The sequence below is a fragment of the Lepisma saccharinum genome, chromosome 18 (assembly GCF_977018435.1).
Source record: "Lepisma saccharinum chromosome 18, izLepSacc3.1, whole genome shotgun sequence".
Lineage (NCBI taxonomy): Eukaryota > Metazoa > Arthropoda > Insecta > Zygentoma > Lepismatidae > Lepisma > Lepisma saccharinum.
This window is the reverse complement of record NC_139246.1, coordinates 46,936,054-46,990,856: the sequence shown is the minus strand read 5'-3', so window position 1 is coordinate 46,990,856 and position 54,803 is coordinate 46,936,054. Positions and strand designations below refer to the sequence as shown.

Sequence of the window (54,803 nt, the reverse complement as noted above, 5' to 3'; positions counted from 1 at the left end):
TACGGGGATTCGACGGGTAGTAAGGTGCTTTGGAGTGTTGCGCCTAGAGCTCGAAGTGGGGGAACACGGGGGATGCTATTCCTCCAGTTAAGAAAATCTGATGGAAGCATCCACGCGGGAGCATTCCCCACTTGCTTCATTGTATCCACGTTGATCCATACGACCATCCCTACACTCGGAAAAGCATCCCCCAACTATACTCTGTCTGTTGACCAAGGCCACACATAACGTTAGAGAATGGGAGATAGCGAGTCACTACTTCGCGTGCTCCAGAGATTCCCGGGACAGAGCATAGGAATTCCCACTTCGAGCGAGGATTGCACCTGCGGATTCGGACACGGGCCACAGTTCAAAACGGGCTTCATGGAATCCAGGCCTAGACGGGGGAGAACCAGCACTGCGGAGGGGTGAATGGCCAGTGGGATACGTAACCCAAGTCGGTGGGGACGTAGGCACCAGCGGCTGCTGAAAAGCACTCGTTGGTGAAAACTCCACACTTCCACCCTCATGTGCCACAGGCGGTGGGTCCCTTGGGTAACTGGACGCCGCGTTGGGCGGTGTAGCGGTGGTGTCGCTCGGGGGAGTGCTCGTCGCAGTTGGTGCCGTGTGGGGCGGGGAGGCAGCGGCGGTTGGTGGTCCGAATTATAAGGGCCTGTCATTGGAAAACAGGCCACCTCGTATTTCGACATGTAGATGCCACGGTACCACGAAACTATTGCTGCCACTGAGAGGGGAAACCGTTGTCGCCCGGTAGATGGCAGTCGAGTCGCACGCTTGCGTGAAGCAGTGCGAGTGTGAGCCGTGTGAAGTGCAGATGTGCAGAGACTTGCCGTCCGGCATATCGTGGAGGCCAGTAAGGAAGAGCCTCGAGCAGTAGTGAGTTTTCTGGTGTCGGAATTCACTAGTACGCAAGATATTCACCGTCGATGACGGCGGTGTATGGGGAGCATTGCTTATCTAGGTCGCGGGTGAAGGGGTGGAGTCGGACGTTCCTTCGCAAAGGAAGAGCGTCACTGCAGTACGATCCACTAGCTGGACATAAGGCCAATGTTGTCCGTTACCGGTTGCTCGGATTTCGGTGGGAAACATTCCAGCACCTACCTTATAACCCGGACATGTCCCCGTGCGATCATGCCATCTTTGGTGATCTGAATCGGCACTGCATGTTTGCCGGTTCAACTTGGACATTGAGGTGAAGGATGCAGTGAGTGACTTATTGCTGTAGAAACCGCCCACCTTCTACAAGACTTCCACTGACCTACTGCCAGGACCGCAGGACGAATGCCTGATCGTCTCCAGAGATTGCTTTTCAGGTGAGCACATAGTTTCATAGTTGTACAGAGTGGTCTTTTCCCCCACTGAATAACCCTTATGCGTTATAAATAAACACTTAAATGCACATGTTCCTTAAATTGAGAATTTAAGAGGCTTAGGGATCAATTATCATAATGTACATTTACTACGGTAAGGTTATCTGTTAATGCTACAAAAGTTAAACAACATAAAACTGGGTGCTTGAATGGGCAGATTTAGAGTGAAAAGATGCGACTCCAGCAACTTTCATTGTACACATGCTGATGCACTGTAGGAGAGAGCAAACATCATTAGTCACCAGTCCATATTATTAACTACGACCTTTTTTCTTATTTGAACGTACGTAAGCTGTAAAGACTAGTCTTGTGAGTCGCGCGTGCTGGAGAAACCACATCACAACCCGCACTACACATTTGGCGGGATTCTTTATCACCTCACCCATTTCCTGCACGCCTGACTCGTACAAGACTCAGCTCAGCACTGTCTAATGAACATTTCTGGAAAGAATAAAGATCAAGTTTATTGTCAGTGTTGTCAACTTATGTCCTACATATTTTCTCTCATATATATATCCCTTTTGACTTTACTTTCCAAACACGCCTCGTACTTCTATACCTATATAGTTATAAATAGATCCTTGGACTATAACTCCCAGCAACTGATAATTTTTTTTAAGTTCACTTATCTTTTGCCCACAGCATTTAGATTAGAACTCTGCTTGACCATTTTCACCCTTAAGAGTTTTGTGTGAATCGGGTCACATGTGAGGGTTACACGGGTCAGTTATCTAACATTGAAATAGGTAATATTAATAACAAATTTCCAATTGAAACCTTATGTTCAGAGTGTAGGATCTTTTCTTTGTTCGCACATCTCCCACAAATAATCTTTCTTCTTCCTTGAACACACGTGTGGTTCTTCAGACAGACTTTGTTCCATCAGAGGGTAAACACATATGGGACGCAAACCATTTTCTGCGATTGCTGGAGTTGCTACCGTACGACATGCTGCCTTCAAAATGCTTCCAATGTTCATGTATTTCTTTTTCTCACACCCTCGTGTAGCTTACACTCTGAGAAATATGTGAATTCGAGGCTTGAAAAACGAAAAATGCAAAGGCTGTAGTCGATGAGTCATATGGCTTGGTAGACACATCATGTGTATGTCGATCTTCTCATACAACTTCAATGTATTTGGGTTCTTGTGTGTTGCATGTCCATCCAAAAGAATCAAACAGGATTCAGAAAACGTGGTGGGTCAGAAAGTTGTCAAAGAAGCATTGGGGAAACAGTCAGAAAATTATGGTTGGTGTTCTTTCCTTTAACAATTGATTTAATGATTGAGTTGGTATTTTAAGTCCACGTTATGGACAGAAAGGCTAATCGGGATTGGACCTACAGTTTAAAGTGGGATGTGAACCACTATGTGCCTCCACCGGGTATCAAACCTGGGTCCCCTTAATTACAAGGCGACGGCGCTACCACTGTGACATCGTTTCCTTTAACCATTACTATTTGTGGAATACAGCCACGTATGGTGTTGAACCTAATCTCCGGAAAAATTATCTGTTCATAAGTTGGAATCACTGTAATAGCGACAAATATTAAGGGAAATATAATTTCTTCTTCTAAGACAACTAAACAACATCTTACGCACAAATGATCTTTAGAATATCGCATATAGTACAGTACAACACTAATAAATACACATAGGCATTTTTAAAACAGTTTTTCTTCTCTACTTTCCTTTAACATGAGTATTTTCTGTACTTCTTGACAGTTTCAAATACACTACTCCCTGGTAGTTTCTACGTTCATTAGATGTCACAAGTTCCAAACTTCACTGCCAGATCGAAACTTTTCCATGAGTTCGTTTGTTTTTGTGTAAGGAGAGAGAATATCAATAATATCAAAAGTGCCCCTATTCACCCTGTAACCCGAATGACCCTAAGTTACCCTACGTATCTTCTCATTCTAAATCTGTTTTTTCTAGCAATGAGTTTCGTGTTGTTTAACTTTTAACCTACCGTAATCTGGAGTAAATTAGGACGGTTTGGTGACTTTTTAATAAGTATATCATACAAGCTTTTGAGCACGGACAATTCTTACGCTATTGCATTGTGGGGTATATTTATGAGTAACACAACTAAGATAAAACATTCCGTGAATGAACATACTTCAAATTTTATTAAAACATATGTGATGTCCGAAGTCACCCCACGTTTTGGGATAATTTCGGACAAACAATTGTACAAACAGTTCGTTCGAATTTTTACCATTCTACGGGATATTTCTGTCACAAAAAAATAGTTTTTAAAAACACAACGGGCTACATAGAGACAAAATACATGCATAGATACAAATATCCATTACATAATCTGCATATTAAACGAGACAATCCCAATCATATCATTTTCTTCTTAATTGTTCTATCTTAAAGCATGCTTCCAGTACAAAGTCACAGAAAATCATATCCAAATGTGAATTTTCCTCTCTTCTTTTCCGGCTTTTGAAGAATCTCCATGATTTGATCTTTCCCAATGGAATACTAATCATCTACGGTAGGAAACACAAAGACTGTTATTATAAGGACACAGAAATTTCACATAAACATTTCTTGCTTCTCCACCACTTACAACCTCAACATATTCTTGGATTTGCTCTTTTTTGTTATCTGTGTATGTATAACGCACTGTTACAAACACATCATATCCTCTTCTAGAACACGATTCCAGGTTTCTGACATGTTCCTTCTCCCTCTCCCTCTCTTTTGTTGATCTTGCATTTTTGATTCATCACTGCTGTCTACGTACTCTGTTGTGTCTTGATTTTCCAGTCTTCACATCTCTTTTGGCATTCTCCAAATCTTTCTTATCATAGTTTCCATAATTCTGTCCTCCAACTTCTTTTCTGTACACATGCAGCATTGTCCGAATTGACGCCGATGAAGCACGGTCTGCCACTTCGACTGCTGCTACACGTCCACTTCCAAATGGACACAGCTTCTTACACTGTCACAGAACTGTCCTCACATCTTAATTGTTGACACGTTCTTGGGACAAATATTCCTGATTCCCATTATTTGTCAGGTAAGGTCAAAAGTTTCCGTTATTAAGGACAACAATGTAAATTCTCTTTTAACTTCAGACAAGTTTCACACGTACACAGGTTCAACAACTGAAGATTATCAGATACACATAACTCAGCAATGCCACAAGCGACAATGCAGGTACTCACAACACACTAGTGCAATGTTGCAGGCTCCACAAGGACGCAGATACACTCTTGTCTGAATTCACCCCAGCGTCCGAATGCACCCCAGATTAGTGATTCGCAGATAACTTTACCGTAGTAAATGTACATCATGATTGATGTTTAAGCCTCTCAAATTCACAATTACGGAACATGTGCATATGAAGTATTTATTAATAACGTACAGTCAGTGGAAGATCCTATATAACTATGAAACTATGTGCTCACGTTCAATGTAATCCCCGTAGACGTTGAGGCATTTGTCCTAACGTCCTGACAGTAGGTCAGTGGTAGGCCTGTAGAAGGTGGGCGGTTGCTGCAACAACCAATCACTTACTGCATCCTTCACCTCCGTGTCCAAGTTGAACCAGCGACTTTGCAGCAGTGCCGTTTCAACTTACCAAAGTTGACATAAACGTACGGGGATATGTCGAGATTGTAAGGTGGAATCTAGAGTACTTCACACCAAAATCTGAGTAACAGGTCTGGAACAATATTGGCCGTATAGTCCAGGTGGTGGATCGTCTTGCAGTGACGATCTTCGTCCGCGAAGGAACCTCCTTCACCCACTCCTTCATCCACGACAAGGATGAGCAATGTTGCCCATACACTGCCGTCATTCGACAGTGGTGGATGAGGAGCATTGTTTATCCCTGTCGCGGGTAGCGGAGTGGAGTCGGAGGTTCCTTCGAGAAGGAAGAGCGTCACTACAGGACGATCCACAATCTGGACCATACGGCCGATGTTGTCCGGGACCTGTTGCTCAGATTTGTGTGAGAAACGCTATAGCACTCACCTTATAATCCGGACATGTCTCCGTGCGATTATGCCATCTTTGGTGAGCTGCATCGGGCACTACGTTGTTGCCGGTTCAACGTGGACGCTGAATTGGAGGATACAGTGGGTGATTGGTTGTTGCAGCAACGGCCCACTTTCTACAGGGCTTCCACTGACCTACTGCCAGGTCGGTGGGACAAAATCTTCAACTTTTAGAGAGATTACTTTTAAGGTGAGCAATTAGTTTCATATGTATACCGGGTTTTCCAATAATTGACGCTTATACGTTATAGATAAGCACTCCATATGCGCATGTTCCTTAATTGAGAATTTAAGAAGTTTAGAGACAAATATCATATTGTACATTTACTACGGTAAAGTTACCTGTCAATACCATAGAAGTTAAACAACATAATACTCAGTGCTTGAAGGGATAGGTTTAGAATAAGAAATACGACTCCAGCAACTTTCATCGTACTCATGCTGATGCACTGTAAGAGAGAACAAACAACATCAGCACCAGTATTCCAATATTCCATATTTTTAACTAAGACTTCCTTCTTTTTTCATATTTTAACGTACTTAAATTGTAAAGACTTGTCTTGTGGGTCACGCGTGCTGGAGAAACCACATCACAATCCGCACCACGCATTTGGCTGGATTCTTTTTCGACGCAGCCATTTCCTGCACGCGTGACTCGTAGAAGACTCAGCGCAGCACTGTCTCATTAACGTTTCCGGAAAGACTAAGGATCAAGTTTACTGTCAGTGTAGTCAACTTATGTCTTACATATCGTACAAATGTACCTCCCGCAGTCATTTTTTATAACACCAGGCTCTCACATAGCCTGAGCGTTGATCCCCTCTAAATCAACTTTATATATCCCTTTTGCTTTACTTTCCAAACACGCCTCGTAACTCATATGGGACCTAAAACACTTTCTGCGATCGCTAGAGTTAATGTATTTGTTTATCTCACCCTTTTGTATTGCGTATGAAGTTATTGCACTCGGAGAAGGAAAGTTCAAAGGCTGTAGTCGATGTGTCATATTGGTAGACATATCATGTGGAGGTATTTCTTCTCATACAACTTCAATATATTTAGGTTCTTGTGTGTCGCACGTCCATCCAAAAGAATCAAACAGAATTCAGGAAACGTGGTGGTTTCGAAAGTTGTCAACGATTCATTGGGGAAACAGAAAATTATGGGTGGTTTTCTTTTCTTCAAGCTTTACTATTAGTGGAATACAGCCTAATTCCCTAAAGCGCAACGCTCGACCCTGTGGCCGAGTGGTTAGCACATCGCGCTGCGACGCCAAGGGTCCCGGGTTCGAATCCCGGTCGGGTATGGTTGTTTGTGAATGTCCATTTTCATCCATTTCATCAATTCATCACTCATCCCCATCTTCGCAAATTAGCCAAGAGGCACAAAACGCGAAGTAAAATAAACTAAATCAATCAATCAATCAAAAACCTAAAGCGCAACAATTTTCTGTTCATCAGTTGGATGTAAAGGCGACAAAAGTTAAGGGAAATATCATCACTACTTCTACGACAACTAAAATGTTACGCATAAATGGTCTTTAAAATATCGGATATAGTACAGTCAAACACTAATAATAAATATGCATTTTTAAAACACAGTTTTACTTCTCAACTTTCCTTTAACACGAGTATTTTCTGTACTTGTACTTCTTAGCAGTTTCAAATACACTACTCGCTGACAGGCCCTCCCCAATGGCGCAGTGGTAGCGTCGTCGCCTTGTAATCAAGGGGTCCCAGGTTCGATACCCGGTGGAGGCACATAGTGGTTCGGATTCCACTTTAAACTGTAGGTCCAGTCCCGATTAGCCTTACTGTGCATAAAGTGGACTTAAAACACTAAATCAACCAACTACTCGCTGGTGGTTTCTACGTTCACTAGTTGCTAGAAGTTCCAAACTTGACTGCCAGATCGAAACATATCCTTCAGTTCGTTTCGTTTTGTGTAGGGAGAGAGAATTTCAAAAGTGACCCTATTCATCCTGTAATCCGAATCACTCTAAGTTACCCTATATATCTTTTCACTCAAAATCTGGCCCTTCTGGCACTGAGTTTCATGTTTTTTAACTCTTAAAGTATTATCAGATAACTTTAACGAAGTAAATGCACATTATGATTGATCTCTAATGCTCTCACTCACTTACTTAGTCCTTCGTCCTGCAATCCATGTAGGGCCTTGGCCTCCTTCACACCCAGCCTCCAGTCGTCTCTATCCGTTGCCTTCGTCCTTCATCTCCGGACTCCCAGTTTTCACAGGTCTTCCTGCACGTCGTCGAGCCATCGCTTCCAAGGTCCCCTGTCCTTCTGTTCCCCGCTTAATACCTTCTTGGACAATCTACAATTTTCAATTCGCTACACATGCCCTAACCATCTATTTATCCACACTAAATCTCTGTTACAATGTCCTGATAATTATACAGTTCTTGTATTTTTATGTTTGTTCATATCCTCCAGGTTTCATTCTCTCTCCCTGCTCCAAAATTTTTTCTCAAGATCTTCCTTTCTCATCTTCTTAACACCTCTTTATCACTTTTCCGTAAGGTCAAGGTTTTTGAGCTATATGTTATAACTGGGCGTACATTTGTTTTGTGTATATTATTTTTTCTCTTATCTCTTTGGAAGAGAAAAACTTCTTCAATGCCACTGAACATCGTAGCCATTGCCACATCCTATTATCGATTTTTGCTCTTGGGTTAATACTCACATGTCTGATAACCTTTCCTAGTGCTAAATTAAATAACAGGGTTGATATGACATCTCCATGCCTTACTCCTCTCTCTATTTGGAATTTTCTTGATAATTCTCCTTTAATCTTTACATTCTTGTTGTTTCTTTTAATGCCATTCTTGTTAATCTTACTAGTTTCATTGATATTTTCACTTCTTTCATGATAATTAGGAGTTTGTTCCTCTTGGTTCTATCATATGCCTGTTTGAAGTCAATGTAGAGGTGACGCAGGTCAATATGGTATTCATAATATTATTCCATTATCATTCTAATTTAAGAAATTTGATCTGTGGTCGATCAGTTTTAACAAAAACCGGACTGGTAATCTCTGATCATCTTCTCTACTACTGAGGAAAGTCTCCTGACTAGTATCTTTGCAAATACTTTATATGCCATACTGAGAAGTGTAATTCCTCTGTAGTTTTCACATAGCGTTTTAACTTCACTTTTATGTGTTGGTCATATGATCCCTCTTCCCCACTGTTGTGACATTTTCTCTTCTTCCCATATTTGTTTGTACAGTTCTTCTAATTTGTACCACTAGGATGTTCTCTCCTGCCATCAGCAGCTCAGCGTCTATATCTCCGTCTCCTGGACTTTATTGTACCTTAGTTCTCTAATTGCATCTTTAACCTCTCTTATTGAAAGGGGTTTGATCAGTTATCATTAATTTGTGTTCTTCATTTCCATGTCATTTTCTTCTCTCTCTTCTACCGTAAGGCTTCTTTCTTCTTCAAAATTTCCCATATCCTCATTCTCTTGTTCATTATTATCTTTATTCAACAGTTCATAAAGTACTCTTCCCATTCATTTAGTATGCCTTCCTTGTTTCCTATCAGATTTCCCTCTTTATCTTTGCAGAAGGAAACCCTGAGTTTAAGTCCATTCTTTCTTCTTTTCAGCATTCAGAAGTACTCTCTGCTTTTCCTTGTTTTCCATGTGTCGTCTATCTCTGGTATTTTTTGCTTTTCATATTCTCTTCTGTTTTTTCTGCATATTTTATCTGCCACTCTTCTCTTCTCCTGGAACATTCATCTATTTCCCCTTGTGTTTCTGTTTATTATTTTCATCCTTGCTTCATTTCTTACTCTTAAGGTTATATCACATCCCTCATCCCACCATTCTTCTCTTCTTTTAGATTTCTTCTTAGCAGCACTTTTTCTGCCGTATGTTGAATGATGTCTCTTATTGTTTTCCATTTTTGATCTACATCAGAATTATGCCATTCCTCGTATTTCTGTTCCAATATCTTCTTTAATGCCTCTTTACATCTTGCTCTATACATTTCATATTTTATTACCTTTCTTGTATCAAATATTTCCTGTTTGAGTCCTTTGCTGTTTCTATAACAAGCAATTTTTTGTTTGTAATTAATTCCTTCTAAAAAGTTGTCAGATTCGCAATCTGCACCTCTGCAGCTACTGACATCTATTACATCTGAAGAATGTCTATCATCTATTACCACGTGGTCTATTTGGTGTCTTTTGGTTCCATCTGGTGAGATCCATGTTACCTTCTTAATGTTTTTTTTCCCTTTGCAACTGAGTACATTCACCTACCATTCTTTTGCTTACAGCAAAGCATTTTAAGGTTACTATCACTGCGTAAGCTTTCTTTGCAAATTATTTTTTCTCAAAATTTATTATTTTCTTATTTTTGCATTTACATCTCCTGTTAATAGTTTTTCATTATGTTGTGGTGCTGTATCATAAACATACGCCAATTTACCACAAAAGTCATATTTCCTTACTTGGTGCATATGCACAGATTACTGTGATGTTAAACATTCTTCCTTTATCCCTCTTGGTTCACATTCTCTCGTTGATCGGTGTGAAATTGAGTACAGCTTTCTTCATATTAATATCTACAATGAAACCTGTCCCGTATTCCTTTCCGTTTCCGCCACTATTAAACACTTACAGGTATTCTGCTCTTTCCAACTTGTTTCTTGAACTCCCATAATGTTGATCCCATATTTCTCAGCCTGTTGTTTAACAACTCTAAGTGTCTCTTCGAGTGCGTACATTTTAGGTTGCAATGTTGATTGTTCTTTGATTGTTGATCTTTCTCATATTCCTGATCTTTCCTGGTCCTCTTCTTAAAAATATATCTTTCGGAGGCTCTTTTATTGGCTTCTGAACGCGTTGCTCTTTTACAAACAAGGGTGTAAGCCTTACGCTCAACCACCAACCTGGAGGGCCATGTGATTTGTTTTCTGTTTTTTCTTCCCATTGCCTTTGTAGATCCCTCTACTAACTAGAAGGCAGTAGTCCTGTTCTTAGTCCGTTCTGGGTATTTTGATTGCCCTGTACCAAGTATATTTAGTGAGCCTTCCTCTATCCGCCACCTGAGGAGCCACCGGTAGGAGACCAGGAACTCCACACGTGTTTATACCTCTGAAATTCTCAAGTTGAAGAGCATATGCATATCAAGTGTTTATTTACATGTATAACAGTCATTCATTGGAAAATAGTCCACCCTGTATATCTATGAAACTATGTTCTTACGTTAAAGTAATCCCCATAGACGTTGAGGCATTTGTCTCAACGTCCTGGCAGTAGGGCAGTGGCAGCCATGTACAAGGTAGGCGGTTGCTGTAACAACCAAATCACTCACTGCATCCTTCACCTCAGTGACCAAGTTGATCCGGCGACTTTGCTTTGCCCGTTTAAGCTCACCAAAGATAGCATAATCACACGGGGACATATCCGGATTGTAAGGTGGGTGGTGGAGTATTTCCCACCGAAATCTGAATAACATGTCTCGGACAACATTGACCGTATGGTCCAGGTTGTTGGCCATCCTGCAGTGACGTTCTTCCTTCTCGAATGAACCTCCGAACCCACTCCTCCACCCGCGACAGAGATGAACAATGTTCCTCATACACCGCCGTCATTCGACGGTGAATGTCACGCGTACTAGTGCCTTCCGCCACCAGAAACGCACAACTGCTCGCTGCTCTTCCTTACTGGCCTCCACGATGTGCCGGACAGCATGTCTCTGTATATCTGCACTTCACACGGCTCGCATTCGCACTGCTCCACACAAGCGTTCGAGTCGACTGTCATCTTCCGGACGACAACGGAACCCCCTTCCAGTGGCAGCACGAGTTCCGTGATGCCGTGGCATCTACACGTCGAGAAAAACGAGATGGCCTGTTTTCCACTGACTGACCCTTATAGGTGACGAGCTAGTAGTATTTTGCTACTAGCTCTGATCCTAATTCGGACCCACCAGCCGCCGTTTTAATCGTTCTCCATCCTCTTTTCTTCTTAGTTATGGTAGGAAACATTCCGCTTCTGCGCCGTAGTTGAAGAGTTGCTTGTATACTGTATCCTATCGCATCCAGACAGTTCGTCAATTAAAAGTACGTTACTTTCTTAGGCAACTTTTCTCGGTTATAACGCGTTCAGTAACATGACAGATGATAAGGTTAACAGAAGGTATTCATGTCCTTACCAGGATTCGAACATAGGATCTTTGGTTTCGTGAATCGTAACGCTAACCACTCCGCCACCGCATTTATTTACACGTAGTATAAAATGCTATTATATAGTTTTTCACAACCTTTATATTAAAAAATATGATAGTAAGAGTTCAATATTTCCTCTACTTCAGATGAGAATGTTTGCCTTGATTGGTCAAGCTTATGTCAATTCGACGTTCACATAGGTATTCTCCTCCTGTAGGCGTTTCTACCCTGATTCTTTCCAGTATCTATTCGTGGTTAGGGACGGTCACTCGTAACAAGAGGCAAGGAACAATGACAAAGAGTTAGGTCCAAATTTGCTGTAAGAGTACGCGAGGGAGTTTAGGTGTTACCACTGCTTCTGTGAAGCGGAATATTTTGTCATTAGGGTGCTCTTCGACTACCAGCAGGAGGTTGGAGTCACCATAGTTCCCTCAATTCCTCCCTTAGTTCTCTGCTCGCTTAGGACTTTCCGTCCTTTTTTCTATTTGACTTTCCGTCCTCTATTCTATTAGTACTTTCCAGCTTTATTCTATTAGAACATTCCGCATTTTATTCTATTAGTACTTTCTGCTCTTTATTCTATTAGTACTTTTCGTCTTTATTCTATTAGTAGTTTCCGTCCTTTGTTCTGTTAGTACTTTCCGATCTGTATTCTATTAGTACTGCAGCCTTTCATATCCTTCCTTGGTGTTAGCCTCTCTCGCCCCTTGCAGCGCTGGCCACGGCGGGTCGTCCTCTGGGCGCTCCACCACTGCACCATCCGATACAGCGTCTGGAAACCTGTGGGATCCATCCCCAAGTGGCGGGAGGGATCTGGCGGGAAGCAGGGTGGAAGACGGAGTTACCCCACGTCCCCTCTGACCTGGAAGTCTCCCATTGGCCAGGACCTCCTCCTCAGTGTTGGTTTTCCCCTAGAGGGACCTGGGGTCTCTAAAAGGGGGGCGGGGTGCCCCTCAAGGGATTTAGGGTGGGGTGGGATGGGTGAGCGATTGACTCACCAAAACATCTAAGGCTGAGGAACCAACCCATCAGAGAGTGGAACTCCAGTTCGCGGCGACATGGCAAAAGGGAAAACAATTGATATGCAAAAGATTAAGGGCAGGAATCTGCGTCTAATCATGCAACCATGAAGGCTCCCAGATGATGGAATGCAGCAAGTACAAGTAAGTTTTGTTACTTTTTGCAGTAGACTATAAAATATACATAGCGAAAAGAAATAGTGCAGTTCGAATGTAAAGACAAAAGTAGTCTTATTGATATTAGCGTTGGTTGAGTATTCCACACATACACGTTTCAGTTATTCAGTAACAATAGTATTTAGTTTAACAATATATTTTGTAGTTGCTGCAGTTCAATCACCGAAACGAAAATTCCGTTTTGCAGTATTGTACTTGTACCAAATCCGAACTTAATTGTTACATTCCAGTTTCCATGACTGAAGACTAGCCAAGTAGTATATAGTATTGTATAAGGGGCACTAGAAACTTACGTGATTATAGTAGTGTATTTATATCTGACATTTGCACTGTAGTTTGCGCTTGCTGCTTTTACCAGTTTTTGTCTTTCAATTGAAAATATTAAAAATAGCTTCAACCTTAGATATTTAAAGATTTGTTATTCTTGTACGATAAGGAGTAACATACAAAGATATATCTATCAGTAGTGGGATTGGCTATAGGATAAGCACCACTTACAAGTGTACAAATGATGAGCCCCCTCAGATTGATTTGCCCATACTTAAAACAATGGCAAATCGGGCATATGCCCTAATCGGCCAAGTGTGGAACCCTGTCTAATCCAAGATTTTTGTAAAAATGCCCTGAAACTACTGTGTACAAATGATGAGCCCCCTCAGATTGATTTGCCCATACTTACAAAAGTTGCATCAGCCAGATTGTTGTCCATAAACTTGTCAAAAATTGATATTTTTTTGGCTACACTTCAAATTAAGCAAAAACCCATACATACACACACATATACACACCCACCCACCCATATACACACATATTTACTTCCAGTTTAAGTTTAATTGGACCCCAGCCTCAACTTGCATATCCAATATTAAAACAATGCAATATGCAGAGACCCTCTAGAATTGCTCTGTGACCCTCTCATTTCTTACATCATAAACATATGATTTTTCTCCTATGAGAATAACACTACATATAGTGTCATCAGGTAATGCCTCATGGAATTCACAGATAATTTTAATATTTGTTCTGTCATTCACCACAACTTGTTTCCTTTTTGAAGTGTTGATTACAAACATGGGTCTCTGTGCTTTGAATTCATCTGGTGTGTAATACATGTCAGTATTGCCTGTAGTGACCCTTTTGAAGGCCGAAAATGCTTCATATAATTTAAGGAAATCATCCTTGGACATGTCTAAATTATAATTTTCTCTAGGAAAGACCTCATTTCTGCCATTTTTAAGATATATGTTCTTGATGTTGCAGCTATCAAATTTACTTGAATTTTTTTCCTGAATGTTGTGTCTTCCAGTCTGAAACAATACCACTACAAAATCAGGCATGTCATATTGTATGCTGGAGAATGAATTTGTAGCATCAAACTCATAATATGTACCAGATGCGGGCTTCTGTACACATTGATATGTATAAAATTGTAGGGGAATCTGTGGATTTTTTATTATATCAGCTTTGTATTTAAGAGCATAACTGGCCTCATATTCAACAACAGGGATTCTTAACTCCATAGTCTGAATAATGCACTTGCCCTCATCAGGTAGGGTATTGGGCAAAGCTTCCCCTGCAGAGTTTATTGCACTGTACCTCATCAAAGCATTATTATCATTTGCAGCTCTTCTAAATGTGATTCTTAACCCACCCTTCCACATAATATCTTTGTAATCTGAGAAGAATCCTGGCAATAGGCGCATAGGGAACAGCACAGTGTGGTTTTTAGATAATATCTTTTCACCAGCCTCAAATCCACCTATTTTGTAGTAAGAAGCCTCGGTTTTGGATAATTTTAGTGTGGCCAAAGCTGTGGAGGTAATGCCGGGATAATCCACTCTGTTTATAACAACGCCATGCTTTCTGATCTCAATTTCAGAGAATAGATGTGGCACAAAATTATCCACCAATCTTATATTTGAATTTGCCGGATAATCTGTACCATCGAGCTTTACAACATCAAATTTGATGTATAGATCTGCTCTGTGAGGGTGTATAAATCCATCCCCTACATCAAGATCAACCTCAATCTGTGTGTTGGGTTGATTTAAATTTGCAAATGTCCTCCTGTTTGGGGGGAATGATTGTAGCTCATAACTCTCAATATTTTGCATTTTTTTTTCTTGTATGTATTTTTATTTAAATATTAATCTCTATGATTGCAGTTGTTGTGGCTCCAGCAAAATCAACTAATTCTTCTTTTTCATTAGTGACCATCAATTCAATATAATCTATTCTATTATGGCACACAGGAAAATATAATGTTGGGGATGGATTGTAGATTATTGGCTCCATAAATTCAGAATTAGGTTTGAATGTTGCAATGATCCCTGTTTGTTTGTGAGTGCCTATGCCATTTGATTTGGTGATCATACCCTCAGCCACATTACAGTGAATATTTAGAGTCTCTATGGCTAAGAATTTAGGTATATTCATAGCAGTGTGTTTGATGCCTGGTTCAAGTTTTGTGTTGTTCTCAAATCCTAACAGCTCTCCTATGGTACCCAGATCCACTGTTTCTGTAGCAGATACAATTTCTACTCTGTGAGTGACAGAATTTTGACTTAACACTATACCTCTGGGTAATTGAGCATTTAGAGTGGACAGATTATATTGCCCTGGAGTGATGACAATTTTTTCATCCCCAACTGCAATTGTGTTGTTGTGGTGTGTAATATTAGGGATCAGGTACATGCCATAAAATGCCCTGAGAGCTATTGTTTTGGGATACACTATGTCATCATGTAATTTGAGTTTCAATATTGAATTTTGGCTGGTGAGATGAAATACCCCCATGATGTTTTAAATACCACAAGGCTTTTTGAAAATCTTCAATTGATGGTTTATTTATTTGAGACATGTATCTAAGAACAGATAAACACAAATGTCCGCAATTAACATCTTTGAAATTTTGAACACGGGCATTATTGTAATAAAGATTAGCTGAATTTAAATATTTTATTAAATTTTCAGGTGGAATACCTCCAAATGAATCAAACACAAATGCCTCATTGTTTAAATATTTAAGATAACAGATCCAGTGAGTGCCCTGATTTTTGTACTTATCCAAATTAACAATGCCACACTCTTTGTTGAGTGGTTGTTCTGGCAAAGAATCAGACATGTACACACCTCTAAAATGTTTGATGCCCAGTGGCTTGATTAAAGCTTCAATATCTTGGTTTGTAAGCGGCTCTTGTTTTTTTTAAACTTATTCATGGCTCTTTTAACACCTTTGCCTTGTTTCTCTATTGCCAGGTTATGGCGCTTCTGCTCATCTAATTCTGCCCTATTTTTCTTGGCATCTATTACTGTTTTTGCTATGGCAGCTGATCCCCCCGCTAAGCTCCCAACAGCCCCGAGAGCAGCTAAGATGGCAGGGATGGTAAATATAAATCCCCCCACATGTGATTTTTTTCTTGATTGCTGTAATTTTTTTAATTGGGGGGTACTAAGCAACAATTTCATACCATGACCCTTGGCAATAAAAGAGCTTTTTTTCTTGCGCTGCTTTTTGGTTAAGAGACTATCAATAGGCCCAAGAGATTTGAGACCTGCATAAGGTATTTGATACATAACACCCTTGGCCTTCATTGTAGGTTTATTATATACATATTCACAACCCCCACCCCAATTTTTGTTTGGTGCTCATAGCTATGGTGGTTCCCAATGCTGCTATTTTTTCACTCAAAGATGCATCTTTGCTTACAAATCTGCCAAATGCAGCCTCTTCTAATTTCTTGTCTGCAACATGTCTCTTGTCAAGATCAGAATGTGTGTTGTATGCAATATCATGGTCTCTACAAGCAGCATCTAGGGGATTAACACCAGGATCACCTCTGTTTAATCTATGGTCCAATTTTGTACCGGGACCACAATATTGATAGCCTGGAATGTGTAGTTCAAATGGCAGCTTGTTTATAATGTCATTAACAAGGCCCCGACCCTCAGAAATATTCCAAAATTTAGGTGGTAGAGTATTAATAATTTTTATAAGATATCCAATCCCCTTAGTGTCATTCACTATAAAATTAGACAATTTTGTGCTTATCATGTCCATAATTCCAACCTTTTCATTGTAAAAATTGTGGTTCCCAGCATTTTCCTCCCCAGCTATCACCAATAACCTATCTACAAGTTTCCTGACATCATCAACCCACACAAATTCTTTAGGCAAGGTGTTGTATTGTTTGATTCCACTGCCAGTCTTAATTTGTGACCATATGGGCTTGATTAAATTATTGTATTTTGCTCCACTGCTAGACTTGACTCTTTTTTGTGTGGGATCATTGTTCTGGTACAGAGCATCTGATTTTATTAATATTTCTTTGTAATATTCATAATCTTGATCTGTATAGCTGCCAGGCCTTTTCCTAGTCATCAGTTCCCACAATCCAGGTGTGCCGGGGTACTTAACAAAAGTACCTTTTTCTCCAAGATGAGATTCTGAATATACAATCAGATCATCTCCCATAAATGTTACTCTGAAATTGCCAATTCTATGTATGATACTACCATCAAGCTCTGTGTCAGCATATAAGCCAAACACCTCATCTTTATTGTCTTTAGGTGTGGTTAAATATTTTTGAGCAAGAAGACCCAATTCAATAGGATCCTGAGTAGCTTCAATTCTTCTAGGAGCAATAGGACTAGGTGTATGAATACTGGAAAGTGGGGTGAATGGATAATCTAATATGTTCCTTGCAGCTACAGGCACAAGCTCTGTGAGCAAATTTTGATTTTGCTCTGTAACAGTTTTGATATTCTTACCTAAATTATTAATAGCATCAATTACAGGCTGTTCTGTTTGTTTGTGTTTTTCATAAATTCCACGGTTCTCTGATTTCCATCCCTTAAATCTTTTTACAAGATAATCTCTTAACTTAAGATCATCAATGATTGGCCTTTTCATGGTTATTTATTTATGTTTCAATGTCTAGAAAATTGTTGATTTTATTTCTGTATTTGCCACTATTGGGTGTTCTTGTCATATCAATTGTGACAAACCCATAACTGTCCTGGTTCCAGCACCTGCTGCAAAACTTAGAAAAATCATTGTAGCTCAGGTCCCCACCTACATATTCATCATGTATGTGTTTGAGGTTTGTATGGTCTTGATGAAACACACATATAAAATTGCTATTGTCTCGGATCAGCTGCTTGGGTATTTTTGAAAAAGTCTGTGCCAGGTAGAAGCAATCAATGTTTTTGTGCCGGCCCTGTGTAAAGAAGTTTCTAACCTTGTTTTGATTATCCAGTATAATGTCATCAAACACAACAACAGAATTATCGAGACATTCATGAAGTGGCTTAACATCTGGTTCAAAAGTGGCTATATCCAATCCATCATATAGCTTCATCAGCTGCTGATATTTTAATTGTTCCAAGCTCTTAGAAAAGACATACAAGTGCCTGTTTTTCCAGTCTAACCAGTTGGGTGCCAATAAAAAATTATCAACCATTAGTGTAGTTTTACCACAAGCAGATGGCCCAACAATAAGACACCTAATATTATCAGGTAACAAGTTGCCATTTCTCTTATTTTGTTGTTCAGGTTCTGGCAGCCTTTTTATAACATCCCAGGTGCTCATATTATTATTTTGTTTGCATCGATCCAGCTGTGTTCTGGGAGTCCCAGCCATTTGACAAATAATTTGTTGCCTTTTCTGCGGATAATTTTTTCTATGAGATATGTGTCAGGCTGTTTAGTTTTGCTGAGCTCTTGTTCATAGAACCTGCCTTTGAGAATTTCTCCTCGGTGATCCTTTATTATATATGTGTTAAGGGTCCCGGGTTTAACTTGAACCACTGTAAATAATTCAGTGCTCCAGTTTCTTGTAAAGCCTCTCTTGAATAAGTGCTTATATTTACTGATTCTTACTTGATCACCCACCCTGTATTTGGCCTTTCTTGTTGTTGGCTGATATTTAGGATAATAAACAGTGCTGATCAATTTTTGCTCATCAGATGAAGTTACTTCAGAGGGTTTCATGTTGATTGTGGAATGGACCGAGTTGTTATATTTTTGTAGAAGTTCTGGAAGAATATTAACCCATTTATAATTACCCTGCAGTGTAAATTGTTTATACATAAGATTTTTTAAGGTTCTGTTGAATCTCTCTACAATTGAGGCCTTGAGGTCACTGTAACTCGAATAATGTTTTATTGCCTGGCTTTTAATAAATTGTTGAAACACTGAATTATAAAATTCTTTGCCATTATCTGTTTGCAAATAGCGCGGGGATCTTCCACTCTGATTGATGATTGTTCTGATGGCCTCTGTAACACATTTTCCAGTCTTGGATTTGAGTGGCACAGCCCAGGCAAATTTTGAAAATGTGTCTATTACAGTGAGTAGATACTTGTAGCCCTTGTTGATTTTGTCTAAGTTTTTCAACTGCCCACTTGACATTTCAATCAAGTCGCTCTGCCATAAATCATCTATGCTTTTTGTGACTACTGGCAGTCTCTTAAAATTATGTCTGGCCTGTCTGTGTAATTCATCAACAATAATTTGTCTAGACATAATATGTAAACAAGAATATTGCAACTATAGGGTGTTCAGCAGCTGATACTGCAGGATTTTCTAAATATAATTTGTCCCCTATATGTATTTTAAATTCCAAAGAGCCATCATCTTCAACATATGCTGTTTCCAATGTATTGGGGTCTGTAAAATCCTGTAACTCTACACTGGTGATTTTCACTTTGTTATCAGCATTTGTTATTGATAAGGTGGGGTAGTGGTGTGCCTGTGGTTGTAGCCAATATTTGATCTTGATTGGTCTCAATGTGCCCCCAACAAAAAATTGGTAATAAAATTGTGCAGGGGACAGCATATATATTTTGCCACCTGGTGTAAATGGAGAATCATATTCTTTGTTGGGGATGCTGTACAATTCAAGAATTACTGAATGTTTAGGATTTTCAATTATGCCTGTTATTTCCTTTTCTGCTGTGAGCAATCTGCTTGTTACAGATTCAAGGTGCTCATTGATGGTCCTAACAAATTCATCATGGCCTGGCTTTATTTTTATGTCCACAACAAGTCTCTTGTATTGCTGCACAATTTCTTGTAGCTGGGTGGCAAAAACAGACAGAGCATTTGCTTGATTGGATTCCATGGTCCCTAGCTGTTGCTTGATATTAGCTACAATTTGTTGCAAATTTTCAACAACTGCCAATTTTGAATTTTGAGCTGTAAGATCATGGACCTGTCTTCTGATATCCTCAAACAGGGCATGCAGTTCATTAATATGTTGATTGGTTGGTAGAGTGGCCACTGTCTGTGTGAGATGTTTGATCTCTGCTTGGATATTTTTGATATCTTCTGATTTCAATATCCTATTCACTGCCCTCTTTATATTTTTAAGTTCCTGTGATGTAGGCAAATTTGATACTGTATTTTGCAAAAATTCAAGTGCCAATTTCACATTGTTTAATTCAGAAGCATCAGCCACATTTTGCATAGCATTTTGGAGCAGGGCTATATCTGCCTGAGAGGGTGTGGATTGTTGTAAAATTTCAAGTTTTGTTTGGATATCATCTATCAAGTGATGAAAATGAGACAGTTCAGATTCAGTGTTGAGGTTTTCAAGCTTTGTGATTTGTTGCTGGACACTGACAAGGGTATCTACAATCCCGGGCAATCGGGATTCAAGTACATTTGCCAAATCACTTTGCACTGCTGCTATTGTACCTTCAAGATGGGTTATGGAACTTTGAATTTTTCCAAAATCTTCATATGTTTCAAGTTGCAGCTTAATAGTTGCAACACTCCGAGTTATTGCATTCAAAGCATCAGAAGATGGCAAATTGTTCATAAAATTTTCAAGTGTCTCAATTTTTTCTTTAACCTCGGCTATGGCATTGTTCAGAGGGTCCAGATTAGGTATTTGGAGTGACTGAATCTGTTCCTTTAGAGTGGAAATCACTAGATCAAAATCTTCTTGTGATTTTATGCTTTTGACAATTGTTTGGAGTTGTGTTTGGACATTATTTATCTGCTCTTCTAATTGTTGTTTCAATTGCTCAGAGTTGTTAGCCTGGGTTTTAAATTTGGCTTGAAGAGCTGCAACAGCTTCTTCTAAACTTTGAAAATTATCCAATGTAGCCAGGTCAGTATATTTCTGAAGCAGCAATTTGAGTTCAGAATCAATTTTAAGAAGAGGGTCCATGCATTGTGATTGTAAATTTGTAATTTCTAATTGAAGACTGGCATTGAGTGTGGTTTGTAAAGCTTGTAAATCACTTCTTAATTTCTTGACTCTGACATCAAGCATCAGAATCTCATCACTGTGATCTTCATGTCTTGTATGGCCAAAAATATCATTAGGCATTTTTGATTTAGTAGTTATTTATTATTGAATACCTGATTCTTAATTCTATAAAAAAGGGTATAAGTTTGTCATAAGATCCAGGGACCTCAATATATAAGCAGTCACCAGCAGAAACAGTATAAACAGTGCCAGAAACCATGTTTGAGTGCTTAATTCTGTAAATATTTCTCCCTACTGAAATTTTAACATCACCCTCAGGAGTTGTAATAAATTGCAATTGCCCACCTACAGGTAATTGGTAATGATTTAAATTATTGTTAAATATGTACAATATTTTGCCTGTTTCATCATCAATATCTGTAAGTATGCTGTTCAGATGAATAATTAAGAAACCACTCAGTTTAGATAGTATAGACTGTATATCAGAAGAGGGTTGTGGTGTCGGCAGGTCCATAATACTTTGTTTTTTAAACCCAAATAAGTTCATAGGCATGTTTATTTATTTCAAATCATGCTCTGTAATTGGGCATTGATTGCCATTTTTCAAATCACAATGACCCCATGGTAAAGTATGTATGCCACATGATAAAATGCATCTCTTATCATCATGTGGGTCCAGAGCCACTTTTCTTACAACATTTGTAGTCAATAAGTGATCCACACTCTGAATTCTGGATTCTGATGTTCTGGTTGTGCTACATGATTTGAGGCAATTTTCATAATCTTCAAATTCAAGCTCTTTGTCAACAGTTACTCTGCCAATGCCCTTGGCTTTTTTGACAACAGCACTACATGTTTTAAAACTGTACATCTTGGCACTTAACCCAGCAAATGCCACAATAACATCACCAAGTGTCTCATCTTTTAACTTGCCAGGCACCTTTTTGTTGTGGGGTTGAATCCTTGTATGTTCACTGGTATCAAAATATTCAAGCAATTCAGGCTGGGAAATATCTTTATAAACATCTTCTGTTTGAATATCAAGAACAAAACTATCCGTGTCCATGTACATCAGTTTTACACGATCCTTATAAAAAGGCTTCAACACATCATAATACAATTTTAACATATGTAATTTGGCCAATTCCAATATCACAGCCCCTACATAAATAGGTTTATCAAACTTAATCTTTGTTTTTTTTCATGTTGAAAAGTGCCATATTTTCATCATAAATTCTTCTATAATTGAAATTAGGCTTTGCAACCAATTTTTTGCTCAGGCTGGGGTCAGTAATTATTTTAACATCGGTATGTTTTCTGACATTTTCAATAGTTTTGCCATACACAGAATTGACCATCAATTTAAACAAAGATTTATCAAATTGGCTCTTTGCAGATGTTCGAAGCTCTGTGTTTGTATCAATGTATGGTTTCAACCATCTTGAGTGCCTGAATCTCAAAACTTTTCCAACTTTGGTCACTTGGACACCATGTTTCATCAGGAACTGGAGGTTCTTGTAATATATGACATAACCCTGTTTTGGCTCCAGAGTCATCATCAATTTCTTCTGTTTAGAGCCAGGTGAGCACTGAACCTCAGGAATTGGGGGCAGATCAGAAAATTTGTTATGTAAATCACCAGGAATTGTCAGATCAACCTCTAAGAATAGGCCATAATTACTGTCATCAAAATCCTGAAGATCCTCAATATTGAAATCTTCAACCCATTCAAGCCCTGCATATGGCAGTTTATCCATCATGGCGTGACCATAGAGGCTGTTTGCATCTACATACAATATATAATTTGATGGCCGTGCTGGATCATAATTGAGAATAAACTTGTTATTTGCTCTGGCATATCTCTGAGAACATTGCACCATGCCTCCTCTTATATATTCCTCCATAAACAGATACATCTCTTGATCTTGGATCAGATCCAATGGCATTTTGGTGTTGAAAAACATTGCAGCCCATGCTAGGCCCGGGGCACTGTAAAAATATATTGGATCCAGTCCATAATTTTGCATGGAAGATTTTCTGAATGCTTGCAATATATCAGCTAAGAGAGTGACATCAAGTTTCAAATATGCCATGTGATAATCACCAAATGTCTGGCATTTTAAATTGTTCCACATCAATTGGGCATGGTGATAATCATCATCAGTGATTCCAGATCCTCTGATTTTGCTGTAAAACTCATGTTGTGGTGGCAGGGAACACTCATCAAATTTAGAAAAATCTGTAACATAATCATATGGATATACACCCTTCCGCCTAATTAATTTCAGGTCCTGATTTGGAAACAATGCACATGTGATTTTGAATTGATCATCAGATAATTGAGTGGCCAGTGTAGCCAGGCTAGCAGATAAAATTCTGTAAGAATCAAGAAATCTTATGTGAATAGGAACACCATTAACTTTAATTATTTTGCTAATGGCAATATATTTCTCATCATTTTCAGCTAAAATATTTAAATTCTGCTTGTCAAACCCCTCATATCTGATCAGATGATGGAAATCATAATTGGATGCTCCATGGCAAAATATGGGGACAAATTTTGGTCTCTTGATCTTAATATTACAGCTATTACACAGGGACATTTTGAATTTACCATCTGTATGAGAATGGTGTTTCACCTTGATATTTGTATCTGAAAATTCAGAATCACATACCGGGCATTTTTCTGCATTGTTGAAATCTTCAATCTGTTTCTCTGTTAAAGGCAACATGGGTTTTGATTTTAATAAGATATTAGATGCTATGTCATGGCACTCATTTTCTATTCTATGTGCAAATTTTTTGATGGCATCTGCTCCCATGTATGAATATTCTTTACTAACAACACCATCCTGTACAACCACATAATAAAAGCTGGAAGGTTCATGTAGCTGGTATGGTGTAATTGAAGATTCTTCAGGATCTGGGCTACAAAATGCAAGAGGTTTGAGGTTTGATTCAAAATCACAGACAATATATGCTGGGTGTTCCAACAAGGCTTCAAATTTTTTGAATTTGCAATTTTCACTTGGATTGGGCATCACCATATGAACAGGTTTATGATTTTTACAGTATTTTAAATGTTCAATTAACTTGTTTTTGGCAATTTCTGCATTCACTTCCCGAACCCCATTTACCATTTTCCTGCCATCAAATACACTTAAACATCTTCTGCACAACTTGAATATTGTATTGGATTTGTCTAGTTGTGTTCTCACTAAAGCTTCAAGATTATGTATCAGAGTGTAATGATATGTGCCATCCCCTTCAATTAAGAGCAAATCAATTGGAATAGCAGATTCATCATCAATTGTACTGATTCTGAGAGGTTCTATCAAGCAATTGCCACGGCCAGTGGAACAAATAAATACATTAATAGATAATTGTTTGCCATTCATATCCCGGGCCTTTTTTTCAAATTTATCAATATTCTGAACAGACATTGGATATTCTAAACCCTTCATTGCATCGTCAAAAAGATGTTCATGTTGTTTGTAATAACTTATTCCTTGAAACTGGATACAAAGCAGCTAAAATACACCACAAAAAGCATTTATCATCATTATTTTTAATATTAACCACGGCTTTTATGTTTTTAATATTGGCAGGTAATGGCAGATATGTAGATCCTTGTAATGGGCTGAATTCAGAAATATTAACATATAACTTGTGTGGAGAGCCGCATAGGCTCCATCCAGACTCTTTTGCTGCAAATTCAGAGTGTTTAATATTCAATTGATCTATCAACCTGCTTATTATTGTGTCTGAATTTGCATTTGAATATACCGGTACAGTTTCTGTTATGTGGGGCTGTGTAAATTTTGTGCCATTTGGTTTCTTATATTGTGTAAACAATTTGAGGGACAGCTTATAAGAGCCATTTTGTGCATTTAGAATTGCTTGTACATCAGGTTTTTTACTGTTCAAAAAATTCTTAATGCCACATCTTGGCTCTGATACAAACCGATAATCTCTTAATTGGCCATTAAAACTGCTATGGATGGGCTCATAGCGTGGCTGCTTTGCAGGTCCAGCATTAACAGGTGCTTCATGCTTTCTTTTCAGACCAGATGTAGATGGTTGTGAGGGCAATATTGATGACTGTACAGAACAAGAGCCAACATGTCTATTGAAATATGCCTTGCTAAATATTTTATTGCATTTAGGACATATTTTAATGGGAGTTTTGCATTTGTCTGGGTTACAATTCCTTTGGTGTCTGGCCCAATTGGGGCTGGATATATTTTTTTTGCATTGATTGCAATATTTTTGATTCGGCATTTTTGTTGTTGGTTTATTATATATATTTCCTGGGCTTCAATTCAAAATTCTATGCTTAATCAGTTGGGTTCAGCACTGTGCTTTGTATATTTTGTATGTGTGTATGTGTGTATGTGTGTGTATATGTGTGTTAATATTTTTTGGCTTTGGTATTTATATAAAATTTCCTGGGGTTCAAATCAAAACTCTATGCTTATCTTATGACAGGTTGTAAAGCCAATAGCCCACAAGTAGGAAAAGAGAATAAATATTCATTCACACTGACCTTCCGCAAATACCTGCACAGACATGCATGTCTGGAATGGCAATAACCTGGCACTGGTATTGATTTTTGTATAACAAGCTGGGACAGATATAAGCCTGACCCTAAATGTGAGTGGATTACAACAAACAAGCTAGATGTAACAAATATCAGGCAAAATATTGTTCAATATATATTTAATATGAATATTAAATCAAACAGGCCTATAAATATGAGAAGCACTGTAACAACACATCTGTTCTCCTCAACCACTCTCACAATACTGGCTGATGCAATACTCGGGAATTTCTGTAAGTACTGGCGTTGAGGAGAAACATGCAAAGCAAAAAATCAATACTACCGTGCTGGGAATTGTACACACTGACACAGAGGAGAATTACTTGAAACATGCAAACATATGATGTAAGAAATGAGAGGGTCACAGAGCAATTCTAGAGGGTCTCTGCATATTGCATTGTTTTAATATTAGATAAACAAATTGAGGCTGGTATCCAATTGAAGTTAAACCAGAAGTAAATATGTGTGTGTATGTATGGGTTTTTGCTTAATTTCAAGTGTAGCCAAAAAAATATCAATTTTTGACAAGTTTATGGACAACAATCTGGCTGATGCAACTTTTGTAAGTATGGGCAAATCAATCTGAGGGGGCTCATCATTTGTACACAGTAGTTTCAGGGCATTTTTACAAAAATCTTGGATTAGACAGGGTTCCACACTTGGCCGATTTAGGCATATGCCCGATTTGCCATTGTTTTAAGTATGGGCAAATCAATCTGAGGGGGCTCATCATTTGTACACTTGTAAGTGGTGCTTATCCTATAGCCAATCCAACTACTTCTATCAAGTGCTTCGGTTTCGTCGATTGGGAGGTAGATGGCTATGGCGTATTTTTCTCATGTACGACGGAGGCTTAAAAAGTTTTAAGCCTAACACAGAAAATGGGTAGCTAAGAACGAAATTATACTTATGATAGCAGCACTCTAGATTAGTATGTCCCATGCTCATGTTTCTAACGTTTCTCGTTTTTTTATTGCAGAATTTTGAGTTGAAGAAGGTGCAGCGATTTGTTGAAAATGGAAAAATTAGATTATCGTGCGGTGATCAAATACCTTCATCTGAAAGGAATGTCACCATCAGAAATTCATCAAGATATCCTCAATGGCTTACATGACAATGCCCCTTGATATGCCACAGTCAAACGCTGGGTACAACAGTTCAAGAGAGGCAAGGAGCTTCGGTAGATCAGCAACTGTCATCACCAAAGAGACAATGACCTTGTTTTGGAGATCATCATGCAAGATCGCCGATTGTCAGCACGTCAAGTAGCAGACAGATTGGGGATCTCATAGGAGAGAGCCGACTACACTCTGAAGAAAGAGCTTGTCTTATCAAAAGTTTCTGCTCCTCGATGGGTCCCACATCTTACGACTCCTGAGCGGAAACGCGCTCGTCAGAAGATGTCAAGAGAAAATCTGGAACTGTTTGAAGCAGATGTGGACAATTTTCTTGCTCGATTCATTAAAATGGATGAGTGCTGGGTCCACCACTATCAGCCGGAAAGAGAAGAAGAATCGAAGCAATGGAAGCATGCATTATGTCTCACACTGAAGAAGGTCAAGTTCACCCCGTCAACCAGGAAGGTGATGGCATCAGTTTTTTGGGATTCGCTAGGTTTTCCATTATGAGCTGATTGATTGCCCTGAAAGGGGTCACACCATCACCGAAGAGTATATTCTGACCTACTGGAACGTCTCAGAGTGCAGATCCTGGAAGAGGCCAGGCATGCTGACCAGAGGAGTCCTCTTCCAACAGGACTATGCTCCTGCACTCACCCCAACGATTGCCATGGCAACAATCCATGACTGCGGGTTCCAGTTTAGTTGGCCAACGACGATGCCGCCATTGAAGCAGTGGAGGAGTTCTTATGGTCCAAACGGAAAAGTTCTTTAGAAGATAAAGACTCTCCAACACAGTGTGTAGCCTTTGAGAGGGATTATGTTGAAAAATAAAAGCATTGTCAAATCTGTATCTTCCTTGGTTTTCTTGAGGGTCAAAAGTTTTCACTTACCTTTTAAAAAGTGTAATATGGTATTTCCATGTCGTGTACACACACGCTCTAGCAGGATAATTGAATTCATGTGGTCTTCGGGTAGGGAGTGAGGGGGACGGCCAGATGAGTTTAAACGAAAAATGGATTTCTGCATAACTGCAGAAGTTTTTTTTTACAACCGACAGACATTTTTATTTTTGTTATTAACGTCGCTTTCTTCACTTTTGGCTAGTCGCGACGATTAGGATGAGTGACGATATGATGATATTTATAAAGGAACACTCACAAAGAACATGCACCCCAAGGTCGGGATTCGAACCCGAAACCCCTGACGTCGTAGTCATGCTGTGATAACCGCTTCGCCAAGAAGTCGGCCCCACTGACAGAAAAGTAATTTTCTGTCAAAATTGTGTTAAGTAACTTTACAAATAAATATTTTACAAAATAATATTTGCAGGGGGGGTTATGACCATCACCAATTCCCCTTTTGAACACCCCTGAGTATAACGTATAACTGTGAATTGGAAGAAGAAAATTGAAATAAGTTCACATTCAATGACTATTTTTTTTTTCGGGTGCCTTCTCTTATTTTATAGCGCGTTTTTAAGTGCCTATTTTCATCATTTTTGGTGCCTTTTTACCTACCTATTTGAGAGGTTTTTGGTGCCTATAAATCCGCACCCTACGTGCGAATGAACTAGTGACCCCTTTATTAATTTGAGATCCACTGAGATCAGTTGAATTTCCTATTGCGTGAGAAGATTTTGTTAGTATGGTGTAAACTTTTTTTTTTTTATTGTTCCTTTTGAAGGGGAGAACTATGTAAAGATCGGATTGATCTCTATTGGCTTTTGTGTTATGTTCATTAATAGCTTCTACTATGTAAAAGGAATACTTATAAAATTTGTGTTTATGTGTGATTGCCACGTATGTGTACATGTACTTATTTGATTATGATTTACTGGACATTAGATTTTCCTATGCTTAGCTTCCCAGGGGAGCTGCCGTTCAAAAAGAGCCGTTGCAGTGGAAAATTCCAGGTCTGCGGGGACATCTTTCCTCAACTACTACAAAAGCGCCGGTTGAGCAACTACGAAGACCTAATACTTACCCTATTACCACAATTAATCATTTCCAATGTCAAACATTCTGGGCTGCTACCCCAATTATGTGAACCAGGTAGTACGCAGCATAGCCTCTCAACCAGTCAAAAGACTGACATACGCCATGCCTAGGCCGTAGAATTCTTTCCTCACACAATATACAATCTACAGTCCCCAGTCCGAAACTACACGTCACCTCCTTCAGCAAATGAGCAGTTGGACGAAATGCATGATGACAAATTACGTCACTCCCAAGTTAAAAACCAAATTAGGAGTCAGGGGCTTGGCCCGATACTCCAAACATTGCAACGTCACGACAACTTCGGACATTTTCACCCAGATTGACAACGACGAGGAATCTTCTTCTACCAACCACAATGAACAGCTATGACAATTCTGTTTAGAAAATAATATATTTAAAAATTAAGTAGTGCGTGTTAAATATATACACACGTATATAAAGAGAGTAAATTCCATGTGTTTTCCTCTCGTATCCTAGAAAGATTTCGAATTTAAACCTCTAAATGACACAAAGAAACCTAAATTTTTTCTACATATGTGTAGCCTCCATTACGTTTATTAAAAGTTTAAGGAAGAAAATCCCTGCCTTGTTTCCCTTTAGGATTGCCGACAAATATGGCGGCCGTGATGTTTTTTTTAAGCATAAATCTCTTGTAGCTAACTTTGTGGTAGAGGCATAAAGTTCCAGTGTACATAATTTGATAGGTTATTGCGTATAGATTAATTAATTAGCAGCTTACGTACTATGTCAATTCTAAATGTGGTGTACAAGCTACCGTTGGTAAAAAAAGGGGGGTATTCGGAAAAATATGGATGACTTAATTTTAACCGTGATTATCTTCGAAATAACAGCAAAATAGAATAGCAAACAGCAAATCAGTTCCACTAGAATATTTTTAAGGGAAGCAAATTTTGGAAGTTTCCATACTTTAATGAACACGTTGACTGACGCCGTGCAAAAACCTTTCTGCCTTTTTTTCTGGTTTTATGAAATATTTGCACAAAATGACGTGGGTGAAGAGGCAATTTTGTATCACTTGGAGGTCAGTACAAATCATAGAATGGTAGTTTTTAATTATGTCCCTATTATGCAACTGTCTACTAATCGTAACGATGATAATGGGTGATGATTAGATTAAATTGATGATAGGACCTTTTAATTATCTAAAGTAATTTTCCTTGAAGGATTCAAGAGAAGAAACAAATGACAAGCGACATTTTCATCCTGTGGCCATCTTAAGTGCTGTAGTTTGGCTGAGTTTCTGTAAGGGACCAAATTTAGCTATAAATTATTCTAGCAAGCAAACTCACCTCATTTAGTAGTACCACAATTCACTTATTTATACAACAGCATTCTGGTTCAATGTCTGTTGAACTGTACATTGGAACCAAAATGCTGTATAAAGAAGTGAATTGCTCCACTACTATGTGATGCGAGTGTACTGTACACTATGGTGTACCTAGCCTAGCCTTAAATACTGCCAGACACTATTTTCTGATTAACTTGAATATGATTCCATATTTTTAAAATTCCTTTTAATATGTTACAAAAGGGTGTATCATAAGTAATGGCGCAAACTGGCACAAACTGGCACAGCATGCATCTGCAAACGAGCCGTTTCCGAGATAATTCCGAATGTGTGAATACAAGCCGCCACTCACTTCATTGTTTGTATGATACGTTCTAAGCACAATTACTTCACGCGTCGTATTATTTTACTATTAATATTAACTTAATAATACTCAGCGGTGAACGATGAGACTCGGTGAAGTACACAGACTCCTCTGGTACAGGGATAGTGTTAGGCAAAGACAATATTCACAGCACAGAGAAATAAAACCACATTACTGCCGTATGTATAAACTGCAATTATAATGCAACTATACTTGAGACGAAGGCGAGGATTTCGCTTTGTCGATGAATTGACTCAATTAAAACGCATAAACTCAATGCGTGGCTATCGGCAAGCCTATGATCACATAGACCTAGCTTGCGCCCCGAACTACCACACCAAGAGATATGCAATGATAACTGAGCCAATATTTGCTCTTTAGTCTTTTATTTCCAAATTAATCCTTAGGCTAACTTTATTATTTGACGTAGAATGGTTGCAGTATTGTGCATATCATCAATGCATGGCTATCGGCGTACCTATGATCACATTGGCCTAGCTTGCGCCCCGAACTACCATACCAAGATGTATGCACAACACCGAGGAGTTCTTTTTAAGTTTAAAAACTTCGTCGATCCGTGGCGAAAAAGTGTGATGATTCTTACCCGATATCCTCGCTTTTATACAATTTTCGAGAACACAGATTAAAGTACAGATGAATCATTCACTATCTACAAAAGGATACTATCAACAAAACTGACATCTATACATCTTTAGAAATACAAATTCGTCTAGTGCACTCTTGCAAACATGAAGATACATTAAACTACTCATAACAGAGCATAAAATACAATAAACATTAAACAAAAGATATATATTACAAACAGGGTGCAATATTACATATAATAACAAAGAAATTACGCTTTCTTTTACAAAAATAAATACATTAGTGACATATCTTCTACTGGTGACGTCACATAAAAATGTGGATCATATCATCTGCCCCTTCCTTTCGGAAACTAAGTTTCAGGAAGGGAGTTATCTACCCGGAGGAAACTTAGTTTTAAAGTACAAATTCTTTCTTTTTATCCCCTGAAAAACGCACCAGTTTTAGGTTATCCAAGTTAACGTTACCATATAATTCTTTAGTCCTTGGAATTAGCAATGTCACAGCATTATTTTCCACTTTGTCCACTAGATAAGGTCCTATCCACAACATAAATAACTTTTGAATGGTCTTATCTAGTGAGGAGCTTAAGGAATGGTTTTTAACCATCACGAAGTCTCCAACTGTCACTGTCTTGGCGTTTCTCTTCTGTTTTAAATCCTTCGACAACTTCTTCTTCTCCCTGACTTGGGCTAAGAATAATTTGAACTTCCAATCCGGTTGGGCTTCTTCCCGTTCGGGCCAATTGAAATGAGTTAAGGATCTCTCTGGGTTAAGGATGATTGAAGAATAGTTCAGCAGGCGAATATCCAGTTGTTTCAGAAATATAATAATTAATTAACAAGACGACTGCAGGCGTATGTTACCATCAGGCTTACCAACAATTAAGGTGCTCATTCAAGATGAATATCAAGGCACAGTAATATCTCATCGTCTCCACATTTTTTCAGTTCTTCTTTCAGGAGCTTTCTTTAGGCTATCGGTATGGGATATGGAGATCGATACACAGGTTCTGTGGTGGTGAGTTCAATCTCACACTGGAAGTTTTTAATAGTACCTGGTCTCTCGGAAAATACATCTCTATGCTTCAATAAGACTTCTTTCAATTGGCTTCTACCCAATTCGCATAAAATCTCATTCGCATTGGCCTTCTGAAGAATGTCGTCAGGACTAGCCGTCCACTGATCGACATGGGAATCTTCACGGACATTTCTTACATACGACCCTTTCGAAGATACATTATTCACGAGGTCCTGCTCTACCGGAACTCCGTCTACGGTGAGGGATAACTTCTCGCGCTGTAGGTCAATTCCTGCTTCATATTTCCTGAGGCAGCCCAAAATAAAGTCAGCTTCGAGACCTTTCAAGACAAACATGTCCTCCAATAAATTTCTTCCAGCAATCTCCAGATATACTTGTCTACATCCCACAACTCTAGTTTTGTTTCTCCCAGTGAAATCAGTAAGCCTAACATCTGGACATGTTTGTAACCGCAATGACGGCAGCTTCCCTTTAATCTTCTTCCAAATGGCGTAGCTCATGAGATTACATTCGCTGGCAGTGTCCAGAACACAAATAAAATCGACGCCTGTTACAGTTGCTTTAATTAACGGAGCCCTGGGTAAATTTTCCTTTCTAACTGCCTGTTGTAGTGCTCTATCTAAACTTTGTTCTCCTTAATTGAGAATCAGCACAACAAAAAGATGATTATCTTCACTATTTATAACGCTGTCATCGGTTCCCAGAGAAGTCCAAGATTTTAGCCCAACCGTGATCGGGAACGAAGAATTCACGTTGGGCGACTGGCTAAATCCGACTGCATACAACTCGGATTAGCACTAGTCGATGGTGCCCAACAAAAATCTCTTGTCATGTCGACGCTTTGTCGTTGCTCGTTCGTCAAACGTGAAGCAGAAGGTTCAACCGGAGGCGCCGTAGCTCTGAAGTTACTGGGTTCAGAGGCGTTACGTGAGGAGTCACGGGAATGGTCTTCTGGATCAGATCTGGAACGACGCGGCCCAAGTGCCTAGTTGTTCCTGCCATCCCTTCTAGGAGGATGACGTCGTCTGTTGTAATTGGAATATCCATTCCTCTGGTTCTGCATAACTTGTCTGACTCTGGGTTGTTGGTTTCCAATTCTATTTTGTCTGGGAGCATTTCCCTGGCCTGCACCTTCCCTATTCCACACAGGCTTGCAACTGTCCTGCTCTTCAAGCACCTCGAATCTTTTCAAAAAATCAGCAAGCTGTCGTACAGTTCGAGGAGAATTAGCCAAACTCAGGCTGCGGGCTCTGTATGGAAGCTGAGAGATTATTAAGTTCACTATCTCTGGTTCCACTTAACGGGCAGACAGATTGCGGTAGGCTGAGTAAATGGACCAGGCATATTCCTCCATGCTCATACCGGACTGCTTTAAGTATCGGCGAGATCTCACTGCTGTCAGCTGCCTCTCTTTGGCCTCTTCTGAAGCATATTGTTTGCGAAAACGACGGCAGAAATCAGAATAGGACTTGAACTCTAACTGGTTTGCTCGAAACCAATGCTCAGCCTGGCCCTTGAAAAGCCGAGGAATAATTTCCAATCGGTATTCGTATGGAATGTGCATTAAACCAAAATTGATATTAAGTTCTTTTAAGTATTGCTCAGCATTCTGGGCTTCCAGGTCTCCCTTGAACTTCGACAAGGAATTAAGGTCTGCCATCTTTGGAGTTCCAGTCATTGCTGATCGCTGAGTTGTTGGCGGTGACTCATCTGGCCCGCTCCTTGAATTTCCATGCCTTCGTGTTCGCTTCCTGATTTTTGCTTGATACTGAGAGTCAGAACTGGTGCTGGAAGAGGAGGAACTGCGATCTTTCTTCCTTTCTAGACGTTTCCTCTTTGTCCTTTCTTCATAAAGACTGTGCCGGGCCCTGCGAGATTCACGCTCTCTGTAACCTCTGTCATCGCCCGAAAGACTAAAGGTAGGTGGAACAGCAGACGCCACTTCATTAGCTCTTGAATCAGCAGTAACTCGTGGGCGACAGACTTGTTTGTCTTCTCTAGTTCTCTCTCCACCGGCTCTGTCCATCGCTTCATTTAGTTCAATGTTCATGGTTGGCAACGCTGCACTCTCAGCAACTGCAGACGGATGACCAGCTGTTCGAGATCCAGTTTCTGTTTCCGTTTGGCGGGTAACGTGCATGGTCTCTAACTGATTCGTAAGTTGTTCTACTTGAGTTTTTATTTCCTCAACGTCCTTGCTTCTTTGAGACACAACTACTGAAATCTGACTAATATTTTCTTGGACCTCAGCCCGGAACTGTATTTTGTCAGTCTCGGCCTCGGCCAATATCTGTTCCATCGTCAGCTGTTTTTCAATAATCTTATTGCACTCCTCCGTGAATCTCGAATTAATATCCTCTACATCGATGCGAACACTTTCCGTGGCTTTATTAACATCGGCTGCCAAGCTACGCCGGAAGTCATCAAAGTCTATCTCTCTAGCCTGCCGGATTTCTTCAGAGAGTCGCGCCCTAGATTCCTCGTTCTCAGACTTCAGTTGTTGAATCTCACAGGCCATCTCGCCTATTTCAGCTCTTAATACTTTTATAGATTCATCGTGCTGCTTACCGATATCATCCTTTAGCAACGCACATTGTCTGAGAATATCTTCCTTTAATATGTCAGATTGTCTACAGATATCAGCCTTCAGTGCTTCAGACTGTTTACACATATCAGCCTGCAATGTTTCAGACTGTTTGCAGATATCAGCTTTCAAGCTGATAATGGAATCAGCTTGCTGTTTAATATCAGCCTGTAGTGTTTCAGACTGTTTGCTAATATCTTTGCTTATCCTGTAATTTTTCCATACTTTCGACTTGTTGCTTGCTAATCCCTTCAATCATGGCTTTTAATTCTTTGAACATATTTAATGAATCAGATGAACTATCCGTAGATAATAATTCACAATCTTTATAAACCAAATCGGTAGACTCGTGGCTTTCAGTTCGAATATCTAAGCCACAACATTCATAATGTAGAAGCTTTGTACATTTCTTGCATACAAATGTGGTTCTTTCTTTATCAATAGCCCGACAACAATCGGGAGTATTAAGCTCTGAACTTGAAGCAAGATTTTTATTTGCGCTACGCAAATGTTTTCTTTCCATTTCGAACGAAGTAGTTCTGTGCTTTTCTACAAATATAAAAGTTTAGTGCTCTTGCACAATGAATCTCAACTTTAAACAATTGTCTTGCCCTTGTACACTACAAAATCGAGCCAACACGTTGAGCTGCCACTTGATACGTTCTAAGCACAATTACTTCACGCGTCGTATTATTTTACTATTAATATTAACTTAATAATACTCAGCGGTGAACGATGAGACTCGGTGAAGTACACAGACTCCTCTCAGGTACAGGGATAGTGTTAGGCAAAGACAATATTCACAGCACAGAGAAATAAAACCACATTACTGCCGTATGTATAAACTGCAATTATAATGCAACTATACTTGAGACGAAGGCGAGGATTTCGCTTTGTCGATGAATTGACTCAATTAAAACGCATAAACTCAATGCGTGGCTATCGGCAAGCCTATGATCACATAGACCTAGCTTGCGCCCCGAACTACCACACCAAGAGATATGCAATGATAACTGAGCCAATATTTGCTCTTTAGCCTTTTATTTCCAAATTAATCCTTAGGCTAACTTTATTATTTGACGTAGAATGGTTGCAGTATTGTGCATATCATCAATGCATGGCTATCGGCGTACCTATGATCACATTGGCCTAGCTTGCGCCCCGAACTACCATACCAAGATGTATGCACAACACCGAGGAGTTCTTTTTAAGTTTAAAAACTTCGTCGATCCGTGGCGAAAAAGTGTGATGATTCTTACCCGATATCCTCGCTTTTATACAATTTTCGAGAACACAGATTAAAGTACAGATGAATCATTCACTATCTACAAAAGGATACTATCAACAAAACTGACATCTATACATCTTTAGAAATACAAATTCGTCTAGTGCACTCTTGCAAACATGAAGATACATTAAACTACTCATAACAGAGCATAAAATACAATAAACATTAAACAAAAGATATATATTACAAACAGGGTGCAATATTACATATAATAACAAAGAAATTACACTTTCTTTTACAAAAATAAATACATTAGTGACATATCTTCTACTGGTGACGTCACATAAAAATGTGGATCATGTCATGTAAACGTCGTCCTAGTAGGTATAGTGCTAATAAGGTGTGCGAATGTGTGGTTAGAAGTGGTCACTGATTGCATTTTGTAAACACCGAGTGCTTTACTCCTTGCGCGTTCCGAGGTTTGCTCTTTGTTTACAAAACAGAACATTTCTGAGAAGTGGCGTTGTAATCAAACAGGATGTAGAGTCCCTGGATGTATGACGTGACGTCATATACGAGTACTCGCGACCCATTTTGTGGGTGAAAATCCTTGGTTGGCGCTTCAAATAGCATTGGTTCTTATGGAACGCAGGGCATCACGAACTTTAATTTTTTATTTTGTCTTGAATGGAATGGCCAAATTTCGAGTATTACTTCAAAGATGAAGAAACGAACTTAATAAATATGTAAATATTTAAAAAATGATGCCTAGAAATGTTTTTGTTATACATGTTTAAAGTTACACAAACGGCTACTCGCTCTCAGATACACATTACACGTAATAACATGTACAGAAACCTGGAAATTCGATGTTTCACACATAGGATAATAAGGCATAGGCGTAATCAGTGGCTACTTTTTGCCACCTTTGCCCCAGCACTATGATAAACCTTATCTCAGGAATTCTGGTCCGGGGGAGAAAATCACCAACCGTAATGGGTTCTGGACTGTAAAGAACATTTTTATCTGTAAAGTAATTATTTCATTTTGGTTCAGGAGCCTTTTTTTCCGGATGAATTGAAATACGCTCCAGGAACCTTTTTTCCAGACCAAGTTAAATCCGGTCCACGAACCTTTTTTCAATGAAACAATAGGTAGCTTGAACCGAATTTAATTTGTGCGAGAAAGAATGTTCCCGTCCTGCATCGGAACCCAATATAACCCATTATAATTTATCAGTTCCTGGACCTTTAACAACCTTGTCTTATCTACCAAGAGACAATAAACTATCCTTGTCCCTCCCTCCTCCAGTTTTGGAACCCAATCGCCTCCACCTGTCTGTGTGTGTGTGTGTGTGTGTGTGGGGGGGGGTGTGTGTGTGTGGGGGGGGGTGTGCGTGCGTGCGTGCGTGCGTGCTCGCGCTCGCTCGCTCGTGTGTATGTATGTATGAAGTTTAGGTTTCAGTCCACTTCATGCATAGAGATGCTAATCGGGACCGAACCTACAATTTAATTTGGGATCCGAACCACTATGCGCCTCCACAGGGTATCGAACCCAAGATCTCTTGATTATAAGTTGATGAGCGCGCGCGTGTTTGTGTATGTCACCAGCTTCCATGACATCACAAAGTTAGTCTTGTATTATCCATTCACAATATTTAACACAACGAACTACAAAAGCTTAATATTTAGATTTCTGACTGAATCGATCTTACCTCCAGGAACATTTCAAATTTTATAAAATATTAGAAAGCACGTAAATAATATTGATAATAATAAAATACAATCTTTACCGTTTTGAATAATCCACCTTTATTTTTCCAATTACCAAATGAAAAAAATGCGATTAGATATTTTTTTTTACTACATTTAAAACACCCTGAATTCGTAAAACAAAATCAGCTTTCGTATGTAAATACTATTTAAATGCTGTGTAATGACAACTTACGAGTCCGAGTCTCGCATGCAAGATAATTTTCTGAAATTTTTAAGTATAGGATGATGAGGAAAGTTGTTGTAAGACTAGAATTTCGTATCAAATAAACTTTGGAAACCTAATTCTCGTGTGTATTTTGAATTAATTTATAATTTTCCAGAAATCTTGTAAATATTTGGCTGCACAAGTTACCGTGGTCATAGGTTACAGCTTTTTAAAAACATTTTTAGTGTTATTTTAAGTGATCACACGTACATGCAAAGGAAGTGAAAGTGTACAAATACTAATGCAATTAGCATAATTAGCCTAACCTTCTCGAAACACTTAGATGCTAAGAACACTAAATTTAAATGACCTAACTCACTAATTCACTTATTCACAGATTCAAAGAGATTTACTTCACACAGAAAATGGAATTCCTTGAGAATGATAGGGAAAGTAGGTTACTTTAATTAAGAAATCCAAAGCAAATAGCAAAATAATGAACTTGACCTCATGTACTATGAGGATAATTTTGCTATTGTTAGTGACCACAGGAATTCTTTGTTCATAAAATTTATATTCCTTTTCGGTGCAGAAGCAAGGTAATGGTAAAAATCAAAGAGCAATGAATGATGCAAGTTGTTTTTCAGGATACGATATTAGTTTTAGGAATATCAGCGCGTGTTTCATTAATCCCTAAAGAGGACAGTTAATTCTTAACCCGAAACATATTTCTAGATCTATATTTGTGAAAGCAGTGCCGCGCTGGGAGAAGGCCGAGGCTGAAGTCATCATACCCGGTCGAGTGGTTTGGATTCCACTTTAAACTATAGGTCCAGTCCCCATTAGCCTTACTTTGCATAAAGTGAACTTAAAGCAAAACATCAAAAAACTCAAACGTAATTTTAGGGTTTTAGATTTGGAAAGCAAGTTATGCCAAAATTCGACATTTACAGTTGCGCAAGTTTCAACTGCCCTCCTTTATTTGCCATTATTAATGTCCTTTTCAAAACGAAGTATTTTGTTTCTTTTGTTTTATCGATCCAAGATATATGCTGTGTAGTGTATAACTACATTATATATTCAACAATGGCAACAGAAAGAAAGTAAACACTGACAAGAGTGAAGATTTTTTTTTAGTTTTCTCCATAAATCAAATGAATGATCTTCAATATTCAGTTTTAATATTATGAGTTTTTAACTGAAAAGACTGCTGCTTACTGTATGAGGATTAATGAATGATTCTTTTACTTGGCTCACATGGGTTTTCCAAATTGTTAAGTGCATATGAATCTTTGCATTTAATCAATTAGTTATGGGGTAAGTTTTAAAACACACAAGGAACGCACAATTTTTATTCATTCTGCATGAAACTTTCCCAGCATAAAAATGAGAATTTTCAGACGAGGTATCACTGAAAAATGGTAGAAGGAATTTGCGCAAAATAAATGCAAAAAAGTCGATACCATTACAGAAGCGATCACTTACTGAAATAAATATTCCTCTGGCCAATTGGGGAAAAGAGGTTCAACAATAGAAATATGCATAGCACTTGGAAAACAAATAGTTTTACACACTACATTGGGGAAGTAATTTAGACTAAAAAATCCATCAAATTTGATGATGTAGCTAAGCAGCAATTCTTCTTTTGTTCATATCGCTTTTAAACTCTTGGGAAAAGTTTCATTTACTGACATTTATTACCATAGGCGTCGACTTTACAGGGGCATGGCAGTTTCTGCCCCCCCCCCAATTTCTCAAGAAGTGTGTGTACAATATACACACAAAAATAATAAACACAAAGAAATATTGTCAATCTTGCCCTCCATCCAATTTTATATGAAGTAGGCACCCTCTGATTATCACACTATTGAAATAAGACATCCATTGCCCAAAACGTTAGGATAAGGAAGCCTTGTCAAGGATCGAAGTTATTTTTCATATCTTATGGAAGTAACGCAAAGAAAACGTTTCTATATACGTGTTTGGTTGTTTTAAGATATTTGTTTTCTCCTGTATGATTTTGTACACCTCACATCGGAAAACGTGGACTTTGATTGATTGACTGACTTGGTGTTTAAGTCCACTTTATGCACAGTAAGGCTAATCGGGACTGGATCTACAGTTTAAAATGGGATCCGAACCACTATGTGCCTCCACCGGGAATCGAACCCCAGATCCCTTGATTACAAGGCGACGTGCACTTTGACTATAACCATAAAAGTATGATATATATTAACTGGATCATGTTTCAAGTTTGACATAAGCGATACAATCGACAGGCATAATTCATCAACATATTTTCTAACGATTTTCCTCATCTTACTCATCAAAGTAATGTAAACGCAAAAACAGCGACACTTCTTATAAAATAATTTGTAAGCCTTTCTAGTATCACAATATTCATAAGAAAAATATGCACGGAGTCAAGACAAGAATATATTTTCTCTTATTGAAACATTCATGTTTTCCTAATCAATTACATCTTAAAATTGTCATGTGGCAATCGGATGGGCAGAGACATTTTTGGGTGGGCGCTTGCCCACCCTCGCCCACCCATCGCGCCGTCCCTCTCAGGACAATCCACTGCTATGTACTGAACAAAGACAATCAATTCGTTTTCTCATTTCTTTCTTTTGTCTCTTTCGAATGCAAGTGATATCCAAAACATTCCAAATTGTGTCGCCTCAGAAGTTCATAAGGTGAGATAACCGATACATCAACAGTCGCCAACAATGGAAGTTAAAAGTAGCTTACATTCGTGTGGAACACAAAGGCATGTGCCTATTTTTGGATGGGCTGACTCACTCAAGAACACGAGGACTACAATATTACCATGGTTCTTCCTGTATTCTCACACATGATCATAATGTACCATGCATTTTTCTTATTTGACTGTGTATTTGGAAAAACAAATATTGAGATAGAGTAAAACGCCCATTTCAGAGCAGAATCATGCGTAATTTCCCACATAGTTTTGAAATTATGTATGAAATTTCCATTACACAAATAATATTTTGTTACAAAATGAATCGTGTTGAAAGTTATATATTTGGTCTCTTATAGGGAGGCCCAACGGAAAGGGGGGTGCTCGGGCCCTCCTAGCCTTCCCGGTTTCGGCGCCTCTGCTATTGTTGTTCTAATGATTTAAAGTGTTTAACAAGTTCTTATTATTGGCTGTTTCTATAAACTAACTGCTGCATATATTAAGTTAATATATTTTTTTTATCTTGGTCGTTTTTATAGAACATTTCTAGAATGATGATTAGATGGAGTTATCCGGGCCTCTTCGCTTTGTAATCAAGGGGTTCCGCGTTCGATAACCGGTGGAGGGACAGGGTGGTTCGTATCCACTTCACTGTAGTTACAGTCCCGATTAGTCTATCTGTGCATAAAAGAAGAGAAACAAAACTTGAAACTCATACTCGTTGGAATTCCTGAAATATGTTTATCATAAGTATACATTTTTATGAATTAAAAACATTTTATAATGCTTGACTTTTATTTTTTTATAGATTTGAGCAAAGTACATCAGAGTTTCATCACTCACATCCACTCAGTTCACACGTAGAAGGTTTGGAAAGAGAGGAGAGTCCAGTTATCCGCTTCGATAGAATAGGGAAGTAGGGAGGAATTTAGTTCTGCTGGATAACAGAGACCTGACCGTTGCTGGCAGCGTAGGGATATGAGTAGGCATAGGGATAGTTGAGGCCACGGATGCCATAGTTGATCCCGTAAACTCCGTAGTTGATTCCCTTGAGGTTGCTCACTGGAACTGTCTGGAGCTGGGCAACTTCATAGTTGACTGGAAGTACCTGTTGCTGGAGCTCATAGGTGGTGGCTGGGACGATTCCATAGTTCAAGGTCTTCACGTTGGCCTGCTCCAGGTTCAGAGGGGTGACCTTCACGTTCTGGATTTCCAGGTTCTGGACATCGCTGACTGGAGTCACGTAAGAGCTGTGGATGCGAGTCACTGGAACGTCCAGCTGCTGGATCTTGCTCACTGGCTGGATGTACTGGCTCTGGACTGGCAACAGCACCTGGTTCTGGACTCTCCTCAGTGGGCTGACAACATGGCTCTGCACCACTGGGACCTGCTGGACCTGCAACAATTATTTTCAACAGTTATCATTTTACTACATTCATTATCCTTCCTAATAACCTCCCCTCCCCCAATCAATCGTAACCGGTAACACACGTTTACACATTTAACCCTAATCGTTATTCTTACATTTATATCCCCCTCCATATATATACTTTCTACAGGTAATTTATTTCACACAAACACTTACTGACTTTACATACCGGGTGTTTCGTAAATACTTAGTGGTTACAAACATTTATTGCAAGTTGACACGTCCTTTGCTCTTGTGTCAATGTTTATTGTGTTTTCCTAATTACCTTTCTTCTTGTACAAATCTTATTGTTATTAATCCTAATCTCTGTTATTCATTTTGTAATTCTTGTGGTATTTAATATTTAAACCTATCACTGATGATGTCAGGATAGAGACTGACCTTATGTACATATCTTGTATGAGCTGTTGTCATGAGAATTAATATTGTGATTTGTCCTTAGTTTTAAAAAGAGTGGTCAAGTTGAATTGTAAGAAGCTGTTATTTCTTTGACTGAAATGGATTCTATGAACATAAGTATTTATTTTGCTAATAAGTAAAATATACTTATTTTCTCCTAGTGAAAACTTGACTTTGATTTCCTTCGAACAAGGAAAGAAACAAAGATATTACACATACCCTGTGAGGCATCACGTGAATGCTGCAAGTCTTCATGTGATCATTTCTTGTGTGTTTAATTTTAAATCATGTTCTCTTGACGCAAAGAACGTGTCAAAGTAAGGTATTGAACTTACGTTAATGAAGCCAGTCCAGAACGATCAAAGAACTCAAACAGCTTGTGCGTGTATGTTTCGTTAAGCTGAGAGTTCACATGCCTGCCGCTAGGCGACACTCAAATTACCCACATCACTCACAGTGTTATGTGCAATGTTTTGGTTCCCAAGATTATCGGACCTTACACGTATGACTTCTTTTTCTGGAATTTCATCAAACACATGGTATTCGTCTCACCGATGCCGCATGATATCGCAGGCCTAAGGGAGCGTATCATCGCAGACATAGACACTATCGACAACTCCATGTTGATGCGAGTTTGGCAAAAACTAGACTATCGTGTCGATGTGTTTGGTGTCACCCGCAGTGCATACATTGAACAGTGTAGGTGTAAAAAAACTGTTTGATCTCCTGTTTCGTTTTGGACTTCTTTCATTAACATATGTTCAATAGTTTACTTGCAATAAATTTTTGTAACCCCTCAATTACTTATGAAACACCTGGTATTTTATTTGTTATGTAATATATACCGATACAAAACTTACAGATATATATATACATGTTTTTACACAAATCAGTGTAAATATATTATAAAACCTAGTATAAATGTTACTAATCTTTACTGTTTTTTCATTTAATTTAATATTCTATCATTTCACTCATGCTTGATGTACTTTGTACTCATTATTGATATTGGTTTCCTATTTTGTCGTTACTCTCACCAATATAACGAAAACATTGTTCTGGGTACCCGAGCAAAATGTTAAATGTTAGATGTACAGAACAGAAAATAATAGGAACAAAATTGTAACCTTATTATACAATCCTCTGAAATTGATACAATGGATGCCACTGACCAATATGTAATTTGTAATATAATAGATGAAAATGTGATGTAATCAATAGGGAAAGGATTTTAAGGTTTAAAATTATGGTCGGAAAAGGAAGAAAAAAGTTCTGTAAATGTTTTTAAAAAGGTACAAAAAAGGTGCTGATAGAATGCCTTTATTCAATGCTCTCTTTTTCTGCGCCTTCTGTATATAATGCGCGCGGACCGCATAGAGAACTGTGTATATAATGCGCGCGGACCGCATAGAGAACTGTGTATATAATGCGCGCGGACCGCATAGGGAACTGTGTATATAATGCGCGCGGACCGCGTAGAGAGCTGTGGTTCTGCCGAATAGGTTTTGTTGAAGTTTGTGTTTTCTCTCGCGGGTTTTGCTACATTATCTTGGGAACTATTGAGGCTGCAATGATTATATTATACCATTTCATAGCTCTCGTTCTGCTCTACAAAATTAGACTATAGGATTTTATGTACCTGCTCAAGAAGAGTGAGAATCATTTATTTCCTGGCCAATTTTTTAACAAAACATGAAAGAAAAGGAAGGAAAAAGGTTCTGAAGCATCAAAGAGGGGGTAAAAAGGGGATAATTGTGCTAATCTCACGAAAAGGTGCAACAAAGTGTGTTCATTTTTCTTGATTTCATGTCCTAAAATACTTCAAACGATCTGTATGAAAACAGATATTTTTTTTTGGAAAGGTTCTGCACTTTAAAATCCGTTCCCTATTAATCAAACACAATGCAAATAAAGTACTCAGCACACAAAAATGAGGGAACCGTAATTTTAAGAATATGACAACCTGGTTTATTTATAGGCACTAGGATGTGTGCTTGTTCAGAGGGTTACCCTGGTTTTTATTATTATTATTATTATTATTATTATTATTATTATTATTATTATTACCTGCTGGATGGCGCTCCTAGTGTCGGCAACAACGTGGACTGGGTAGTTCTGCTGGACCTGCTGTTGCAGCTGTTGTTCCAGTTGCTGGTGCACCTGCTGGACTTGGAGGTTTCTGGAATCGGCGACCAGAACCTGGAGTGGTTGGTGCTGGATCTGCTGCTGGTACAGGCTCCTTTGTGCTGCCTGGTCTCCTTGGACGAGGAGGGAGACGGGCTGGATCTCTACGGGGTTGGCGACCACCTCCGGCACCACAGCACCCCCGACGGCCTTCTTCTCGGTGATGCTGTAGGCGAAGTTGTTGCCTGCGCGGTCGTTACGAACCACCGAGCTCTCATATGTCGCGGGGACGACAGATGCAGCATGGGCGGCTGCGGCCAAGAAAAGAACGACGAACTAAGAAAGAGAAAGAAAGCATACATAAGTATCAAGATGAAAAATGGCATAAGATAGGTATCATTGCTAATATCATATACAGGGCGGGGCATATTGTATCTACCAATTTAAGTTGGCAACACTGGCAGAATGCACGTGCGCATGCGCGGCATACCTACATCCGTGTAGAGTAGGGAGTCAGGCAATATATATACAATGGAGCGTTGTGCGGTGCAGGGGTGGATTGAGGTGGTGGAAACCTTAATCCAAACAGGCAGCGGGCACTGCGGCGGTGGATTGTTAGTGGAGAGCCACGGGTAATGTTGTGAACCATCGCGCGCTATTCCACAGGACATGTTGAGATGTGCGTCATGTAAGTCTTCCCGCATCGCCTCGAACAGTGCATACAAACAGAAGGAGTGGTTTTAGAGGACGTTATTTTCAAGGTGCACTGAAGTCTGTATTGTCCGCATTATACATTCGATTAAATGCCTCTGTGTACACTTTTATTTTATAACTGTATAAAGTTACTACAAGCATCGTCTTTCCGTTCTCATTTGAAGTTGGTAAATACAATATTCATCACCCTGTATATTTCCATTATTATATTATGCTTTTCTGACACTTTTGGCTAATCGCGAAGATGTGAATGAGTGATGATGACATGATGATTTTAACGAAGGGACACTGACAAACAACACCAATACATAGGTCTCGATTCGAACCTCGGCCCCCTGGCGGCGTAGGGTACTTTGATAACACCTCCGCCTTCTTTTTAAAAAGAAGACACGTAAGCGGCAACTTTCCCCCATACATCAAACTCAAATAAATTATTCTCACTTCACTTTTTCATTCAGGACAGACGAACCCAAACATCCATGTCAGAACCAAGATTCGAACCCGGGACCCCTGGCGTCATAGCGCGCTGTACTGAGGTCGGCGGTACCACATAGACGCTAGATGCTGTGGTGATTGAGTCTCCATCTCTTGAATCAATGGTATTCAGGTACCATTATCAGTAAGGTAAGGTTCCCAGTGAATATAGCACTGTGACATGAAGGCACAGTGAGGATAGGGCCACAATCATTCTCGATCTCGGCCATTTCGGAGATGACGTGATCAGCACCACGTTCCGGTCGCGTTTACTACCCATGGTTGGCCCCAGGCACCCACTAATTTGAGGCTGGGTGAACCCCAGAGCCACTTTATGTAGGGACAAGGCCAGAAAAATTCCGACCATAGATCATCTAACCGGGAATCGAACCCGGGTCTCACACTTGGCAGTCAGACATCCTAACGACTAGACCGCCGCGGATATCACAAGTACCGAGCAGAGAAATTATGCGAATGGTATAATACATGTAACATTGCTAAAGAATACCATATAGCTTGCATGCTTGATTGATTTGGTTTATTTTACTTTGCTTTGCTAACACTTTTGGCTAATCGCGACGATTCTTCGTTACCAATCATTTTCAGATTTTAACGTTTCATAACGTTTACTCTCTCTCTCTCTCACATGACTTTCTCCCGACCTTTCTCTCACACTTCATACATACTGTTTTCTTCACTCACATTGTATGTTTTTTTTTTCTTGTCGATGATTCTAAAGATATGCAATGGATGTTATATCAGGCACAAAATAATATATCCTTATCCGGAAGTCAACATCAGAACCCATGCATAGCAGTACGTTGTAGTTATTTAAAGTATCAATCGATATTTCGTTTTGATATATCATGAATTTAAATTAAATTAATCGATAATGACAAAGGAGACTTTCGAAAATAAACATGCAAAATTTTGGAGCATAAATAATTTGCAATGGGTGCATAGAATTTACAGACAAAAACAAAAATTTGTACCAACAAGAATCTATTAACAGGGTGTTCGGGCTAGAGGTATACAAAAATAACTGCTCATAATGTGAACATATATTGTCTCATAGTGAAGCTCAGTCCAACGACCATCGATCCTAGATTTCAGTAGTCCACTTGCACAATCAATTGTGCTGTTGAGTCACACATGCGCAGAAACTGCCTGGCCACCGAGATTCCCAGATTTAACACCATTAGATATTTTTACATGGGATTTCATTTAAGATGTTGTGTACAAGAGGAAAGTTCGCGATTTGGGTGATTTGACACAGCGTATCATTGCGCAAATAACGCCTCAAATGTTGGTCAACAATTGGCACGAGCTTGAGTAACGTTTGGATAACTGTCGAGCTACAACGTTACCCACATTGAAGTGTAACAGCGTCCATAAAAACTTTCTGAGTTACTTTGTACAAAACCGGGACAAGGAAGTTAATAAACTTTACATTTGCTACAACATATGTGTGTATTTTTTAATACCTCTAGCCCGGACATCCTGTATAATAACAACTGAATTCAGAAAAGCAACTAAAGACGGAAAATACTTAAACTTATACAACCCACACAACAATCATATATGGTTGGTCATATAAAGTGCAAGGTTTGTTGAAAGGCTATTTGTTGGACTTTACAAGTCACTTCATGTTCAGATAGGCTAATCGGGACTGGACCTACAGTTTAAAGTAGAATCGGAACAATGTGGCCCCCCTCATTGGAAGTCTACGAATAAACAATGATAGTCTGCATTTCCCCATACACAACGCACACTGTACAATTCGTGTAGATAATGGAATATAATAATAAAATTCGTCTTTACAAATTTAGGCAAGTATCAAAAACAGTATTATTAGCCATTCTCTTGAATGACTAATTTCTTACATATTTTTCTCAACATTTTACAGTTTATGTTTGAAAGAGAATTCGATTAGTTTGTTGTAAATAGGATTGTTTAGCTAAATAGAAGCCAATATCAATATCGCTCAAAATGGCAATTTTCTTTCAAAAGAACATAGTATATTACTTTTTAATGTAGTTGACTATGACGTAAAATATATTAATAGAGTTAATGTAATCTACTCATATCTGTGTATACATTCTGGAGTGTAGTTTGCACACGTGTAACCCACTTTGAACTGCTAGTCGAGTCTCAGTGCACACAGTTGACAAACTCAAACAAACATAGATTAGGTGTAGATGACGCAAGTAGAATAACTGACTCTATGATATTCCTAAACCCGAAGAGTTATTGCTGCAGCAACTTAAGACTTTCATCTCTTTCTATCTTGAGAGATCAATCAACTTTTGACCATCATGGTCATCTAAAAATTGCCAAACACGGTAGTGATCTTCCTAAATGTGTGCTTGATTTTTAGAGGTAGGAAAGATGAAAGTTTGTTTAAAGTCCACTCAGATAGGTTAATCGAGGCTAGATGAACAGTTTAAAGTGCTATTCGAACTACTGTACAACATTAATAAGCGGAGAATCGATCACAGTAATGCTTGATATAAAGATGACACGGTTGGCCACTGTTGGTAAGAGAATTCACACTCCCTCTTACTACATAACACTCACATACTATTAGCATATGAGACTCAAAAAATAAAAATAAAAAATCAGAATTCTAAACTCGATTTTAGTGCAAAATCGAAGAAAATGCATTAATTATAAAGAGCATATTCGCATTCAATGCTAATAGAAGTTATGCATGAGCATTATGTAGTATGATTTATTGTACTTCGCCTTTATGCCACTCTTGACTAATCGCCACAGCCTCGCTAGTCGAGGAATTGATGTTTAGGGTGTACTACCTGCAAGGAAGCTTGGCGTTTAGTTTGAAAGGGTCACCCCCTCCCACCCCCTTCCTGAGCATTACATCGTACAAGGTCCATATGGGATATAGAAGTAAAGTTCCGTTGATTCTCGATCTCGGCCATAGTGGAGATTTACGCTTCTTCTGCTAATAATGAGAGACTGGATGAACCCCAGAGTCACCTGAATTCCAATTCAAGAAGTTCAAAAATCATTAACCGGTTCATTTGACGCTTATGTTTGTTTGAATTTTTTTAAGTTAATTGTTTTAAGTCCATTTTGTACCCAGGAAAGCTATACGCGACAGGAACTACAGTTTAAACTTGTGCCCCACCAGATATCAAACCCTTTGATTACAAGGTAACGATGTTACCACTGCGCCATCGGCGAGGCCCTCCATCTCGCTTATTTAGCACAGGATAAAAAGCACTGTCCTATAAATGTGTTGAAACTATTATAATGATTTCATATGAATAGTGTCTAAATAGGGTCATCAAATTCGTTCTTGGTTGTCCGGAGGTATAGATCTACACAAACGAAATGAAACTCTAACCTTGTTTTCCTCACAATATTTACGAGGAGTGAAGAGCATATGGCCGCCATGTCGATGGTGCTATATCTTGTAAGGACATTCAGTTGAACATGTGGTGACCCCACACTTCTTCGCATCCCGTAAGGTCTGTGAGGAGGTAAGACCCGAGTTTTGTTTAAATTCTGTCCAGAAGTACACTCATGCGGCCAAGTAAATTGACTAAATAAATACTTAAACTGTGTTAACCGTCATAGACAGTTTTACTTGATTACAGAGAACTACTATGACACACCTAAATGTATGCAACCCAGATGCACAGTAGAGTGTAATGGGTTGCATACCGTTTAGGATAATACTGAGGTACTTCTAGCTGCTTGAAAAACAACACACTAACTCCTTTACCCCGCTGAACATATAAATATAAAATTGATTAATTCTTCAGTATCGTCACTATTAGCCAAAAACGGTTAAAAAGTGGCTTAAAATCAATCAAATGGCTTATTTGTAACAGACTGAATGACAAAATGTTAATGTTAATGTTACTATTAAGTGCTTCCATATCAATATTTGGAACCAAATTGTAACTAAACAACACGGTCATGAAAATAGGCGGCTGGGTAGAATTGCGCTGTTGCCACATATGGGAAAAGCAAAGCGAGAGGGGACAAAGGTCGCTGGTTCCCGCTCACTGTGTGGCAACGTCAACCGGGTTGCGTTGCCTACTTCGACCTTCAGACCGACCTCTCTCTGGGTTACTATTGTGTCATCCCTGACCTTTCCAGCAAATACTGTTGGTTTGTATCACATGGATTACAAAGACCAACTGTAAAACTCTACAACGAGATATTTCATTCTCTTATACCTCCAACTTGGCAACAGCGCTAACTTTTGCAACCCGCCAAATTTCATGGCCGTGACTTTAGTACGTACGAAACGATATCGTCTTAATGGATTTTTACATGTAATATGAGGCTGTGTAGTGCCGAGGGCGATTGTACAAAGGACTTGTGTAGAAAATTCACGTTTTTGAATGTCTGAATGTTTTCTCAAATTGAACAAAATTCAGTCTTAGCATAGTTGAAAGAAGCCGCGGTAGCTCAGTCGAATCGACCTCCGTGGCAGAGTGGTTAGCACAGCGCGCTACAGTGCCAGCAGTCCCTGGTTCGAATCCCGGCCGGACATGGATATTTGTGTTTGTCCTAATGAGAATACAGACAATTTAGAGAAAATTGAGGAAACTGTGATAAACGGGAGATACTACCGCTTAGGGATATTCCTTTAGAGAGAGAAAGTCGTTAGGGTGTCTGACTACCATGCCAGAGAGCCAGGTGCGATCCCTGGAGGAATACCGGGATCAACCACCCAGCGTCGTATAAAGTGGGTACGTGGAGGAAACTGTGGGCAATAAAGGCGGCCAGAGGCGTGGTGCTTATCACATCACTCCCACCTTCGGCCGTGATCAAGAAAATGTGGAGCCCTAACTCCACATTCCCTGTACGTCTTTATGGCCTGGTGCAAAAGCACAGGTGGGCATTTTACATAGTCGAAATTAGGCTATCGATCAAGAACAGCGAAATGTAGCCACCGAGGACTACCAAACGAAGTAAATGTGAACTGTTTCACCATCGAAGCACAAATCCAAGAAACAACTAAGAAAGTTCTGCCGTCTGGGTCTCAAAGACCGTCTACTCACCACTTTCATGTTGAGGATCACACCACCGTTGAGATACACAAACCCGAAGAAAGATATCAGCGGATGCAGGAAGATATCGGCTACGACTCTCGTTTTTATAGGAAATTGTTGCTACGTCAGGAAACCACGCCTTGACCAAAACGGGCACCCTGATTTTTCTGTTGATCAGGGGGAGGGGGCAATGGGGGATGTCAAGGTCAGATGCCGAATCTTCTTTTGCTTGCAGAAGAAGAATTCAGCGTCCATCAGTTTACTACTAACCCAGTATGTCCTTTCCAAGGTTAGCAACAGTGGAGCAGCCTGTTTTTTCACCTCCCTCCACTCCCAATTGCCTATTGTCAGCCACATATCAGTGTTTCCATCCTAACATTACATAATTTCCCCCTAATCGGCTTTTCACTTCAACATTAGAGAATTGAATCCTGTATCCACTAGTAGGTAAACGTAACTAGTGTCCACTGCCATACAGAATATATGCATGTACAACATATACATATATAACACTCTCACATAGACGAATGTTTTACAGTGCATCTCAGATGGTATAATGTTATTAAGGAGTCCCGGGTTCGATTCCCGGTGGAGTCATATTAAACAGCACTTCCTATCCAGGGGTGGCTCAAGATAAAATGTTCATGTGGATTTTTGCCCCCTCCCTCCATCCTTACTTTCGAAGATGTCATCCCTAACTTTTCCAATAAAACCTTGACCATATTACATATTTACTGTTCTAAATAAGAAAAATAATATCCTTACTTTAAGTATTACAGGGCCTCCTCGATGGTGCAGTGGTAGCGTCGTTGCCTTGTAATCAACGAGTCCCGGGTTCGATACCCGGTGGAGGCACATAGTGGTTCGGATTCCACTTTAAACTGTAGTTCCAGTCCCGATTAGCCTTTCTGTGCAAAACGTGGACTTAAAAACAACAACTCAATCAATCAATTTAAGTATTACTGTTAAAGAATACGTTTATTGTAGGTATCCATTTATTTAATACTACCATAGTGACGTCAAATTAACAGTAATCTCTCAGCTTGAATTGCTACATAATTATACAATCAATGTATTATGTTATGCAGCAGTAAATTAAAAAAAAATCCTTCCTTCGAATGAGTGTAGTAATGAAGACAAAGGCTACATTGAGCTGTGCTTCACAAGTCTCTAAGTTCGCTTAATACTTAATAAATATTTTTCGACCAGGCCTCATCTCCAGGGAGATATCAACTCGGAGCAAGTCCCGGAACATATCAAACTGTTTTGTAACATAAGTCAAGGCAAATGGCTAATAAACCTTTTCCTGCTCGCCCCAAAACAGCCAGGCCTGAGAGTTCAATGAACTAACCGATCTTTAACTACGCACTTTTTATATTCTCGAAAACCACACTTCTTTAAGCGTGCAATACTTTTTACTTCACTCACTATGCCTAATAATTGACTAAATACTTTAACTTGTTGAATGATGAAAACTACTTCCATTTTTCGTATCTTTTATTCTCTATTTTCGTACATTATCCTAATAGTTTCCACATCTTTCTATCACATCCCTACAATCACTAAATCCATAGTTATATCCCAATAATTTATTTATATTTTCTTAACTTGTGCTGCCATCTATATTTTTACCTTGTAACTTATTTCTTTCAATCGTTTGTTATTGAAATATCTGGTTTGTAACAGCTCCTTTTCAAACGAATAACCACACTTATATAATCAAAATTAAGGTTTATGTGCTAATCAAGGCCAGTCAACCGGGTGACCTTCCCGATTAGCCTACCTAGGTGTAAATTAAAGTCTAAACCTATAGATAGTGAAAGTTTGTATCTGAGTAAGCGAGGCCATGCTGTGTATTACACCGATTTCTTATATTTATAGAATTTGTTTACTAAATTACTGGGGAATCTTCCCCTTAACCTACAAGCAACAAAACCGATGGTGGAATCAACCCTGAGTAGAAAGTCTACATTTGCCCTCAAAATTTCAATATTGAGCAAATTTCATAAGGACATTTGGATAGATAATTGAGCTTCAATGTTGAAATAACATTAATAGCGACAGTAGCTCACTCTATGAAAATCCGATTTGTATAGGATAACCCACAAATGTCTGTTACTTTTCAATATTGGAATTGCAAATCAAATTATTAAATGAGTTACCACACTGTAATGTGTTATCATCTTGTCTTTTTTAATAGATATTCTTCCATGTGACTTCTAGACAAGAACTGTCGGCGATTGGGACGTGAGGGCAGTTACCCCCACTTTTTGTTTTGTAACACAATCGCCGCCACTGTAGTTAAGCCATTTATAAAATTAAAATAAAGATAATGCTTGTAATTATCTTTGAAAATTTCAAATCGAAAGTTAATTTAAATGACAAGGTCTTTAAAAGATCAGTAACCCAACACACTGATACGAAAATATATTATTGTATTCATTCAAGATAGAATGAAATGACTTGCAGAAATATTTTAAAAATTGACAAACAATGGATTATCGTTATTTAACAATATACAGGGCACCGTTCCCATTTACCTAGGTATATCCTGCTTACGTATGTTTTTACAAAGCGAAATATTTTGGTTTGCTCTGTAGATATGCACTGGCGGCGATTAGAGGGCGAGGGAGCAGTTGCCTCTCCCCATCTTTCGCCACTTTTGTCTCCGCACTATGCTAAATCTTATCTACCAACCGGAAGTGAACTGTCCTTGCCTCCCCCCTCTTTTGAAACCCAATCGCCGCCACTGTAGATATGCTATGTTAGTATCCAACCATATTTAAAGGACTTTCTTTCTTTGAGGTAACAATTATACTTTTCTCTTTTTCTTCAATTTTATTATTGGTATTTTACGTCGCCGTTTTGGCTAATCGCGATGATGAGGATGATGACGATTAGATGAAATTGATGAAACAATACTCAGGAAGAATATGCATGTCCAGACCAGGACTGGAGATCAGGAACTTCGATCGACCACATAACGCCCTCGGTCACCCACGGTTTCTCCCTTAAACAATTATAATTACGGTTTACATATTATTAAAAATCGTACTTTAATAGGAGTGTAATAAATAAAGCGTTCTTGGAAAGTATAACAACTTAACTGTTGTTTTAAGTTCACTTTATGCACAGAAAGGCTAATCGAAATTGGACCTAAAGTTTAAAGTGGCATCCGAACCACCGTGCCATGTACCTCCTCCAGGAATCGAACCCGACACCCTTTTACGCCATCGAGGAGGCCTTGAAAGAATAACCAAAAATTTTGTGCTTTCATTTTTTACGTTTTCAGCATTGCATAAATTTGAAAGAAGGGTTTTCTGGTTATATTTCTCATTATTTGACAACACTGCCGACTAGTGCGAAAAAAACTGTCCCGTTGCTTTCAAAATACGAATTCTGCCCCGGAGGGAGGGCGTCTGCTACAGCCATTGTTATTAATGGACGGTGAAGATTCTACCAAGACTCTCTAGAGGATGCGCCTAGCAACATAGGTGAGGAGCGGTCACATAGAAGACGCCAGACGGATGCTATTAATTTACTTCCAGAGATTCCCTCGACATGTCCCTTTGACATTAACTGTTGTTCGGAGCAGGTGAGTTAGGATCCAAAGGGTAATAAAGACGCTCTTCGTATGCAAACCTCAATGGAATATGCAGACAACCTTTTAAAAAAACATAGGTCGCTGGAATGAATCAAAGTTGGCACGTCTGCGTGTCTGCGGACCTACGCACCTTCCCACGCAATGCGTACGCTCTTACCCTATTATCAACGCAACGATAAGAAGAAGGATGTTGTCGTGTGGTGGTTAGAATTCTAAAGACGACACCACGACGTCTATCACCTTTAGACATCGTACATGAAATTCGCAATCTAATGCTTTCTTGTTCACACCCTTGCAACAGAGTAACTTTAAAATACAGGGTGGTCCATATTAATGGGACACATTTCATTTTGTATTTTCAGACAGTACGAATATTCTAACATTTTTCAAGTTCATTATGTTCGGAAACCAGAGCTTTGGAGTTTAAATAATTCAATTTCCATTGTATTGTTCTGATAAATTATGGAAGATAATCAGTGTGTTTGCATCTGGATTTACCTGCTCATATTAAGTTTCATTTGCATATGTGTGTGTTACAAGGAGCCAGTTGAGGTTGTT

At 39.1% G+C, this 54,803-nt stretch overlaps 1 protein-coding gene across 1 annotated transcript; it reads right to left on the bottom strand.

The window, feature by feature from the left end:
- Window positions 1–41,247: 41,247 nt before the first annotated feature.
- On the bottom strand, window positions 41,248–50,798 carry LOC146002557 (uncharacterized). Its single transcript, XM_083140487.1, has 3 exons — window positions 50,651–50,798; window positions 44,367–44,759; window positions 41,248–41,867 (listed from the first exon to the last, which is right to left on the bottom strand). Exons 1-3 carry the CDS (start codon window positions 50,657–50,659, stop codon window positions 41,400–41,402), a joined length of 870 nt encoding a protein of 289 aa, XP_082996613.1. The 5' UTR covers window positions 50,660–50,798; the 3' UTR covers window positions 41,248–41,399.
- Window positions 50,799–54,803: the final 4,005 nt, after the last annotated feature.

What these genes read in the sequence shown, in the direction of transcription:
- LOC146002557 (XM_083140487.1), bottom strand. An exon ending in CTAGGAGCGCCATCCAGCAG is followed by an intron (nt 41,868 to 44,366) that starts GTAATAATAATA and finishes TAATTGTTGCAG; the next exon opens with GTCCAGCAGGTCCCAGTGGT.